Source organism: Glycine soja, chromosome 1, assembly GCF_004193775.1.
Source record: "Glycine soja cultivar W05 chromosome 1, ASM419377v2, whole genome shotgun sequence".
NCBI classification, from domain to species: domain Eukaryota; kingdom Viridiplantae; phylum Streptophyta; class Magnoliopsida; order Fabales; family Fabaceae; genus Glycine; species Glycine soja.
This window is the reverse complement of record NC_041002.1, coordinates 6,310,458-6,374,747: the sequence shown is the minus strand read 5'-3', so window position 1 is coordinate 6,374,747 and position 64,290 is coordinate 6,310,458. Positions and strand designations below refer to the sequence as shown.

At 32.4% G+C, this 64,290-nt stretch overlaps 3 protein-coding genes and 1 pseudogene across 3 annotated transcripts; 1 reads left to right on the top strand and 3 right to left on the bottom strand.

The window, feature by feature from the left end:
- The first annotated feature begins 7,658 nt into the window (after positions 1-7,658).
- On the top strand, positions 7,659-18,248 carry LOC114407587 (annotated as a pseudogene).
- Positions 18,249-32,337: 14,089 nt separating this feature from the next.
- Positions 32,338-33,560, bottom strand: LOC114406789 (glyceraldehyde-3-phosphate dehydrogenase B, chloroplastic-like). Its single transcript, XM_028369970.1, has 3 exons — positions 33,392-33,560; positions 33,119-33,295; positions 32,338-32,463 (listed from the first exon to the last, which is right to left on the bottom strand). Exons 1-3 carry the CDS (start codon positions 33,530-33,532, stop codon positions 32,338-32,340), a joined length of 444 nt encoding a protein of 147 aa, XP_028225771.1. The 5' UTR covers positions 33,533-33,560.
- Positions 33,561-52,851: 19,291 nt separating this feature from the next.
- LOC114406014 lies at positions 52,852-53,316 on the bottom strand. The gene has a single exon (XM_028368892.1). It carries the CDS (start codon positions 53,314-53,316, stop codon positions 52,852-52,854), a length of 465 nt encoding a protein of 154 aa, XP_028224693.1.
- Positions 53,317-59,898: 6,582 nt separating this feature from the next.
- On the bottom strand, positions 59,899-61,471 carry LOC114411522 (transcription factor MYB106-like). The gene is made up of 3 exons (XM_028375176.1): positions 61,273-61,471; positions 61,021-61,150; positions 59,899-60,908 (listed from the first exon to the last, which is right to left on the bottom strand). The coding sequence occupies exons 1-3, from the start codon at positions 61,403-61,405 to the stop codon at positions 60,221-60,223; spliced, it is 951 nt and encodes a 316-aa protein (XP_028230977.1). The 5' UTR covers positions 61,406-61,471; the 3' UTR covers positions 59,899-60,220.
- Positions 61,472-64,290: the final 2,819 nt, after the last annotated feature.

Genomic DNA, 64,290 nt, shown 5'->3' with positions numbered 1-64,290 from the left:
AGCTTGAAAGTTTCTCTTAAAATGTCACGTGTATTCTAAACTTTTGAAGGGATTTTCAAATTTATAATTATAGATAGATTTCTCGGGTAAAATTTCAGTATTTTACATCACCCTTTTAAAAAAGAAATAAAAAAGAAAACCTAAACATTTAACGTTCAATAAAAAAAAATATGGTACATAAAATAAATAAAAAATTTACCACGTGAGAGAAGAAGATTTCCCTGTGGAACATCATCTTACGGTTAATTTTATAAATTTCTTTTGATGTATTGTAAGATATTTTATGTTATAATTGTTTGGTAAATTTTAAGCATTTTACATCACGCTTTTCAATAAGAAATTGAAAATAAAATCTAAGTTCGTCAAGTTAAAAAATAAAAATTAAATTCATAATATATATATATATATATATATGAAAAAACCTTTCAATGACTTCTATAAGAAAATATAAAAAAATCAAAGTGATATATCAATTCAAGACTTGTATAAAAAAGGAAATAAAAAATTCAAATGTAAATCATATTCACTTTTACAACTTCTTCAGATAAAAAATAAAAAAGAAGTCATATTATTTTTTGACTAGTAAAAAATAAAAAATAAAACAAGTCATAAATATAGTTATGATTTTGTAAAAGAAAATAATTAAGATATATAAAAATACAAGTCGTGTTTACATAAATTTTTTATTTTTCATTCAATTGTGTTTTCCAGCCACAGCTTACATGTTTTGGGGGAAAAAATTCGCAACCTACCAATTTCGTTAATTAGTAAAAAGATTACACCATTGAAGGATAAAAAAAAAGCCAGTTGTATCGTTATGATAAACAGGTTAGAAAGCAATAGTTTTTTTTTCGAACAGCTAAAAATTATAATCATTAAAAGCAAGGTACAAGTCACAAGTTATAGCACCTACCAAGCCAAAATGTTACAGGAGCATATTTAGAGAACAAGAAACCAAACCGGCTCCACTTTGTCAACATAAAGGGCCATTAGTACAAATCCTTTCCCCCATCTAGTGTGATCCAACAAACTTACTGTGCTCACATTATTATATAACCATCCCCATCAGTCATCATTCCCAACTACACTCTCACGAGCCCCCTGCATCATGTTCCCCTCCACAGAATTTAATGCATCTTTGGTGTTAGCATGCCATTGTAATTGCTCCATGCATGCAGGTTCCACATCTAATTTCCATACTTATAGGCTGAAATTGAACCCCTCCATGATTTGCATATGCAATCATCAAACTCGTGTGGGGTTTTGGACTTATCATTGATTAGCTGCCATATAGCCCTTATCATCGCCACCCACACTGACCACCACACAGTCTTGACCTCAACACTCCTTAGGTCCCCGTTCGGTTGTTTTTCTTGTTTTTAATTTTGAAATTTTAAAAAAATAAAATTAATTTTAGTTTTGAGTTTATATTTATATTTTAGTTTTAGTTTTTAAAAACATGTTTCAAATTAAATATAAACAAAACGAGTTAATCATTTTATCTTATCTTATTCTATTATAAATAGAGGTGGTAGAGGTAGCGGATGGGAGTGAAGACAATAACGATAGTGGCAATAGTGGTGATGTTGGTGGAATGGTGGTAGTGGAATAGTGACGATAATGATAGTTACAATGGTGGTGAAATGATGATGGTGACAATAGTAACGGTGGAATGATGATTATGATGTTTTAAAACCTGAACGGACCCATTTGATCAGATCGATTCAACCACTCGGAGGTCTGGTCGGGTCAAGTTGTTTATTAGATCGATCATGCATTGAACTTGGTGTAACTAGGTATGACCCAATCGGGTTTGTGGTTAAATCAATGACTCACTGACCTAGGTTAGATCACACCCAATGAAGGAAACATGCTGGGTATAAAATTTTAATTTTTTCTATAAAAGTCGAGTCATAAGGGTCAATTAGTGATCCACTGATTTGACTATTGCTGCAATGACCAAATGTCTTGACCGGATCAATCACTAATTTGATTTTTAAAATTATGGGTGGTGGTGGGGTGAAATAGTAACAACAACAGTGATAACGAGAATGAAGACAACATAATATAATGATAATGATGGTGACAATAAAGGTGAAATGGTGGTGACAACATTGACAATAGTAGTGGCGATAATAGTGGTAGAATGATGATGAGAGTGACAGTGACAATGGTGATGGGTGGAATAGTGGTAACCACAACAACAACAATGATGAAAACAATAAAATGGTGACAATCATGGCTTTAAACATCCCCTCAACATCGCCTTCACCTCCCCGAACCATACTTAACGTTTATTCCACAACTCATCAATAAAATAGGATATTACATTTACATAAGATATATAGAAGGTTGTCATTTTTAATTGAATAATTTTTATATAAAAAAACTCACGATTGGTCTTATAAAAAAAATGAAAAAGAAGAAAATATATTTCGCGAGTAGAACAAAATTGGCAAATATTAATTGGAGAAAAAAAAACATAACTAAGAAAAAAAAAGAACTTTAGCCAATCCGATCAATCATGTGCCAGATTGACTACTAATCCAATTTTCACAACTAATTAAATAAGTCAATATATATTTATTGGTTTTATTATTTTTTTATCCCTTAAAATTTTTAGTTTTTTTATTTTATTTTAAGTTTCTAAATTATTTATTTATTTATTTTGAATCTATTAAATTATATTTTTGTCCAAACTTTTACTAGTTCTTTAACTTTTTTTTCTATCTTTAGTTTTAGTTCCTTAAAAGGACTAAAAATAAGAGAAAAAAGAAAAGAGACTAAAAACAAAATTAAAAAAATTCAATAATTAAAAATAGAAATTTTTAAAAGTTTATGGGTTGAAAAGATGGTAAATCCTAATTTATTTTAAACAATTTCATAAGGTAAATCCGCATTAAACGTTTTTTTCACAGAATGTATACATGCATGCATGGAATAACTTTAATTTTTTAAAATACATACCCAAATAATATAGAAATTAATTTAACCGTTATATATAAAGAAGAAATATCATGTTAAATATCAATTTACCTTGAAAATAAGGAAACTCACTGTGTTCTGCCATATGAAATTACATTTTTTTGGTGTGGTAGACATGAAATTACATATGCGCCTGCTTCTTCTGCTCCTCCACTATTCATATGCGCCTGCTTCTTCTGCCCCTCATTTATTCATCCGAAGAAAACAGGCTAGCTTAACAAAATTTGTAAGCTACATATGTAACTTTTTCTCACAATGCATCTAAATTTGCACCCTGGCATCCACGCTGAGCTTCCCAGGTCGAAAGCTTTTTCCTGTCCTTAGCAATATACGGCGATACACTGATACTAAAAGCTCACTTTCACATAAGGGTGACGAAAATGTGGTAGAAAATAGTAGTCAGACTCAAAAGATAATAATAAAAGATTACGTGTCAAACTTGCAAGAATATGATATGATGATGATAGTGGAAGCATTTGGAACAACAAGATGTGAGAGTATTTAAGAAGTGTCCACCCAAAGCAAGGAAACTATGCAGCAAGGCATACTCCTATTAATTAGACTTGTACCTTCCATGGCAGTGGACCCGTTAAGCTATTCTTGAATACTCTCATATATTGTTGTTCTATAAATGCTTCCACAGCCACCATAATCTAATCATCTTGCAAGTTTGATACATAACTTTTCATTATCTTTGGAGTTTGACGACCACTAGTTTCTGACATTGTCATCATCGGCCTCAATATGATAGCGAGCTTTTGGTGTATGTGAATTGCCCTACAATGGCAGGGACAACAAGCTTTTCTACCCGGGAAGCTTAACGTGGATACCAGTAGATGAAGATCATAATCTGTGGCAAGCATGAGGGCATACATGTTATATACTATTGTATATTTGTGTTGGTTGATAGTGAATATGGTGAAGGATGAGGTTGAGATGGGATTTTGTTTATGATTAGCTGAGGGGGATGAAATGAGCTAGATAAAACTTGAAATTTGATTCTCTGTGCTTCAAATTCAAGTTGAGCACATTTAATGTCCAATTTGCCATGTGATTCACATTGAGAGCGTCCTTCGAAAGATCACCATCATAGTTTTAAAAGGTGTTCACTATCATCTGACAGCATGGTATCCTTCCCATTTTTAAACGACATACTTATATAAGAAAACCCCAAATAGACCCTGTGCTTGTTCTTACATAGTTACATGTAGAAACAGTCTAACATGTAACCTATATTTAGAGATATACAGCAATGGTACTAGTAGTAGCCAAGTAGGTCCTTGTACTGTAGTAAGTATAAATGTTTATCAGTCATCTTTAAGAAGATAGGGTCTGGACCAAAGTAGGAGGTCCCTATACCCTCGTCCTTTTGTGCTGCTTTTAATTAAAAACAGGAAAATAATACATTATATACATGGACCAATTCACATGATACTTAATACTTTAGGAGAGAAAGCACAAGAAGTATATGTATGATACAAATTTCTTAAAATGCATTTAAGATGTAACTTATTAACTTATTTTTTCTAAAAAAAATAAATAGGTGTAATTAAGTATGATACTTAGTCATATATTATATGAAGATACTCTTATTCTATTCACTTTAATTATTAACATTCATAATTTTTCTCGACATATTTCTTCTTATGATATTTTATCAACTATTAGATCTATATATTTTTTTTAATCTCTTTCTTTCATAAATATTAAATATAGGTTATTTGGTGTCTGTGTCGGATTTTCTTAAAGTAAAAAAAATAGTATTATTAATAAGGGTGTGGCTAACAGGTGTTTTTAGGGTTCTAGTTAGAATTAAAAATAACATTTTTTTTTTTGTTAAACTCATATAACTCATATAAAGATATAAAAGAATTTAATTTTATGTATCTTAATCAAAAAATGTTTTTATATGACTAAATGTTACTTTCCTTCTTTTATCTTTTAGTGTTTTATTTTTTATTTGATATAGTAAGTTTTAAAAGTTTTATTTTGATCCATTATATTTTTGAAGAATTTTGTTTGGATCCTGCATCTTTTTTGACTAAAACATTAAATATGTTAATAGAAAAGTATGACATGTACATTAATGTTGATTAAAATAATGAAATGACATATTAATTGAAATGATGTTGTTTTGAATAATTTTATTTTGATTTTTTATGTTTTTAAATTATTTCATTTCAGTACTTAAGTTTTTTAAATACTTTATTTTGGTCTATCTAGTTTGTAAAATGATATATTTTGGTCCTAAAAATTATATATGATGCTAAAGTCTAGGGAATATAATTGAAAACATTCTACCAAAATTATTTTTCGTTAGATGTGTTAGATATTGTAATGTATTTATTATTTACAATTTTTTAACATTACTAATTACCTTATGTGGTGTTTGAAAATCATTTTAAAGTTAAACACATTAGTCATGTGTATATCTGGACATAAGTAAGTCAATAATTAATGCTAATAAAAATAAAAATAATAAATACGTTACAATATTCACACAAAAACAAACCTAGTAGCCTAATGTTATGTTATATCAATTTCCACTTTCTTCTTTATACTAGGTAAGATGCTACCCTTCCCAAAATGTGGCTTTGGCAACTCTCCGCGATATTTGCTTAGGAAAGTGTTTTCCTGAGAAATAAAATTAAATATTAAACATTTATTGATCATTAAAAATAAAAAAAATTCAAATCAGAATTTTTTTCACAAATCAAATCAGACATTATTAATATCTTTTTTAAATCTTTTTTTTATATTTTTATGGAACAATTTAATCTGTATTTAAACCGTTTAGAATAAATTAAATTTATAAATGAATTTTTAAATACACATTATAATTAATTTTAGTATAAACAATAAAAAAAATTAAGTATATTTTTAGATATTTATTTTGTTATAGATTAAATTTACAGAAAATAAAATTTTATTATATTTTTCGTATATAATATTTTAATAATTACTTTTATCATAAAAAGGTTTGAATATCTTTTTTAATATAAAAATTCATTAATTTGAAAAAATTATAATTTAATCTCAAAAAATTAATTAATTTTAAATCAAAATAATAATGATACTCCTTGATTTCATGATTTATGGACATATATTTTAGAATTTAAAACTTGAGTTACACGATGCCCATTAATTGCGACAAATTTCCTTCAAATCTAATATTTTGGTAAAAATTATATTTTAAATATGAAAACAGGATCGGTTTATTAAATATTTTTCGTTACCATTAAACATTCAAATTATAATATAGACATGCAAAAAATTTGATTATAAGAATTTAAATTTAATTATAGCGGAACAAATGTTTAAAATAGAAAAAAATAATAATTACAGTTTTGTGCACCATTAAGTCACCGAAATTTATGTGTCTTAGTAGGAATCTATCTACAATTATAAATTTAATAATTCTTAAACAGCTCCGGATGATCCGTAATGAAATCAGGTAACTCCTCACAAAATGGTGCTTTGGAATGCGAGCCAACAAAATGGAGTGTATATCCAAACACGCCCGAAGACATCAATATCTATATACTAAAATTGAAGTATGTGAAAAATACTGAAATACCCATGGCTGAGAGCTTGACAGCTGGTCAAAATTTTGTTTTTTTGGTCAAAATACCCATAGCTGAGAGCTTGACACCTGTCCAAATTTTTTGTTTTTTGGTCATTTATGCCCTTCTAGGTTGGGTTGGTTTTCTGTCACCTTGCTGCCATGTGTTATTTTATGGTTCTATGATTATGATTTTAAGCCACGTAGCTTGGTGTGTTGTTGAGTGATTAGATTGCCGTTTGCAGTTTTGGTGGTTGGTGGTGTACGTGGCTTCTTTGTAGCGTTTTTTACTTCTTTCACTAGCAAGTTCCAAGCTGCTGATTGCATTTGTTTCACTTTTTTCATTTGTTTTTAGTTGGCTTTCGTCTTCAATATAACTGTTCTGTTGTTTAGGATTTTGGCGTGAGGCTGTGATTTCCAGTTCGTGATTTCCGTTCTTCTGTGGTTGAAGGTTCGAGTGCATGTTTATGTTCTTCTAGCACGTGTTCTGTTCTATTCTTTATTGTTCACACATTCTTGCTTTTCTTTTTGTTGGCCTGCATTTGTCAGTTGTTCTTTGGATTGCATTTACGTGGTTTTGGATTGATCGTATTATTCCTTTAGAGCTATAATTGTTTGGTTCTGTTTTTTTGCTTTTTTGCTGAGCTGGCTTTTTTGTTTTTTGTCTCTTATCACTGGCTTCGATGGTTGGATTGTATTTACATGGTTTTTGGTTAATCATATTATTGTTCGTCTATTGTGCATATGTGTTTTTTGATTAACCATATTATTGTTTGTGTGTTGTGCATGTGTGATTTTGTCATGTTTTTGTTGTTTGGTGATTTTGGTTTCTGCATGTTTATGTTGCTCTGGCACGTGTTCTGTTCTGTTTTTTATTATTTACAAATTCTTAGTTTTCTTTTTGTTGTCTTTCATTTGTCTGTTATTGTTCGTTGGATTGATTGATAGTGTAATACTTTTTGTGGTATGTTGGCATTGATGGAAATCTTATTGCATGTGTGGTTTAAGGATGGGTTGGTATTCTGTTTTCCAAAAGCTGAACTTTGTTGTGTTTATTTTCGGCCTTTCTATTTGTTTGTTGATGGTTGCAATATTATTTGTTCAGAGATATAATTTTTGTTTCTGCTTCTCTGCTATTTGCTGATTTGGCTTTTCTTTTTTGGTTCAGGTTGTTGCATGTATTGGCTTAGTAGTTCAACGAATAGTATCATAGTTTTTATGGTATTTTGTCATTCATTGAAATGTTATTGCATGTGTCATTTGAGTCTGTGTTGCTATTCTATTTTTTGTTAGCATTATTTTCTATTCTAAATTGACAATCATTCTTTACATAGCATTTGCATGGTTTTGGATTTATTACATTTTTCATTTAGAATTGGTAGGTCTATGTAATTTTATGGCGAGGATTCCTGACAAGATTAGGTCTATTGATGGATCAAAAGAAACGCTTAAGCTTGCTGTTAGGATCACCGATCTTTGGTTCGTTGGGACTCCTAACAAGTCTGAGCAAGCGGAAATGGTTTTTGTTGATTCTGAGGTATATTTTGTGCTCTCTATTTGATTGTTGGATTGTTGTTCATGTCATTTATTGATTATATAGTTTGCATATTTCAGGGTGATCAAATTCATGCTATTTGTAAATCGGACCACCTCAAGTCTTGGAAAGCTGATTTGAAAGAGAATTGCACTTATGTTATGCATAATTTCAAAGTTGTTAAGAATGATGGTCAATTTAGAGTGTGCGAACATGAGTACAAGTTATTTTTTATTGGAGTGACGGTTGTTAGAGAAGCTAATTTGCATGAACTGCCTTTTAAGGAATTTAGATTTGTTGAATTTGCAAATGTTGTTGCTGGCAATTTTGTGTCTGGCCTGTTGGTTGGTGAGTACAGTCACAATTTGTGCTTTCATTTTGATCATAACTTCTTTAGGTTTTTTTCGATGACCTATTTTCATTTCTAGTGGTTTAAGATATTATTGGGGTCGTTGATCAGGTGGTCTTTCGGCATGTTTCATCGAAAAATACCAGGGTTGTTTTTAGAATGAAGGATTTGAGGTTATGGTTAATCACAGTTTTTGCTATCTCCTGTGTATATTTGGTTATTTAGAGTTTATATTGTTGAGAATTTTATTTTTCATTTTGCATGGTGCTTATGTCTATCTTATCCTTATGAGGTGATGGATGTAATGTTGTTTCTTTGCTGTAGTGGTGAAATTTTGTCTTGCACACTTTGAGAGAATTACTGTACTCAGTTCCTATCCTATTTGAATGAACGTGGGGATGATGGGCCGATGGTTATTATATTGACACATGCCAGAATAAAAGATGCACAAGGTAAGTATGATATTTTATTTGTTGATTTGGATACTCAATAGCTGAGTTTTGTTGTTGCTGTTGTTGGCATTTACAGGAAGTTATCCAGCTTCAGTGAGCAATTCCTTCAAGGCGTCAAAACTATTGATTAATGATCCTATATTGGAAATTCAGGAATTTAAAGAGAGGTATTTTGCTTATCATCTTTGCTCTGTGGTTGTTAAATTCGTGTGGCAATCGTCTTGACTGTTTTCTGTTGCTTTATTCTATTTATTCGATTGGCTTAGGCTTTTAGATTTAGGTGTTGAGGTGAGTCGAGTTTTGCTACCTGGCGATCAAGCAAGCTCACAAGTTTCAGGGGGAAGTCAGCTATCATAAAAGGATTCGTTTCTTTCAAAGGCTGAAGCCAAAACTATTTTAGAAATCAATGTCATTTCTGAGGTGGACCTGTTATCTGTGTTTATTTTATATTCATTGCAGTTGGAAGTCGAATTTGGCTAGATTTGTTCGCATTCATATATTATAGCTAATGTGTCTAACAATGGCATTTTATTGTTGGCAATTTGATTGTTATGGTTTTTTAAAAGGACACTGTTTGTGTTACGGTGGGGACTATTAGCAAAATAGTCATGGATAACCATTCATGGTGTTATCCAGCCTGTGCTCAATGTCATAGGAAAACTGACATCCAAACAGGACCATTCACATGTGGATGTGGCAAGGATAATGATCAACCTGTTCTGAGGTAATTGGAGTTTTAGTCCATTAACATGTTTTATTCAGTATTTTGTTTTTGACTGGCATCTAAATTGGTAGGTATAGAGTTGAAGTCATGGTTACCCAAAACAATGAGAGTAGAAATTTTTTGCTCTGGGACCATGAATGTGCTAAATTGATTGGTGAAACAGCTGATGATGTGAATAGGGTCAAGATTGAAGTATGTTCATGCTTTATCATATGCTGCTTCTCATTTTATGTATTATATTTTGTTCTTCGAGTTGTAACTGGCAGCTGGTGAATTTGTGTTGTTTCTGGCAGGATGGTGATCTTGATTTGAATGCTTCCCCTCAAGCACTTGACAAATTGTTGGGTCATGTGTTTTCTTTTAAGGTCAGGATTCAATCAAATTTCAAAAATGCAGTTGTACTTAGATACTCTAAAGACCTGGATTTGATCAATGCTGTTCTCGAGATGCTGCCTGATAGTGAGGTGTTCTTTTCTAATATCTATTTTAGTCGTTGTTGTCATGATGATATGATTCATGAGTTTGACTATCATCAACTTATATATGGTGCAGGCATGTTCCAAAATAGATCCTTCCAATGTTGATTGCAATGATGCTACGCATGCTGAATGTGTGAGTTAATGTTGCTGTCATGAACATTGATATCTTATATTTTTTTTATTTACCAGTTTATGCTTTATGCAACAATCTCTGTCTGTCACAGCTAACCATGATCCGGTTGCGGGATTGCCTTTAACACCCAAAAAGCGGATGTCATCTGATGAAACCGATGATGAGTTAAGGAGCTCTCAAATTTCGCCAGCCCAACTATCGTCTAACAAATTAACAAGACATTCTCATAAGAGCTAATTTAACTGATTCCAGATTCTTATTGTTGTGTTTTCACGCTGCTATTAAAATATTGGCATATTGAACAGACAATTATGTAGTTTTTGTTATCACTGCATTTGCACATTTGAAAATCGGTTATTTTGGATTCATGCTTTTAGACGTTCTAAATTGAGATCTGTCCATATTGTGTTCCTGCTGTAGTATTGCAAGTTTTCTTATATTAAATATGGCATTGAAAACAATTGATTTTCCCAGTATTCTTTGTTTGGTTGTCCTCGATACAATTGAATTGTTGTTTATCATACCTTTGATGGTCTATATGGTTCTAACAAATTAATGGCGGAGTTAGCCTAAATAAAAAAACAGTGAAGGAGATAAATTGGTGTTCAAATAACATCAAATATTAAAAAACAACAAAGGAGGAAAATTTATAGCTACGTTGGCGATCATGTTGCTACTCGATATTCTCACGTTTTTAATCTGTTTCTTGATTAACTGCTTAATGAATTCCATTCCCATCTAAATTGCATGAAAATAACAGGAAAAAAAACCAGATTAAGAAAAAAATAGCATGCAGAGGATTGTGTCAAATTTTTAGTTTCAGTTTTCCTTCTCAATCGAGGTGCTCTTTAAATTAATCAAAGTTTCTATCCTGACATCATATTTCCTTATTTGGAATGTGTTTGCCATGAATGTTATCACTCCATTTTTGTAGCTATCACTGCTTTGCTAAAATCATGTGCTCGATATTTCAGTTGCAATTTTTAACTTCATTGATGGCTTACGTAACTTTAATCTTGATTTTAACTACAGCAAAGTAGAACTATATAAAACAGGTCTAATCTATGGCGAAGAGAAATCAAAGAAAAATTTGTGATGTGCTGGACAAGGTTACATAATGCCAAATAAAAGATGTAAAATAGAAATTTCATATTTCAAATTGAACACATGAGCTAATAGATTTGAGCGTACAAATTAAACAAATTTGTATTAGTGAATGGAAAATTCATCAACATATATACAATGTCTTCCATTGCAAGCTTAGTAGCAGTTACAGAAGTCAATATTTCCGCCAATAACTATGATCATTTCTACCTTACCTATTTTCCATCATGGCCTTGGTTTGTGTGTTTAGATTGCCACCAGAGTCCTAAATACACAATATCTTTCATTGCAAGCTTAGCAACAGCCCCAAAACCCAATTTTTGTCGAAACCAAGTGTCATGATTTCTATATTACCAATTTTGCTAGCTGTTGATGTTGCATCATAGTTTTGCTATGTCATCTACCTTTGGTCTCATCTCTTTACCTTACAATTCAGGCAATTCTATCATTACCCTTTTTCAATATATAGAATTGGCAACATGCAAACATATCTAATCCAGGAAATTCCACCACTAATAGTCAGCCTATAATCCATAACCAATGAAGTCCCCCATCTCCAATTTATTCCATCTTCTAATTTTATTGTAGTTTCTGCAGATTTAAAATAAGCGTTTGGTTCTTCGTTTTAACATAAATCTATTGTTTAGTTTATAATTCACCCAATTCTGCCTTTAGTCATTTTCAACATGCAGAACTATCAACATGCAAAGAGATCTGATTATACAAAAGCCAGGATCAACAGAAAACGTATTATGCAACAGAAGCGACATGGTCATGCTCAGTCATCTTCACAACCTACACTTAACTGCACTTCAGAATATAATAGTGAGACATCTCATATAGCATGTTCTGCAAGAAATCAATTTACTTAGTTGCCTTAATCACATTTTCTTTTGTTTTTTCTCTATTTTTTAGTGATTGCGTCTGATTCATCAAAAAGTGAAGATTCTGAATCCACACAAGGTACTGAAAAAAAAATGTTTCATCCTCTTTTTTGCTATGGTTTACACATTGCTATTATATGTATTTCTAATTTATGTCACCACTAATAGTCAGGCTATAATCAAGAAACAATGAAATGCTTCATCCTCGATTTTTTCCATCTTCTAATTTTATTGTAGTTTCTGCACATTTAAAACAAGTATTTGGATCTTCGTTTGAATGTGAATCTATTGTTTAGTTCACAATTAACTCAATTCTGCCTTTAGTCATTTTCAACATGTAGAACTATCAACATGCAAAGAGATGTGATTCTGCAAAAGCGAGGACCAACAGAAAACGTGTTATGCAGCAGAAGCAACATGATCATGCTCAGTCATCTTCACAACCAACAGTTAATTGCACTTCATAATATAATAGTGAGACATCTGATATACCATGTTCTGGAAGAAATGAATTTTCTTAGCTGCCTTAATCACATTTTCTTTTGTTTCCTCTTTATTTTGTAGTGATTGTTTCTGATTCATCAGAAAGTGAAAATTCTGAATCCACACAAGGTACTGAAAAAAAATGTTTCCTGCTCTTTTTTGCTATGTTTCAAATATTGCTATTATATATATTTCTAATTTATGCAGGTTCAAGTTCTAATTTTATGACTCCTTTCGAGGATTGTCAATCTCCAACTAATCAGCCTGTAATCAACACTGAAGGTAATGACTATAATTCTGATTTCCTGTTTCAGATGCTACAGTACATGTTCTTAAATTAATATTCAAAATTATGATCATGATATTGTACTATGATATTGAACAATTTCAGGATATTCTGATCTTGGTGATCAACTCATCCAATGTAGATATTGTAATGCACAAATGTGGTATGATGAAAGAATATCAAAAAATAAGAATTGTCTGAATCCAAGGTTCAGTTTATGTTGTGGAGATGACAAAGTTGAATTGCCATTATTACAAAATCCACCCCAATATCTGCAACAACTTCTATTTCATGATGATACAATTGATAGTAAAAATTATCAACATAACTCGCGAGCATACAACATGATGTTTGCCTTTACTTCTGCTAGAATTAAGCTAGATAAAACAATTAATAATTCAAGAGGACCTCCTACGATCAGAATACAGGGGCAACCATGCCATAGAATAGGCAGTCTATTACCAATGCCTAGGAAAAAACCCAAATTTGCACAGCTATATATCTTTGACACAGAAAATGAAGTGCAAAATAGAATTAATGTCATGAGGTAGAAGTTCTTTTATTTTTGTTAGTGAGAAAATTATTCATTCACTTTCAATAGTTTGTGCAGTTATGAATATTTTTAAATATTGTTTTTTCAGTCAATATTCCGGAATTCAGAATCATATTGTTTCAGCTTTAAGTCACATGCTCGATCAACACAATTCTCATGCTAAAAGTTTTAGAATGGCCAGAGATAGATTGACAGCTGATCAAGCCAATAATATCAAATTGCAACTCATAGCTGCTCGGGGAAAAGATGGCCGTGTATATAATATGCCTAATGTTCCGGAAATTGCTGCACTTATTGTTGGCAATTTTCATCCAGACTCAAAAAGAGACATTATTGTTGAAACTCAAAATGGAGAATTACAAAGAATCCATGAACTTCATCCTAGCTATCTACCACTACAGTATCCTCTACTCTTTCCTTATGGAGAAGACGGATATAGAGCTGACATACTTCATTGTTGTACTTCATCCAGCAAAAAAAGAAAGCAAAACTGTCTGACAATGAGAGAGTGGTTTGCTTATAGACTTCAGTCCAGGTCAAATGAAGCACAGACTTTATTGCATTCTTGAAAATTATTTCAACAATTCATTGTTGAAGGTTATACCATGGTGGAATCTGAAAAACTTAGCTATATCAGAAACAACCAAAAGAAGCTTAGAGTTGATAAGTATTCTAGCTTACAAACTTCATTGGATACTGGAACAGCTAAAGGCTTAACCAAGGGAAAAAGAGTCATCTTACCCTCAACGTTTGTTGGGAGCCACGTTATATGGATCAACTTTACTTTGATGGTATGGCAATATGCAGTCATGTTAGTTTTCCAAATCTTTTTATTACTCTAACCTGTAATCCAAATTGGCCTGAAATTCGTAGATTACTTTCACCTTTGAATCTCAAACCGACAGACAGGCCAGATATTGTATCACGAATTTTCAGATTAAAATATGAACACATGCTGTCAGACTTAACAAAGGGTCAATTACTGGGAAAAGTGGTTACATGTAAGTTGACCATCATTTTATACTTAAATACAAATATAACTTGGTCGTTTGGCCATTTTTGTTTGTTGTATAACGCAGATATTAATGGCTAAAATATTACAATTTAACCAACGCTTTTACAGATATGAAATACATAATTATACTTACCATCATAACATTATCTTTTGTGAATCACAGATATGCATTTTATAGAGTTTAGTTGATAATCAATTTTTATACTTAAATTAAATACGAATATTAGTTGGTCATTTGGAGATTTTTCTTTGTTCTATAACGTAGATATTTATAGCTAAAATATTACAATTTAACCAACACTTTTACAGATATGAAATACAGAATTATACTTACCATCGTAACTTTATCTTTTGTGGATCACAGATATGCATACTATAGAGTTTCAAAAGCGAGGACTCCCTCACGTGCATTTATTACTATTTCTACATCCAGACAATAAATATCCATCTTCAACTGACATTGATAAGATACTATCAGCTGAAATACCTTCCCATCAAGATGACCCAGAACTCTACAGATTGGTGGAGAACCATATGATACATGGCCCATGCGGAATTTTACAACCCAACTCTCCATGTATGAAAGAAGGCAAATGCAGTCGTTTTTATCCTAAACAATTTCAGCCTCAGACTCTTTTGGATTCAAACGGTTATCCAGTCTATCATAGAAGAAACAATGGTCATTCAATTTCAAAGAATGGTGTTATCATTGATAACAGATATGTAATACCTTACAATCCAAAATTACTGAAAAAATATCGGGCTCATATAAATATTGAATGGTATAATCAAAGTACTTCAATCAAATATTTATTTAAATACATAAACAAAGGCTATGACAGGGTGACTGCTGTTATGCTTTCTGATAGCGATAATGTAGCTCAAAATGTAAATATTCAAAATGATGAACTTAAAGAATATCTAGATTGCAGGTAATTTCATCTTAACCTGCATAATTTATTATCTCACTATTATATTTACTAACCAACCTATATCATAGATGCATTTCTCCCTATGAAGCTGCTTGGAGAATATTTGCTTTTCCAATCCAGGGCAGAAAGCCTGTTGTTGAGAGATTGTATTTTCATCTTCCAGATCAACACAACATTATTTATGAAGATCATGATGATATAGATGATGTACTATCGAAACCAACTATTTCAGATTCAAAATTCCTAGCTTGGATGAACACTAATAAAGATTTTGATGAGGCCAGGAATCTAACTTATTCGCAATTTGTGTCAAAGTTTGTATATAATAAAAGAAACAGATCATGGCAACCTAGAAAAAAAGGATATACCATTGGAAGACTCATATGGGTACCACCAACCACAGGAGAATTGTTTTATTTAAGAATGATGCTTGGCAGTTGCAAATGACCTACTTCATTTGAGGATATCAGGACTGTTGCGAATATCCAATATCCAACATATAGAGAAGCATGTTTTGCAATGGGCTTTCTACAAGATGACAGAGAATATGTTGAGGCAATCAAAGAGGCCAAGGACTGGGGCACAACTAATTATCTAAGGAAATTGTTTGTATTAATTCTGTTAACAGGTGCCATGAGCAAACCTGAAGAAGTTTGGAATCAATGTTGGCATTGGCTAGCTGATGACATTGCATATCAATATACTAAATCAACAATCAACTCAGGTAGGCTGTAACAGTTTTTATGTTCCACAGCAATGGTCACAATCATTCACTACCAACTTAATTTTTATTTTTTATTGACTAACAACTTGCTTTTTTTTTTCTTAGAAGTACAGATCAATGATGATACTCTTAGAAATTTGACATTGATTGAAATTGAACAACTATTGCACATAAACCAAAGATCACTAAAGGACTATCCTACAATGCCATATCCTCAGGATATCAATCTCACATCCTACCTACAAAACAACTTGGTATTATCATAACTCAACTACAACCATGATGAAACGAGATCAGAATTTGAACATCTTTTTGCATCCATGACAAGCAATATACCTATTCATATATTATAAATTCTATTAATGACAGTTAACATCTTATAAAAAATGGTCATTGCGAATTATAAATTATATTGATGCTTTTATTATTCTATTAATAACAGGCAATCTACCCTCACTTAATTGTTTCCATCAATGACTAAATTAATCTTCATTTCAATATAACATCAGCTTACCTATCAATGCAGATGAACAAAAAACAATTTATCATAGAATTATCCAAGCTGTCAACAACAATGAAGGTGGAATGTTTTTTCTATACGGATTTGGAGGCACAGGAAAAACATTCATATGAAGAACATTAGCAAGTTCATTGAGAGTAGAAAATCAAATTGTAATTATTGTTACTTCTAGCGGAATAGTCTCTCTATTATTACCAGGAGGCAGAACTGCACATTCCAGATTTAAAATTCCTGTACCAATTTTTGAAGACTCAACATGTAATATCCATCAAGGCACCGAATTAGCAGAATTATTGAACTAGACAAGCCTAATAATTTGGGATGAAGCACCAATGGCCCACAAATTCTGTTTTGAAGCGCTTGATCAAAGTTTAAGAGATATTATCATAGATAAATCAATGTCAAATCAAATATTTGGAGGCAAAGTTATAGTATTTGGTGGAGATTTTCGCCAAATACTACTAGTCATCCCAAGAGGAACGCACTTAGACATTGTAAATGCAGCAATCAATTCATCCTATCTATGGGATTCGTGTGAAATATTGACCTTGACAAAAAACATGCGCTTACACAGCAATCTAAAATCAGTTGATGAACAAGAAACTGCCACATTTGCTAAATGGATTCTAGACATTGCAGATGGAATTATAGATGATGAAAATGATAGTTATGCTACAATTCAAATTCATGCTCATCTACTCATTACTCAATATGATGATCCAATCACTGCTATAGTCAAATCAACATCCCCAGACTTAGATCAGCACCACAATAATCCTAAATTCTTTAAATCGAAGGCAATACTAGCTTCAACAAATGAAACGGTAGAACAAATCAATGATTACGTGCTATCCTTCATTCTAGGTAATTATATCCTTACTTATTTAATTGTCACTTGCTCAGACAAAAATATAACGACTGAAATTGTAATTTTGCAAATCATAGGTGACCACATGGAATATCTAAGCTCTGATTCCATTGATAAATCAGAAACCAGTGAGAATTCATATTTCCAATCAATTACTACTGAATTCCTTAATTCATTGAAAACATCCGGTTTGCCAACTCATTCTATCAAACTTAAAATTGGAAGTCCTATAATGTTGTTAAGAAACCTCGACCAAAATCAAGGTCTATGTAACGGTACTAGATTAGTGGTAACAAAGATGGCAAAACATGTAATTGCAGCTGAAATTATCTCAGGTAAAAACATTGGCCTCGCTGTTTATATTCCAAGAATGTCAATGTCTCCTTCACAATCACCCTGACCGTTTAAACTATTAAGAAGACAATTTCCGATTATGCTATCTTATGCAATGACAATAAACAAGTCACAGGGACAATCAATATCCATGGTTGGACTTTATTTGCCGAAACTGGTATTCACTCATGGCCAATTATATGTTGCATTGTCAAGGGTCAACTCAGCAAAAGGATTAAAAATTCTGATTCATGATGATGAGCAGAAAAGCATGAATTCCACCACCAATGTAATATACAAAGAAGTGTTCAGAAACATTAAAAGTTAAATTTCAGTTGTTTAATATCAGATTCAATTCTATTGTCATGCTTTTTCAAACAGTTCTATTCTTTAATAATCAATTGTTCAATATTATATTATCACTGCATTATATAATTTGAGTTATTACAACCTTCAATACAATTCAATTGATATTAAATATTGAGAATTGACAATCAATTTCAATTCTTTTCTGATGCTTTCTGAAACAGTGCTACTCTTTTGTGATCACTTCTTGCAGACAATTCCATTGATTTTAAATACTAAGAATCCACCAAGAATAACAACAACCAATCTATAATTTTTTAAATAACAATGACAATTCCATTCATATCACCACTTTCACCCAGACACACATCGAGAAAAATACATACATATATATACATATATATATACATACATATATATATATATATATATATATACACGTGGTTTTATTAATACCAAAATATGCTAGATCAGTCAAACATCTTATCTTTTAAATCACATTATAAATAAAAAACTAAGGATAAATAAGGCTGACTAACTAGCGGTAGTAGTAGTTAGTGGACTACAATCCTTTGGAACTTGATCTGTCTGGGAGAATTAGAGTCCTCACAGAAAATCCTTTTAATTTTGTTTTAATTTATTTCAGTTTGAATTTCAGTTTTTTTACTCTATCTTGCCTATTCTTCTCTATTTTCTAACGTGCCTCCATTTTATTGATTTTTTTAGAAACTGCACACACAACAGTTTCACAGGGGCATTAATTAAGAAGATATGGGTAATGGTAGAGTTGATACTGCAATTACTTCAAGCACGGGAACGTGTAAAATACTTTAATGATTAGGTGAACTTTACATTATTAATCTATTAATTAATCTATTAAGCTGAAAACCTTATGGAAAAAATTAACGAATTTAAGGCCCAACTATTATATGCACACCACAAATAGCACTAAAGTCCAATCACTTCTGAAACCATTCAGAAAAAAACCGTTCGGTTACTTCCACAACTATTCACGTTGAGGCTCTTCATATCATCACTGCCTTTCACATTCAAGAAGCAACTATTCACTTACACCGTTTCCAACATAAACCTACCGCCACTTATGCCATCGAAAAGATAAATCAATTAATCAAGTGCACTCAACTATTAACCCATATTACCCGTTCCTCTGCAAACATCATCTTAACATCACATCACCATACTTTTACTTCAGAAAAACCCAAGATGAGTACCTCATCCTCCATCGCTTCAACCAGAGTAAGGAGCCACTCTTACAAAGTTTATATCTTCCAATGCATTATTTTTCCGGTTTAAACTTTTGACATTAGCAAATCTTTTGTTCATGCAGATCAGATATCCAATTGTGAGACCACCTGCAATCATGCAATTCAGGGTAGCTTTCCACAATGACTAGGTTATAGTTTAAAATACAAAAAGCTTTTTTTCCTTCCCTTGCATCTGTTGGTTATTGCTTACATTCCATTTGCATGGTTTTTGATTGATCATGTCATTTCTCTTCGTTCTGTTTTTTCCCTGTTTCCTGCCTTGTGTGTTCTGTTTTTGCCTATTTCTGCTGACTTCCATGCTTCCATTGCATTTTCATGCTTTTCAATTCACCACATTACTACTTTAAATATATAGCATTTTGCTTTGACTGTGGATTTCGCGTGGAAGTTTATATCATTTTCATTTAGTTCCTTTAACTTTTTTCATTTTCTCTTTTGACATATTACTTCTTTTCATGCATTTTCTTGCATTTTATATTCAGACATTCATAGAGATACCCCTATTTTACCATGAACAATGGGCACCCAATTACCCACACGAAGTTCGGTTCAAATACAATGGAGCAACCTACCCAATACGGATCCAACAACACCGAGGCAGATATTTTTTTGCAGATGGACTCTCAGACGTCAGGGCAGATTTAAAAATCTACGAGTCTATTATCATCAACTTCTTTGCCTACGATGATAACACCATCTTTGATCTACATTTTACACCTCCCCTGAATCAACAAACATGTGGTAGACCAATACTTCATTCCCGTGTACATGCCCGGAGAACTGAAATTACCCAATGTATACGGGATGCTCCCCAACCACCGGTAATATACAATCACATTAACTTGCATTATTATGAGAATTTCAATAACATTATTAATCTCTATAAATGATCCGTAGGAAATCCCATCACATGCAAGGAAATATCTGAAACAATGTGAGAATCACTTGACAATTTTAAGGAAGAATGCACCTCCTCTGCAATGGGACGTCGTTACACTTGACCACGACATTAAAGATAAAAGTATCGTCCGGCCATGGTACAAGTTTCTCAGGGAAAACAATTTCCATCACGGAGACGAGGTATCATTCTATTACCAGCCACATGAAAGAATTTGGGAAATAGTCATCAGAAGAGAAAGGAAGTGGCTATAATTTTCGCTTTATATGTGATTATATTTTGTTTTATATATAATTATGTTTTGTTTATTTTCTCTGAACAATCTCCATTTCATCAACATTATAATTATATATCTATTTAATATTCAATTATGCTCCTGTGATTGCAATTTTATTAACCAAGTGACCCAGGCGTATGCACGGGTTACAGACTAGTTAATATAAATGAAGAAAACGTTAATCATTCAAGTTTTTAAAGGATTAAGCAATGGATTAACTGTGCATTGGATATTTAAGATTTTTAAGTTTTTGTTATTAATTTTTCTTCTAGATAAAAGTTCTACTTTTCTGTCATTTGTGTGCACTTTTGAAATTATTCAGTTTGGGTAATAACATGTTATTTAATTAGTTTGAATTGTACTTAAATCACCAAATAATAATATACCATGTGATAATAATAATAAAATTTTGGATGACAAATTTTATACACACACACAATTATTGCCGAATCACTCTCAATTCAAAGCTTTGTGAGTCCCCTTTCCCAAGTTGTTATTAGAGTAGTTAAAATTCTCCAAAGGTCGTGTTAACTCAATTATTTTGTTAATTAATGAAAAATAACTTTCAAGTACCAACAAAATATAATTTATAGGATGGTCATATACTCAAACATAAATGAACAAAATTTAATAGTTAATGTGATTTTTTAAGTAGTTACATAATATTAAATTTTAATCCTTTATGTATAGTTATACATTTTATATTTAATTCCCTTATTTTTATATAAGATATTTCCTTTCATAAGATATATCATCTCTCTTTATCTTTCTATATAAAGAGAGTAAAGGAATCAATATTATATAGGAAGTAAAATTAATGTAAAAATTATACTGATAAATTTTTTAATAGTAATTATTTAATATTTTTATTATTATAATATTTATAATTTAAAATATATATCATGCATAATATTGTCATTTGTTTTTATTTCTAAGTTAAATCACATATTTTGTCTATTTAGCAACAAAATTTAGAATTAAATAGACATTATTTTATAAGATAAAATATACATTTATAATGATTTAAATTTCATACACGGACATAATTTCATACACCACAAAAAATACATTTTTGTGTTTCCAATAGTATACTACAAAGTCACTCTCCTATAATACAACACATGTTTCTAACAAGGGTAATATAATCTTATTAAAGTTTTTTTTAAGTTTGGGGTGAACTCAACCAAAAATTAACAAAGCTCGAATAAGGTATACATGTTGCACAAGTAGTTATATGGGAATTGCTTTGGGCACCTGCAGAATTGCTGGTACACCCAGAATTTTTAAAAAATCCCCATTATACCCCTCTCTGTTATAAGTTGTTTTCAGGGCTTTTCTTCTTCAAGCAACCTTGTTTTTTTTCCTTGAGCTTTGTTCTCGTGAGAGGTGTTCTGTGAGAGTTTGTTGTTCGTTCTTGTGTCGGATTTAATGGAGGTGCATTTGTTTACAGTGGTTTGTCGGCAAGAGGTGGTTGTCATGGCGGTTGGTTTGGCCATTAATGGCGGAGGTAAGTTGTTCATTTGATTTTTTTCGCATAATAGTTACGAATTGATAATTTTTAATTTATGTAAAATTTATAGATTGATAATTCGTAAGTTTTATATAACTTATGGATTGATAATTCGTATACTTTTTATGGATTAGCAATCCGTAAGAAGTATATAGATTGCAACCAATCCGTAAAAAGCATACGGATTGACTATCCATAAGCTTCATACAGATTACCATCCGTATGCTTCTTACAGATTGGTAATTTGTATGAAGATTATGGATTGACAATCCATATGTTTCTTACGGATTGGTAATCTGTAAGAAGCATACGGATTGTCATTTCGTAATCTTCATACGGATTGTCATTCCGTAATCTTCATACAGATTACCAATCAGTATGCTTATTTTAAATTTATTTTTTATTTATATAACTTTATTTTATTGTTTAATTAGAAAAAAATGGAATTGATAATTAAAAAACTTTTAAATAGATATAGCTAGAATATTCATTTGATAGTTGTAGTGTGTATAGTTTGAAAGTGATATTAATGTGAAAAGAATTGATACATAATTAATTTTTTTCGTTTTTAATTTGATGTATTATATTAATAAATGCAGTAAAAAATGTGAAAATTACATGATTGTATAATTATGGTGTGGTTAGGGGTTTTTTGTTTGTGATTGAAATTTTTAAATGTTTTGTTAAGATGGACGAAGATCAGTGGATGTATGATAGTGTAATGTTTGAAGAAGTTGATATGAATGACCAAAATGAAGATGAAGCTGGTGTGAATGAAGAACAAGTTGATTGTTCTGATGCGTTCAATATTTCTCAGATATTAATATGATTTATTGTTATTAAAGTAATTAAATGAATGTCCCTTAAAGACCAAACTTGTATGGATTGCATTTGTATGGATTGCATTGCATTGTAGGTGTTTGCTACCCATGATGATGTTCTGCATTGGGCTCGATCTGTTACTTATGAAATTGGATTTGTGGCGGTGATTATGAGATCAAACATAAATAATGGTATTAGAGGAAGGACCTTATTTGTTTTAGTTAGTTGTGAAATCAGTGGTCAGTATAGGGCTAAGAAGCAGGATTTGGTAAGAACATGTACTGGCAGTAGAAAATGTGGGTGTCCCTTTAAGCTGCGTGTGAAACTAGTTGTGGGAGGCGAAGGATGGAAGATGAATTTAATTTGTTGGAGTCACAATCATGAATTGGGGAAGTCATTAGTTGGACATCCATATGTCGATCGACTGACTAAGGATGAGAAGATCATTGTTGCTGATATGACAAGGTCAATGGTGAAACCAAGAAATATTCTTCTAACATTGAAGGATCACAATGTCAATAGTTATAAACCAATCAAGAAAATATACAATGCAAGAAATGCTTACCGTTGTTTCATAAGAGGCAGTAATACTGAAATGCAACAACTAATGAAGCTTTTTAAACGAGATCAGTATATTCATAGCCATAGATTAAAGGATCAAGATGTTGTGCATGACATATTTTGGAGTCATCCTGATGCAGTCAAATTAACCAATGCCTATAATTTGGTATTTTGATAGATAGTACCTCTAAAACAAACATGTATAGGCTGTCGATACTTGATATTGTTGGTGTGACACCAACAGAGATGACATTCTCTGCTACCTTTGCCTATTTGGAGGGAGAACGTCTGAATAATGTTGTTTGGGCTCTACAAAGGTTTTGAGGTCTTTTCCTCATACATGATGCACTCCCTGGAGTTATTCTTACCGACAGAGATCTAGCATTGATGAATGCAATGAAAAATGTATTCCCTGAGGCTACGAATTTGTTGGTAAAAAAAATGCATGAAATTTGTCTTGGAAGCCTGAGGGAGTTTAATAGATCATCCTTCTGAGTAACAGTTTGATGAGTGACTTAAGAAGTTTGAAATTGTTTGCTTACCATGGCCAATGTTTGTTGACAATGTCAATCAAACATGGGTGATTCCTCACAAAGAAAGATTTGTTAAAGCCTGGACGAATAAGGTGATGCACTTTGGAAACACAACAACTAACGCGTATGAAATTTTTAAATTTTTCTAGTTGTCAGGTTTTATGATTAAATGGATTAAAAAATATTGTGTTTCTTCTTTTGGTCGTGTATTTCATATGCAGGGTTGAGTCTGCTCATTGGGCCTTAAAGAGACTACTATAAAATAGCCTTGGAAACCTATGTAGTGTTTGGGAAGCCATGAACAATATGACCACATTGCAATACGCTGAAATTAAGGCATCTTTTGAGACAAGTACACATGTGGTTGGATATATTTTTAAAGTTACCTTATACAAGAGACTACTTGGCATGATATCAAGGTATGCTTTAAATCAGATTGCTGTTGAGTTTGAGTGTGTACCTTATGCTGGCAAAAACCCTTCTCATTGTGGATATGTGATGAGAACTACTCACGATCTTCCATGTGCACATGAGTTATCCAAATATGTTGTTGGTACCATACCACTAGAAAAAACCCATATGTTTTGGCGAAGGCTAAGTTTTTCAGACCAAGGGTAATTTGAGCCCCAAGTGAGCATAACCGAAGAGATGGAAACCATATCCAAGCAATTTGAAGAGCTTGATGTTTGTGACAAAGTTACTTTGAAGAGTAACCTTCGGAAAATTGCTTACCCTGATCTAAACTCTATGTGTGCTCCTCCAAAAAAAGGTGAAAACAAAAGGTGCTTAGAAGAGTCCGATGACCAAGCAACAAAGATCAACAAAGCGTGATTCGTCCTGTTGGGAGTATGTTGATGGATTACATTTAGTGCAGAATAGTAATTCTTCATTCAAAGGTAGTGCATCATCATTTGAGCTACCAATTCAAAGAAGGACCATGCTGATGTTGGATCAATTTCATCCATGCATTCATGATTCCATTGTAAGCATTATTGATGTCAAAACTGATGGAAACTGTGGGTATTGTGCAATTGTTGCCCTATTAGATATGGGTGAAGATTCATGGTCATTGGTGTGCAATCATTTTCTTAAAGAACTTACAAAATGGTCTGATGAGTATATGAACTTGGTTGGTGGCATAGACCGATTTGAGGAATTAAAGCTGTCCCTACTTGTTGATGGATTATCCATGGTATATAACTTTATTGTTATGTTTTGTTCGATTAATTTTACTTTAAATAAATTCAATTTGTTGACTGTTACATGTAGGTTATCATGGACAATTGGATGAATATAATCGACATGAGATATGTTATTGCATCAAGGTATAATGTGATCCTTGTTTCTCTTTCACTCTGACAAAGCATGACATTTTCCCCTTTAAGAACTCAACCACCAACAAATTCTTCTGTGCATCGCGTCATATGTATTAGTCATGTGTATGACAATCATTTTGTTCAGATAAATTCATGATCATTCTCTTTGTGTAATTATTGTAAAAAAATATGCCCCATGGTATTTTCAATGTGTATGTGCTTATGTAACAAGTATTTCTAAGAGACCGTTGTTCGTTACCACCAATAGCGTTGTTATGGTATACACATTGTCATCATCAGGCAAACTAGTGGTCCACATCATATATTAGTAGAATGCAACATTATACAAATTTGTCAAGGTTGAACACAAAATTTGTTGATTTAGGTGAAGATTGAACATTTAGTTACTTATGCGGTTGTCATGTAATACCATAATATACACGTGTTTTCATCAACGTTGATATAATTATGTATTTCACTAAATTTTCACATTTAGTTGCTTAGTGTGTTTATGTCACATTGAATCCACTAATTAGGGTTTAGTGTTACTTGAATAATTAACTTGGTTTACTTACTTAAGTTCTTAATAAAAATCAACTTTAAAAATAAATAAATAATTAAATAAAATTACACAAAAAATTTACAACAATATTTATTTATTACAAACAGAATTTAAATAAAAATATTAATTTATTTTAAATTTTAAAATATTTTTTTATCTCAAATTGAAAAAATAAATTTAAATAAATATATGGGTTGGCAATTAGTATAAGGCATACGGATTGACAATCTGTATGCCTTATACGGATCCCCAATCCCCCACGGTGAATGCACAAAAAATCCGACAAAGAAGAGCTAGGGCACTTACGATGACGATGGACAACGACAAGATGACTACGGTGGCGATCACTAGTGGCGCGACAACAACACAAATGACAAAGGCGGCAGGAAAAAAGAAAAAGAAAAACGCTTTTAAAAAATAGGTGAAGGGCAGTTTTGCCACTTCACCTAATTTGCTTGATGTACCAGCAGTTGGGCTGGTGCCCAAAGAAAAACCTAGCTATATTCCTCAAGGCCCAAATTGAAGATAAATAAATTTTAGGATACAAAAGCTAAACCAAACTGAGAGATCATAAGTGTCTCAATAATGACCAATCCTTTTTATTCATTAAAGTCAATCTAGTGGTAAAGATTAGAATAATTTATTGGAGGTCTTATATTTTAACTAACCACATTGTCCCTACGATTACTACAAAAAAACAAAGGAATTTTACCGGCGGTGATGTAAACCACCACAAACAAACATATTTTTTATTCTCATGCATGTGTCACCTGATACTCCATGTCACTAACTAACATTGTGTGCTTAACACAACTCAAGCAAAACCCTCAAAATTTCTCTTTCTCTCTCTCCTTTTTCTTTTGCGTCACTCGAGTCTCCATTGAGACTTTGGAATTGTCGCCGCCACCATAGGGATTCAACTTCTGCCATGAAATTGCAAGGCTCACAACTTGAAGTACTCTGAAGGAGAAGTTTCGAGTGATCAACATTGATTCCAGAGTATAGCACTTTTTGATTTCTTCCATGGTTTCACTAGGATTTTTCTTTGCTTCGTTTGAACTCTGAGCATGTGTTGTGTTTGGGCAAAACCTAACATTGGACTCTGCCGCCACTGCAAGTGCATGAAGAACGAATTTGGGGATGGCTTCAGAGGATCATAAAATTTGGGAATTGAGAACTTTTATGACTATATGGGAGGAATTATTAGGTCAGTTCTTCATTCTCATTCTATTGTGATTTTGAGACAAAACCCCAACTCTTTGTTTTTGATTCCACTCATGCGCTTCAAGTAGGAAATGAAATGGTTCGCAAATGTTGTTTTTTTGTATGTGTAACAATGATTCCATGGTTTTTTTTAGCTATTATAGGTCCAAATGCTATTGGTCACAAAGCAAGGTTTGGACTCAAATGCTTGGATTTGCTATCGGTGAATCCGCCACTCCTTTTATATCGTTAATCATTTTGTTTTTGGTTTTCTTGATGTTATTGCTAGTGATTTCTGGTTTTCTTATTTTGTTTCTAGATTTTCTCAATTCCCAATGTTGATTTTTTTTCTCAATTTTAAAGATTTATTGTGAATGGATTTTTAAGCATGTGCTTGATGTAAGTAGATCCTTTGTTTGATCTAAATGTGTTTTTCATTGTTATTATGAACACACTACTACAAAAAAATTAAGAATCATCAAAATGACTTTTAAGAATGATTGTACAGACATTGTAGAAAATCATGTAATAGAAAGTCATAACTTTTTAGAACGGTTCATATTGCGACCGTTCTAAAAATGTTATCATTTTAGATTCGTTTGTGAAGAAAACCATTCTAAAAAGTGACTTTTCAGAACGGTTATTGGACTTAACTGTTCCTAAAAGTCTCTTTTTAGAACAATTTTGTGCCAAAACTGATCTAAAATGGTATCTGCGTAACAAAAAGGAAAATGTGAAGGAAATGAAAGACTTTTTGTTATAAGGAGGAACTTATAAATGAAAAAAGAAGATTATGACCCATGAATGCTGCATCAAGTTATCAACTACTGCATAAAGGAAGATTCTAAAAACATTCAGTTGTTTCATCACTTGGTTTCAATCATACTATTATGTTATATATTCTACTAAATTTTGCCTTTTCTTATTTGGACATCATGCCAATCTTTCAGCATAATGTACTCGATCAGAAAAATGCATCACTAAAGTTCTATGTGCAACATTCTACCTTAATTCTACCTGAATATGCGCAATTATGCATGCTTAGATATATACAAAAGCAAAGATTGACACACACTTGCATGAAAACAGAAATTAGAAAAAGCATTGTCTATTTACCATAGCAACAATAATTCTATATAGCAATTCAATCCCATCAATACAACATACTAATACTTGCCACAGACATAGATATCTGTGTGGATGACCCAATCTCTACTCCTAAGGAAATGTCCTACAGGAATGAAACTCATTAAAATGAATATATATGTGCACAAATGCATGAGTACACAATTGAAACCTCCCAAGTTTATCTCTCATGCAAATGCCCTAAAATCAACAACACAAAAATTTCATATAAAAGTAAACATTTAATGATATCTTAGAGAAGTAATCTTTCTTGTAAAAATATACAAAAGGACAAATGGCATTTCATTTGAAAAGCAAACCGAAAACTTAAATGACCTCAAATAGGTAAGCACAAAGGCAAACATGAGTGGACTTGATACTTAGACAAACCATTAGACATATAATTTTGAGATTGAAACGGACTCATTAAACTACAAAAATATATGAGTGGACTTATTTTTTTTAAAAGGCAAATCAATGATATTATAAACAAGGGCCACAAAATGTGATCAAGAGTACAAAACAGAGCAAGATAAATAAGCAACAAAATACAAAAACAGAAGCTATTCTAACATCCCTAAACATGCTTGTGGGTTACGAGAGCAATTAACAAAAGGTGGACCACTTGAAATAGGACCCCTGCATGTAAACTAGGACCAAGATATTTGCTTGACATGCATGTGACATGCATAGTTTGCAATAACTCTCTAATATCATGTGACATGCATGTGAGATCGAAGGATAAAGTTAAGTACTTGATATTTTGGGATGCATTCATATCACCCTTCTCTTGCAGTCTCCAACTTGGTAATAACCAAAAATTGTCCATCCAGTTACATATTAGTATAATTTTCATTTTTGGGCTCACTGAATTACTATTTATAGTTTTTAATTAGAAGGTAATTTATATTGAATGATTCTCGTTGTTCAGGGAAAATAAGAATCAATCCAATGAACCAGCATTATTAGAGGAAGGTTTAGTAGAGCCACAGATTGTGATGCAAAGTTTTACAGATTCTGAAATACTTGGAGATGGCTTTCGTTGGAGGAAACATGGGCAAAAGGTGGTGAAGGGCAATCCATATCCTAGGTTTATAGTTGATGCCTGTTCTATGTTCTCATCAAGGTAATTATTTTAAATGATTTGCTTCAAGATCGCTTTGAAAGAAATAATTTTGGATTCTGCCATGCATTGCCTTGATAATCTTTTCTTATAAATATTGCTGCAAAATTGTAGTTAAGGGATGCAAGAGGATTCTAAAGTACACCCTGTGACGCCCTCTACCATTCACATATATGTACTAATAATAAAATGAATAAAAAATCACAATTAATTAAAAGTTTTTAAAACACATTTAAATACAAGTCTTTCAAAAAGGTAAAAGGCTCACATTCACTTTTCTAACATCATAATAAAACTTGTCCAAATAAATAATAAATCATCTCGGTTCAAAACAAGATCGTCCAAGACTTCATGCAATTAATATAGAAATCTATACCCCACATTTTGCAAGAATGCTCCAACCATGTGGGATCGACATAGGCTTAAAGGAGCACTCAAACCAGGTGTATTTACCCCCAAGGCCTACACTCTGAAGAGTCCGTCAGGGCCTCTCCCTCATGATTCAGGTCCAACCCAAAAAACATTTTAGCACGTAGACTCTATCTATGAATTGTACAAAACACATGACTCCTCAATTGTTCTCAAAATAATTTTATCTCATCGCGCTTGTGATTAAACTCGTCGGGTCCACTCAGTGTTTCCCATCACAATACTCGTCATACATTAACTCGTCGCCGTTAAAGGGTCTTATAGTCGTGTGATTGTACTACAATTCATAGTTCACAACTCAATACACATGTATTTCACCATTCATCACAGGTTCAATTTGTCACTTACTCACAATTTGAATCACAATTTCATAATCTCAATGTAACAGTTTATACAAAATGCTTCTCACAACATAGGGAGTAAAATCCCTCAAACAATTTCACACAATCATATTGAAATCATTGAATCAAATCATAGGTCAAAAATATGAAAACACCAAGAGCACTCAAGTTTATCAACCAATTCGCATTAGAACATCAATTGGTCCATCAACACAACAATATCGTATTTATAATTGTAAAGGAAAATTATAATTCAATAAACATCTCAAAATAAACCCCAATTTGATCCCCTAAGGATTCCTACACATGTTCATTCTAACCCCAATTGTGATAAACTCATTCCTTACATCTAAGCGGGCTCACGTGTGTATTCTGACAGCGATATCGGCATCTCTAGCAATTTCCTGAGATTCCTCGAGTTTTTCCTCTAATTTGCTTTGATAGGATTTCCAAGCGTTAGAAAGAAGGAGAAGATATTAAAGCCTTCATTTTGTACTGTCTTTGTGAGATTCATTTTTCTCTCTCCATTAATATTATTTCATAAATCCCAATGGTAAAGGTGTGCAGAATTGAATTAAAAACCAGGTATCTAAATTTCACGATGATCCAACGGTTAATGAGTCCAAAATCATAGTTTTATTGAACAGGTTTTGAATCTTTACGGGAAAAGAGAAAGCTATGATATGAAGGACATTTCTCTTAGCTCTAACATTTTTTCTCATAATTTCCAACGGTGAGAATGCTCGTAAATGAGTTGCGAACCTAGTGTTGAAATATTATGACGATTCAAAAGTTAACGAGTCTGAGATCATCGTTTTACTAAGACAGATTTGAGTATATGTGAAAAAAGAGAGAGTTTTGGGAGGAGAAAAGAGAAAACAAATTTGAGAGGAAGAGGAGGCGTAGATTGTGAGTCTGACCTAACATGTCTCTATTTATAGTTAGGATACTCACAACCTATTATTTACTCTATTTATTTATTTTTATTATTTTATAAAAAAGAAACTCTATTTTATTTCCTATCAAATGAATAAATCAAATATTTTTATTTTTATTTTCCTTCAAACCATTACTTTAATACAATTATTTGTCCTTATTTATTTAATTATAAAAACCTCACCATTTTCTAAAACTCTATCTTTTTTAACTGAAAAAAATCTTTTTAATTTATTTACGAAAAATGAGATGTTATACACCCTGCCGTTATCTTAGCCCCATAGGTTTCTAAGATACAATAATTCCTTGAAATTAAGGACTCAATTGAGTTTGAGTTCCTATTCAAATAACTACTGATCACTAGTGTTTGTTTTCATTCTCCTATTTCATGATGTTTTATAACAGCACCAACTAATTTGTCTTGCAAAAGTTACTATAGGGGTACTAATATCAAATCTAATGTTTGCAAACACGTGGACGTCATGCTTGCGGGTTAAGGGAGCAATTAACAAAAGCTAGACCACTTGAAATAGGACACCTGCATGTAAACCAGGACCAAGATATTTGCTTGACATGCTCCACCACTGCATTAAAATCAGGGGCCTTGTTCTGAAAAATAATAGAATTTCTATGTAGCCATAAACACCAACAAGTGGCGTGCCATATCAGTTTCAAATTGGTAATGTTTTGATAGAAGGAAATTAGAACCATTTCAGAAACTAATGAACCCTATACCAATATGCTTCATTCTATCATAATTATTTAATCTTAGATTAACACTGGTTCTTTCTGAAATTTGTGTCATGTGGGATCACAAGAAGCAATGTTCATTCATGAAACTCCAATTGCCACTGATTCAAAGTGCACAAAACTTAATGGACAGTCAACAAAGTAGATATTTTATTAATTACTTTAGCTATTTAAGATGGACATGCATACTTAACAATTTAGGTGCCAAAGCTCATGCACAAATTATGTAGATACTATCTAGAATTAAATTAGGCAGCCCCAAATTTATCTCATGCCAAAGATCATACTTATGTGAGACTGAGAAGACTTGGAATAAGGAGGTTTGATTCTAAACATTATGCGTAGCAGTTGCGAAACCAAAGTATTATAAACAAAAAAAAAAACATAGAAATAAGGCATACTTCTCATTCACTCCTTTTGTATTACATATCTTTGACATTCACGAGATTTCTGGAGTCACAGGTAACATGAAACCAAGTACAAGCATTAACGAGAGTTGGATCCCAGCTGTGTAGCACATTGCTAGGGTCAGAAAGCCTGCTTCACAAAGCATGCAGAGCGTTTCCTACACACAGACACAGGAAAGATGGAAAACAATTATGTTGAACTATTCATTTCGAAGTGATTCAAATAAAGTGTTTTGGAACTTTTACATGATTGAAAAAAAGCTAATGATTTTGGCATAATAAATTGAAGGCCATCACACTTTATAAAAGCAGTAAAAGAAAAGTGCATTGTAAGTAGACATTTGAGTAGGGTGTCTTAGTGGGGATTGGTGTGGGCCAAAACTAGATCATAGAGGGGAAAATGAGAAGTAGTACTAATTCTACATTAATTATGGTCATAACCAGCTCCATGTAATCGCTTGATTTCAAATGCATGACCTGCGGTGAGCATAGCATCCAAGGACACCGTCCCCTTTCGTAGCCTCAAGAAAAACAAAATACTAGAACATAACAAGATAAGGGAAAGATCCAAAGAGGTGAATAATGCTGTCATATATGAATTATTTTGTCCTTTTGTTTCATGTCCCTTTGTCACCAAGGGACAGGCTAAACTTGAAAGAAAGCTTAGATCTAGTTTCTGCGAATTCACATTGAAGAAACAGTATATAAGAAAAAGCAAATGCAACCACTTAAGAGGGATGGCACATGAATAATCAATCTTCTAGCACAAAAATGATGCTGCGTTGACATTTGAAACTCACATCACAACACAACCTTAGTTGTCACGAACCTTACAATGTTAGAGGTCTCATGAGTGTAGTCCCCTTCATTTATTCCGACAATATAAATTGGGATATCAGCACCCTTTGCAGGAGCAGTGATAATAACCTTCTTGGCACCTGCTTGGATGTTTTTGCCAGCCCCAGGGCCATCCACAAACACTCTCGTTCCCTGAACAAAAATTCACTCGTTGATCCTTTTAGCAGCTCTTTAATAAATAAACAATATTGGGTCATGTTTGAAATAAGTCAAGTAATGTGGAGTTACCTCAATAACAATGTCAATTCCAAGCTCAGCCCAAGGAAGCTTAAGAGGGTCCCTGCTTGAAACAACCTTGATGGGCTTACCATCAACAGTGATGGTTTCATTGTCTAGTATTTTCACATCTGTTTTAAAGGTTCCTAGCATAGAATCATATTACAGCAGGTTCGAAGCCTTTAGGAATATATGCAAAGCAGAAGGTATAGGATTAGAACACTACCACTCCCCATTCAGTGAAACTAACTATTCTTTCTGTGCCAACAAAACAAAATTAGCCAAGCCATTATTACATGTTATGAATCTAACATTTTCTAGATATATATTGAGCTTATGTAAAAAAAAAAAAAAAGATGTATATTGAGCTGATTGAGATTCCCTAATGAAGAAGACGAAGAAAGTAAGAGCTAGTATATATCTATAATAAAGTAAAATCCATACAAGCAGGAAGGTAACTCTCATGATCATTCAATCAGATGGGAATGGATTCAAATATAACGTACTGAAATAGTAATAAAATACAAATAAGAAAAATAAATAGAAGTCTAGAAGAATGAGAAGAGTAATAATCCTCCAAAATTCTTCTCAGGTCAAGTCCGTAATTCAAGTGGGATTTTCCCCTGTACAACGCCACTCATGCTAGACATAACCGTCTCCCTCAAAAAGTACTGTATTATTCCTCCATGCCCATTCTTCATAGAAAATTCTTCAAAATGTGCTCCACATTAGTAGATGCAAAGCTGACTTATGCAACATGCATTGTCCAATTCAAAATTGCAATAGAACAACACATGATTAAAACAGAAAAAAAAATCTGGACAAAAGTAAAAAGAAAAAAAAATACTAGTATATTGTAGAACACAAGCTCATAGGCCTACATAAAAGGTTCTATTGATGAACACATTAACTAATTAATTAGGTACCTTAAATTATAATTTCCCCCTCCAAAACCAAGTGACTCTGATTTCCAACAAAAGAAAAGGAGGCACTATTCATGAGACCGTCCACTATCCCTCTAGCCATTATTGAACATTTGGCCTTCTCAAACGTGTCTTTCCCATTGTCACATTTCTGGCAAATTTACGGTAGAGGGTCATATTTATAAACTATTTACGGATTAGGGTCCCTTTCGAAAGTAATTGCTGGGGGGGGGGGGGTCTGTTTTGTATTGGATGCCGCTAGCTGCATCAGCGATTCCGATGATGCCGCCACTAGCTCTGGCGAGAATGGTGCTGACGTGGCTGGGTGCCGCCAGCACCAACTGCGGTACAAAGTATGCCGCCACTAGCTCTAGTGAGAAAGCTGCTGACAGGGCAACCCGCCAATACCAATGGCGGGACATTTGCAACGTGGATCAGTCCCGCCATTGGTTCTTGCGAGACCAACGTGGACACCATGCGAGGTGGTTCTGCCTTCACGTCCTCCGAAACACACACCAGCTATAGCTAGGGCACTGTTTGCAGGTTAGGGTGACATGCAGCAGGCTAGGGCATTGGTGATTTGTAGGCTAGGGCATGGGCATGCAGAGGGTTCACATGGATACAGTTTTATATTCACATGCATATAGTTTTAATGGCCTGTAATTTTTTATTGTAGAGATGATCACATGCATGGCAACTTTCGTGTAAATTGCCTTTAAATAGGAGCATTTGTAAGAACAAAATTTGACACTGAAGAGAAAAACAAAGTAATCTGAAGAGAGAAACAAAGTAGTCCGAAGAGAGAAAGAAAGGTAGGAAAAGTTTCGTGAAGTTTGCTGATTCCATCCTCAAAGTTATTTATTTATTTAAAGTAAGGATATTTTGTATTTATTTAAAGGAATGATTTTTTATTGAGTCAATTTTTTAAAGCCTTCTTTCATTTTGTCTGAAGTGTAGTAATTTTGTGAATTAGATTTTTTATTTAAAAATTATTAGCATTAATTATTTGTAAGCCTTTTTTTTTTTTATGGTTTTTGTGTTTGAAATTTTTTTAAGTGTAACCCTTCCATTTTGTGTCTGAAATTTTTTTGAAGTTGAGGAATTTTTCATGGAGCAAGCAAATAGATATTTTTATTTTTATCATTGACAAAATATTTAATTGAAGTAATAATTGTTTTTTTTAGAAAAAAATTTTGAACGTGAAGTTTAAGTGTATTAATTATTGTAATTAGGCCTTACAAATATTTACCTGATTCCCTTATAGTTTAAGCATATTAATTTTGTGAATTAGATTTTTTATTTAAAAATTATTAGCAGTAATTATTTGTAAGCCTTTTTTTTTATGGTTTTTGTGTCTAAAATTTTTTTAAGTGTAACCCTTCCATTTTGTGTTTGAAATATTTTTGAAGTTGAGGAATTTTTCATAAATTATTTAATTAGAGTAATTTTTTTAGAATAAAGTATGAATGTGTAGTTTAAGTTTAATAGAGCAAGTAAATAAATATTTTTATTTGTATCATTGACAAAATATTTAAATGAAGTAATAGTTTTTTTTGTTAGACTAAAATTTGAAGGTAAAGTTTAAGCGTATTAATTTTTTGAATTAGAATTTTTATTTTAAGATTATTATGAGTAATTATTTGTAATCCTCTTTGTTCATGGTTTTTGTGGCTTAGAAATTTGACGTGTGACCATTTCGGTTATAAACTTTTGTTGATGGTATTGTGAGTTAAAAATATTTAGAGGTGACTCTTCAAGTTTTTGAAGTTAAGGAATTTTTTTTGAATTATTTAATTGGAGTAATAATTTTTTTGTTAGAATGACGTATCAATGTCTAGTTTAAGTTTAATAGAGGAAGCAAATAGATTCTTTTATTTTTATCATTCACAAAATATTTAATTGAAGTAATAATTGTTTTATTTAGAAACAAATTTTAATGTGAAGTTTAAGCTTATTAATTTTTGTAATTAGGTTTTTTACTTTGAAGTTATTTTAATAATGTTTAATTATTTACAAGCCTTTGTTCATGGGTGGACAATCCTTACAAATAATTACCTGATTCCCTTCTAGTTTTTTGAAGTTAGAATGAAATTTTAATCTGTAGTTTAAGTTTAAGTTTAAGTTAGTAGATGAAACAAGCAAATATACTTGTTTATTTTAAAACTACTATTGTTATGATGAATTATTTTTAATTTTGTTCATGTAGGTATATCATGAATTCAATTATTACAGTGTTGTATTTCAACGGAAGAGTATATGAAGACAATGATGGTGTAATATTTGAAGGCAGTAAAAATGCGATTCAGATTAAACGCGAAATTAGTTTCAATGCTTTGAAAAAAAATTGGAAATAAGGTAAAGTTAGAAAATAATGAAATTATTTCTACTATAAGTTGTAGATTTTTAGTTTCAGGAAAATATGTTGTGTTGTAAATTTGTGATGACGAAGATGTTGAAACTATGATCGAAAGTTTTCAACAACAACAACAAATGTCAGTTCTAGAATTGTACGTAGAAAAGGATGTTGCTGGTGGTTCTATGTTTCATGCTGCAAATTCTGTTACGTCATGTGGACATAATGTATCTCATCATGAGTCGGAACTACCAAGAAATATAAGCAATTTACATGACGATGAAGATGATGATGATGATTATCTTGCGTTTAACTCATACGTTGAAGAGTCTTTCGATGAAGGTGATAGTGTTGATGAAATATCTGATACAGATGATGAAGTCACCGACATCGTTGAACCAGTTTCAATTGTTCACCCAACTAAAGGTAAATTTTATGAAATACAAAATTAGTTGAATACATCTATCTTTTTATGAGAATTGTATTTAATGGTAACTAAATACGAGTAGTTTGTTGACATGATTTTTTTTTTAATTATTAGGTGTACCAGGAATTCAAAATTCATTTTGGAATGATGCTTTACATTATAATAATATCAATTGGAGTCATCCAGACGAGGAGGACATTTGTGGTTTGGACATGCCAACGACTTTTAATGTTGGACAAGAATTATATGTTGGCATGGATTTTGACAGTAAAGATGCGATAAAAAATGCACTGAAACAATATGTGATGAAGGTGCATCAAAGTTTTAAGGTTGTTGAAACGAAATCACACAAATATATCGTTTGTTGCCCCAACAACAACGCAGAGTCTCCTTGCCCTTTTCATATGAGGGCAATTTTATCTAAAAAAATTGATGCATGGAAAGTGACACAATGGGGTGGACCGCGCACATGTCTAAATATGACTATGACACAAGACCATGAGAAGCTTGATTCAGATTTAATTGCGACTTGCGTAGTAGGTATGTTTTTGATGTTCATATTATTCTACTTTTGTGTTATTTGTTATTTTAATTTGTTATTTTAATTTATTATTTGAATTACAGGCATGATCAGAGAAGATCCATCAATAAAAATTTCTTTGATTCAAGAAAGGATAAATAGTGAATTTTCCTATAAGGTTTCATACAGAAAAGCATGGATGGCAAAACAAAAGGCGATTGCAATTGAATATGGCGATTGGGAAGAGTCATATGCGAAACTTTTGTCATGGCTAACACACATGCAAAATCATTCTCCTAGCTCTTACTTTCAAATACTACATGACGATTTTATTGTTGGTAATAGGGTGAGTCACGAACATTGTCAGTTTCACAGAGTATTTTGGACATTTGGTCAATGCAAAGAGGCTTTTAAGTACTATAAGCCAATCATACAAGTTGACGACACACATTTATACGGGAAATACCGTGGGACCCTGTTAATGGCCACATCACAAGATAGAAATGGTGGTGTTCTTCCTCTAGCATTCGTCGTGGTCGAAGGTGAGACGTTAACAGCATGGTCATGGTTTTTGGCCCACTTGCGTGAACACGTCACAGATAAAAATGGAATTTGTCTAATATCTGATCGTCACGCGAGTATAAAGTCTGCTGTCGCTAACAAAGCACTTGGTTGGCAACCTCCCCACGGTTATCATGTGTACTGCGTCCGACACATAGCGAGCAATTTCAATCGCAAATTCAACAACGCGAAACAAAAAGAGATGTTCAAGAAATTGGGTAAGGTTTATTTTATACATGAAGTTAATTTTAGTTTCATATCTACCTACAACTTTTGATGGTAACAAACTTTATGCAGCGTACACTCCTTGCAAGCATGTGTTTGATCAAAACTTAGAAAAATTTCATCAATTGAGTCCAGCCATAGCAACATGGATTGATCGCATTTCAAAGGAAAAATGGAGCATGGCTTATGATACATCTGGACGAAGATATGGTCACATGACAACCAACCTCTCAGAATGTGTGAATAAGGTGTTGAAGGATTGTCGCAGCATACCCATAACAGCGTTGGTCAAGTCAACATATAGCAGGTGCCGAAAGTACTTTGTTGATCGTGGTCGCCAAGCCCAAAGACAATTAAATGAAGGACAAGTATATTGTTCTAAGCTTGTTAAAGAACTTAGAAAAAATCAAGAACAAGCTTGTTCGCACATCGTTCGTGTGTATGATATTCACTCCACAAGGTTTGAAGTAGAGGAGACCTTCAACCCTATAACGCAACGTGGCGGACAAAAGCGGGCAGTTAACTTGAATGGTCATTATTGTCAATGCGGAAGGTATTTTGCGCTTCACTATCCATGTTCACACATTATTGCAGCTTGTGGTTACGTGAGCATGAACTACTACCAATATATAGATGTTGTTTACATGAATGAGCACATCTTAAAAGCATACTCCGCACAGTGGTGGCCTCTTGGAAATGAAGCGGCAATTCCTCCTTCTGATGAGGCATGGACACTAATCCCTGACCCAACTGCAATTCGTGCGAAAGGTCGGCCAAAATCAACAAGGATAAGGAATGAGATGGATTGGCTCGAACCATCTGAACACCGACCAAAATGTAGTAGATGTGGAGCAGAAGGGCACAATAGGCCCCGATGTCCAATGCAATCTGACCGTGGGAGTAATTCATTTAATTGATTTATGTATGTTAGATGAGTGACTTGTATTGCTTTAGTTTTTGTTCAATGTATTTACTTTGTGGTCTTCAATGAAATCGTCAGTTACTTATTTTTGAATGTGTACTTTTGTCAGCAAATTTATACATTACTTATTTTCGAAATTGATACTAAAAGAGAACTATGTAAAATGTTGTACTTAACGCCCTAAGCCCTAACCAATAACCCATAAGCCCTAATCCGTAACCCCTGAGCAAACAGGAAGGTGGAAAAACTCTAACTCATATGCATCTAATGAAATAAAATTACATTTAGAAGTTGAAATAAATGGAGTGGATCAATCCAGGTTGAGTGACATTGGTGTTCATCGTTAGTTAGAAACATTAGTTATTTTCTTTTCTCTACCTTAGTTTTTTTTAACTATCTACAATGACAAACTATGGACTTAGTCATTATGGACTATCTGGAACAAGGACTAAACCCAACTGAATAAACATTACAGAATAAACCCTAAACACTGTAGAATAACACAATAGAGTAACACCTAAGTCTTAGGGTTTAAGGATTAAGGTTTAGGGTCTAAGCCTTAGGGTTTAGGGTTTTGGGATTAAGTCTTAGGGATTAGGGTCTTGGGTTTATGGTTAAGGGTTTAGGGTTTAAGATTTAGGGTTTAGGGTCTAAGTCTTAGGGTTTAGGGTTTAAGATTTAGGGTTTAGTGTCTAAGTCTTAGGGTTTAGGGTTTAGGGATCAATGTTTAGAATTTAGGGCTAAGGGTTTACTATTTAAGGTTTAGGGTTTAGTGTCTAAGCCTTAGGGTTTAGGGTTTAGGGTTTAGGGATTAGTGTTTAGAATTTAGGGTTAAAGGTTTAAGGTCTAAGGTTTAGGGTTTAGTGTCTAAGCCTTAGGGTTTAGGGTTTATGGATTAGTGTTTAGAATTTAGGGTTAAGGGTTTAGGGTTTAGTGTCCAAGTCGTAGGGTTTAGTGTCTAAGTCTTAGGGTTTAATGTTTAGGGTTTAGGGATTAGTGTTTAGAATTTAGGGGTAAAGGTTGAGGATTTAAGGTTTAGGGTTTAGTGTCTAAGCCCTAGGGTTAGGATTTAGGGTTTACATTTTACAATTTAGGGTTAAGGGTTTAGGGTTTAGTGTCTAAGTCTTAGGGTTTATTGTTTAGGGACTAAGCCTTAGGGTTTAGGGTCTAAGCCTTAGGGTTAGGGTTTAGGGTTTAGGGTGTATGGTTTAGAATTTAGGGTTTAGGGTCTAAGCCTTAGGGTTTAGTGTTTAGGGTCTAAGCCTTAGGGTTAGGGTTTAGGGTCTAAGTCTTAGGGTTAGGGTTTAGGGTGTATGGTTTAGAATTTAGGGTTAAGGGTTTAAGGTTTAGGGTTTAGTGTCTAAGTCTTAGGGTTTAGTGTTTAGGGTCTAAGCCTTAGGGTTTAGGGTTTAGGGTTGAAATGAAATTACTCCAGACTCATATGCATCTAATGAAATAAAATTACATTTAGAAGTTGAAATAAATGGAGTGGATCAAGCGATATTAGTTATTTTCTTTTGTCTACCTTAGTGCACATATGACATTGGTGTTCATCGTTAGTTAGAAACATTAGTTATTTCCTTTTCTCTACCTTAGTTATTTTTTAACTTCATTTATTATTATAGTTTGATACGCGACATAAACTGTATCCATTAGTAAGCCTTAATAAACTGAATATCATACATTACGTGTGAAATTCAAATGAGAAATATACAACAACATATTTAAACAGAGACATGCAAATCATTCATTTTGGTGTCCGTGATGTCGCGAGGATGTGCCACATGGTCGATCCCATCTTCGTGGTTGGCGATCAGGATTTCTTTTGCCCCGATGCCTCCCCGCTTCTTCTTCGTCAGCCTCAGCAGAAAATTCGTGACGCAAATCAACACCTAATAAGTCACCCATATTAGGTATTGGTCCCGGTACATTCCATTGTGTTCCTAATGGGGCATTAGGTGTTGGAATTGGGCCATGATATTGCTGTGAAGGGGTCATAGTGGGTCATGAAAAATGAGGTTGTGTTTCCGCAACACCACCGAACAAATGATGGCTTGTTGAAGTATCAGTGTGATGACCTTGAAAAGGATACTGATACATCTGTGTCGGATACTGAGAAAATGTTTGTGGTGTGTAATACATTCCATGGCCACGCTCCGCCATTTGTTGGGAATATTCTTCCGCTTCAACAGCCTCCCTTCGTCTATCTGTGCCCTGAGTTTCAACACTTGACTGAAGAATGTGAAACTGTTGTGCGGGAAATTGACGCTTTGATGCAGGACCATGTGACACAGGCTCAATGATTCTCTCTTGCTCTTCGAATAAAATTGTAATTTTCTCCACATAAGGCACGAGATCATCAACTGTCCATGTATTCCTCCCTTGAGGAGACACCATGTATTGTAACGTCTCCGCAACTTCAGCCTGCAATTATTAGGGTCAGAAAATTAATGGGCATCATTAAAAAAATGTTCAAGTTAAATATTCAAAGAAACTAAAAAATACCAATGTAGCCATGTTTGCATTTTGTGGGTCAACAAACATCTTTGTCTTTCGCCTATACCAGACCATGTAGTTCGAGTTAAAGCTCAATAAGCCCTCTTGTCGGGGATAAGCGTCGACCCTAAAAGCATGGCGATTGTTCAACTGATCAATCATTGGGACGAACAGTTGCCCCCAATTTTCGTCATATTTCCCTTTTAGTGTTATGCCATGAATGTTTAAGGGTTGCGCAGGAGACTCTGGAATTGGTTGCTGCATCCCAAATTGTCTCAATACTCTATCCGGTTGGTGCCACTCAATAACTTGGAAACAAACTAGTGGCACCACCGCGCACCACGCGACACTTCTGACTACACAAATGGGAGGCAACAATGATATAACAGTTGCTGTGTAAGGCTCCCACACAAACTGCATATAACAACATAGTTGTCAGCATTTTAGTAAAATAACATATATCATTTTTTATTTTACAAATACAATACCATGTTCTTACCTCATGACGTTTCATAATATCCAACTTGCGACGAAAAACTCTCACATCATCATTGTTGATATGTTGGTTTCCACGTCGCAGCTACCTACAAAGATTAAAATTTAATATACCCTAAAACCATTTATTCTTTTGAAATGAAAGACGCTTTTAAAAATGACTAACCTGTGCCCCAGTGGTTTATTTTCTACTTGGGAAGGAGTCCTCTTTGGAGCTATGGTTGTACATCGTTCCCATGCCCACATTTGTAGTAAGATGCACATACCTCCGATTGATTTAGTTTTATAATCGGTGGCACTGCACATCTCTCTGTATAGAAAAGCAAGTACAGCAGGTCCCCATGTATATGTGCTACAGTCTTCAAAGTCACATAAAAATTGAAGGTACCTTAGCGAAACTTTGTTACTGCTTTTGTCAACGAACAAGACACCTCCAATGAATCGTAGTATCCATGCACGGGCAAACCTTCGTACTTGTTCATCGTCGTGGTTATTTATTTGTGCAAAATGGTGAGCCAGCCAACTCAATTTAAGCACACTACCTTTAATTTCACCTTCTTGTGGTCTGACTCCCAATAATTCCTCACATAAATCATCCCAATTAAGATTTGTTGGACTGATTAATGGTAAACCATCCACACGTAGACCTAACAATATAGAGACGTCTTGGAAAGTAATAGTACACTCTCCACATCTCATGTGAAACGTATGTGTTTCCGGTCTCCATCTTTCTATCAGAGTACTAATTAATGAGACATTTATTTTTAAGTATCCCATCTTCATAATCCAGTAAAAACCAGATTGTCGAAGAAAAGGAAAAATTTGCTTTGGAATTTCTTCTTCCCCTTGATACGTGGGGACAACTCGTCTGATATGTAATTTTCGATCTTCATCCCCATTCCAAACATGTTCTGAAACATGCTTAGGTTGCATCCATAATACATCACCATCGATGGAGCCAGACTTAATTTTAATATGTGATGGACATGACGATGAAGATGCCATTGATACTGCAAAATAAAATATAATACAATACATTCAAAAAACAATTTATACATTATTTGTAGATAATATAAATTAAACTACGCAGATTTATAAAAACGTTATTAAATATATATAAATAAATTTGTAATAAATAAAATTGGGCAATTTTGAATATATTCTATAGATAAATTAAAATACATGTGAAGACAAATTTAAATAAATAACAAAATATATTCTACAATTAACAAAAAAATAATTAAATAAAATATGGATTAACAAATTAATTATAATACAAAAAAATATTGAAATGCAAAAAATTATTTAAACAATATATATACAAAAATAATAATAATGTACAATGTATCATATATTTAATAACGTAAATTTCCTACACACACACACACACACACACACACCCACACACACACCCACACACACACCCACACCCACACCCACACCCACACCCACACCCACAACCCACAACCCACCAATATTAACTTATCAACTCATTTATTTAAAACTATACTATCTATATATAACATACAAAATTATAACACTAAAAAGGCAAATTTACGTGTATCTAATATTACAATTATTTATTTACATGTAAAATGCTTAATATTACAAAAACTAAAAATTTACGTCTACCTAAAATTTACAAATATATACCTAAAGCTAATATTAACTTGTGCCTAATATTTCTACAGCTAGTTAATATTACGTGTGCCTAATATTTCTAAAGCTAATAATACGTGTGACTGACTAAAGTATTATATATATATATATATATATATATATATATATATATATATATATATATATAATATCTAAAAATATATACAACAAACCAAACTAACTAACCTAACCTTCAAATATCTATTAATACATAAAAATTAAGAACAACATACCTATTAATAGTAACTAACCTAACCTTACAATACCTATTAATCCTAATTAACCTAAACTTACAATACCTATTAATACTAACTAACCTACTATTTTTATAATATTAACAACAAAATATATAAATCAGAATATATAAATCTTATTTAAGAAAATCACTTACCAGGAATGAATTATGGAAGAGAAATACACAGCAAACTTGAAGGAAGCGCAGCACGCACACACTCAGTGAAACTCAACAAAGGAGAAAGGAGAAAAGCTCAGCTTGGAGAAGAGAAGTTTACGTAAAAATTTACGTTGATGGAGGTTTTTTTTATAGAAGGAAACGTAAACAAGCAATGGTCAAAAGGCTACTCTGTGTTTTCAGTCCCTACTCTGCATGCTGTTGCCCTAAACACTGCAAAGCTGTAGCCCTAAACACTGCAAAGTTGTGACCCTGGGCTGAGCTTCTTCACGTGATCACGTACCACGTATCTCGCCAACAGAGAAGGCGAGACCTTCTTCACATATCTCGCCACTAGAGAAGGCGAGACCTTCTTCACGTGCCTACGTGGCCTGTATCGCCAGTGGCAATGGCAGTACCGTCCACGTCACCACGTATCGCCAGTGGAAATGGCGGTACCGTCCACGTCACGTCCTGTAACGCCAATGGCAATGGAGGGTCAAGCTTTATCGCCAACACCGTTAGCAGCTTCCATGCAAAACGAACCCCCTCCGTAATTACTTTTAAAAGAGACCCCTTTACGTAAATAGTTTTTAAAGGTGACCCCTTTACATAAATTTGCCTCACATTTCTCACCATATGATTCACACCTCTCAAAATCAAAATCAACGAAAACTGAAATAGTAATTGCAATAAAACAAAATCAAAGTCATGAAACTCTAAGACCAACTCCAAACTAAAAAACCTAGCAAAAGAGAGAGCAAGAGAGAAAGCTTCGAAGCAAAGCTCCGCGTTTGCGTCTGCGAGAGAGATTGAGCGAGAGTCCACCACCGTGTTTGCCAGAGCGAGTGAAATATCCCACAGATTGCCTGCTCTCTACGGAAATCCATGTGTGGACGGCGTGGTGGTAGTCGCCATCGCGATGCACGTCTCCCCTGAACACACACGCAAGCGTTGTTGTTACGCACGATGCACATCGGTTTGTGCAGTGATGTTCTAGGGTCTGATGCGGTGGTGGACGAGGTGCGGTGGGGTTGAGGGTTTGATGTAGCGGTGTTTGGGGTTCAGGGTTCATAGAGTATTGAGACGGCGGCGTGCTATGGAGGTTTTTGGGTGAGGGAATGAGTTTCTAGAACGGGTCTAATTGAACCGGTCTAAAAATAACTTTTTAGTTTCATTACAAGCTAAACCATCTTAAAAGGTCAATCCTAAGATCGCTTTAATCTTAACCGATCTAAATAAAATTGTCTAGATCGGTTTTTCTACAACCTTTCTAAATGTCTTCTTTAAATTGTCACTCCATTTTTTTAAAACAGTTTTCTTACAATCGTTCTAAAAGTGTTTTTTGCACTGATGTAAACTATCATTGTATAGAGGACATGCTTATTCAAGCTGATATGCCTTCTCTGGCAATGGAAGAAGTAATAAAGAGCTATTATTTTATCAATTTTTTGTGTATGCTTCTTCCATTTATTAGTTACTGACAATGTATTATGTATTTTGAGGGTAAATTGCACCTCTGGCTGTTTCAGGCACTGCTATGTTGGTTCTTAAGGAGTTGTTTGATGGCAAAAGTGATATTAAGGAAGGAGCAGAGCTTACAATGGAAGACTAATATATGGTGCATGTTCCTATCCTTTCTTTAGTAAAATTTCAATCTCTTGCATACTAAGATGTTGGATGTGAAGCATACAGCTAACACGAGAAGATGAAAGCATCTGGGTTCATTTTTCAGTGAAATAATTCAAATGTTTCCCCTGCCATTCTTTGCTAGGTTAGCTTGATCACATAAATGTTTATATAATTTGTTCAAATTGGAGGGTTTGAATTTGAGTTCTCTTTGTTACACTTTAAATGTTAGTTATTTTATAATTTTATAGTAAATTTACATGTCATTTGATCTAATAAAGTTAGAAGCCTAGATTACTAGTCATTGATAGTCAATGGCATTTTATTTTTCAAGAGTTACTTTGTTCAGAAAATCCTGGTTATGATCACACCTGTGACTTCAGTAAAGGATAAAATGATTAAAATAAAAAAATAATGTGGATTAAAACTGCTAGAAAATGAAAAAAATTATAAAAAAATGCAAAAATTCACTTTGTGGAGGTTTTTAAAACGGCCAAAAGATGCAATGAATAGAAAATAAAATAACCAAAAAATATACTGTGTCGGTTTTTGATCGCCTATGAATTTTGTGGTAAATTTACTAGTGTTCAATTGGAAACCATCACAAACCATTTCTAATGACCGTGGCCCTGACCGTTAGAAATGTAATTTGTGAGGATTTTTAATCGTCAAAAATTACTTTTTAAAGTGCCACAAATTATGTGTTTTTTGTACTGCATTAAAAAAAGTGTAGAGACAAATCCATTTTGAACCAATTCTCAACCCATATAACAAATGAGCTAGCTTGCCCTCAGGTAAAGAGTGATGAGAATTTTGCCACAAGCCGTCAAAAGAAAGCGTCAATTAGATTGATTGGTTTTCACCAAAAAGCAAATTAGAAAGAGTGGTCTAATATATTTTCAAGTTATTGCACTAATATAGTAAAATCATAATATATTTATTGACGTTTTCACACTTTTTTATAATTGACAAATGTTATTTAGTTTTTTTTAGTGTCATCTAGATAGAGATTTGGAACCCCACGATTTCTTTTTCTTTTTTTTTTCTTCAACTCAATTTTATAATTCCACATTTTCACTCTTGTTCTTTAAGAAGAGGATATCTTTTAGGATTATCAATAATATTACTAGAAAATGGGCTTGAGTTATACTGAAACTTGAATTCCAAGGGTTTATAATCAAATGTACGTTTTGGTGCATAGTACATTAAATGCTAATACGTACTGTACAAAATAAAAAAAGAAAAAGGAGGATCAGTTTTACTTCTCTTATTGACAGATCTGTCCTAAGAATTTCAGACAGTAGTAATTAGTTTGGTATGAGTAGCCTCAGTTATCAAGATAGGAAATTGTTGAGGTTTTCCCCACTGTGCTAGTGGGAACTACGAAGATTTATTCATGAGCAAGGTAGTGGCATGGTCCATGAAAAATTACTCAACCTAAAGACAGTACAATTACAGGTAGAGCTATTTCTTCTAGTTATTTGTATTAATTCATAATTTGCTCAAAGTTTGTTATTATTAATTGATGGCAAAAATGTTGTCCAACAGCTTTACAAGTGAAAAAAGTAAAGATTTTGTCCTCTAGCAATATTTTAACAGTAACTACGTACTCTTCTTTGCAATTCATTATTGCTATTGTATTAGTGAAACATGCTTTAATTTTCATGGGGAGTAGGAGCCAAGTTTGGAGTGTGGTATTTTGCTCTATGGATGTACATTGAGGCAATGTGATTGGGGATTGTCCACAATTTTGAAAAAACTGTAGACAACAACCTCCATAAAAAATGCCTGGTTGTTATTTAGCTAGCCAAAAAAATATTTATAAAGTGTAATTTGATATAAATGATTGAAAGGTGTGATATTAAGAAGTGCACCTGGTGCAGCTTGAACCGAAAAAGATCAGGATCCTAGGCTTTTTAACAGTGCAGAGTGGCTAGAGTCTCTGGTAACAGCAAAAATTTCTTGGCGCAGTTTCATGGTGGATCAAAGATGAAACAGAAAAAATTATTTTAAAGAATGAGTTAACGTAGTTTACATATTATGCTACATAAGGCATTTTAAAAAATGAGTTTACACTGACCATTCTTACCACAGTTGACACTGGGGTAGCAAACTTAATGCTTACTGCAAAAACAAAACGATGATGAAAAATAAACCAATCATGAGTCATTTTAATTCATGATGAATAAGAAAAACCTATTGGACTCAACACACGTTTTAACAAGACTACAAATAAAATAATCACTACAATCTACATTGACATATATAAATGTTAGCTTTAACCCAAATATTGTGACAATGATGGAGATTTTTATAATATAAATGATATAATTTATCTACATCACTTAGACCAATTATATTAGGTGTGGTAGTTGATATATAGTAGTGACCTGTTTTCCTCAAGGCTTATTGATATAGCATTAAGATGGTGGTCCATTATTTTATTGATGTGGTCATATGCTGGCTCCATTGTGAGTTTGCGACGCAATTGCAATTCATTGAAACAAGGGGAATAGATATCATGCAACTGCTTGATGTGGCGTAATTGATAAAAAGTTCCCCTATTAGAAACCGTGATATACGTTGAAAGAGATAAAAATATATATCCGAATGTTTCGAGACTACTATAGTACTATGCATAAAATGTGTAATACAAAGCCTTAACATGCTGATATAGATTCTTGTAATTCAAACCAGCCCAGTGCAGATATATATGGAGACTAAGTACCATTACAATGGATATCAAGAAAACCTGCAGGATTAAAAAATCAAAGTGGTCAAATGATATTTGAAAATTCTACAAAAGTAGCAACCTACTGAATTGGAAAACTAATAGGGCCACAGGATATTTGAAGTTTCTAGCTACAGGTAGCAGTAATCCAATGCCAAGATTTAATTATAACATTATCCATCATCACAAGCATTGCATCCAAACCTAAGAGAAGAAATCACTTTGAAAAAACTAAGTGAATTAATGGTTTGATTCCTCCTTCCTATAACACCCTAGCTTAATGTACTCAAAGACTGACCTTAACATAACCCCTCAAGCAAATAAATGTTGAGAATTTTCAATAAACCTTATAAAATACCAAATGAGCACCATGATACATTACGTCAGATTATCAAGAGGTTTTAAGGAATACCTGGATCCATAAAGTTTGATTAACACGCAGCGGAATCTGATAATGGTCACGAACAATTGGTTTAATGACCTTCCTCAACCAAATCACTTTCTTCCTTATGAGACCTTCGTTTTCTCTTCAGATGAGGAGAGGAAAAACTGTTTATTGATTTGGTGTATTGGGGACCATAATCATACCTTATGTTTTAAACCTATTAGACCCATATCAATTTTCTAGCAGTCTAATGGACTCACTTAAATAGATCACTTTATATTGAACCCATTTAAATGTAAATAACTAATATAAATGTTATAATATAATATGTAGCCCATATTAATTAATTAGGAATTATAAAATTCCTAACAATCTCTCACTTGGGCTTCATATTAACCTTAGACATTTATATCAAAATTCTTTAGGCGCGCAACCGTATGTTATTTACTTTTAGACTCCTATTATACAATCTGGTCCATCTCATATAGCAACAGGAAACCATTGTAGTTTTCATCACAATTTAGCTTGATTAAGCCACAATGATCACCACTGTTATTCATACTCGATGACATAAATCAAATATGGATAAGCGGCATGAAAATTACATACAATGTGATCTTAATCATGTATATTTTCAATTAGTCCAAACTTTATTCTTTATAGAGATCAATCCAAAATGCAATACAAATATTGCACACAAACAAACTTATAATGAAATGATAAACTTCTACTTTATTTCTAAAGAAAATTCAAATAACAAAATGTTTGCAAACTGTAAGATATAGAATATGAGTAAGACTCCCACTAAACTAAGGTATTATCAGGAATTACACCCATATGAGCAGTGTGCTCGTGAAAAAAAAAACTTTAGTGTCATACCTTTAGTAAGTGGATCAGCTAGCATGAAATGAGTTTCTATATGTTCTATATAAATCTATATTTTTTGGATTCTTTATTTAACAACCAAATACTTTATGTCAACAAACTTCGATCTATTTGGTTGAATCCTTAACAAGATTGCTAAGATATTGTCTTAATAAACACCTAATGGCTACTTAATGTTGGCGACAACAGGCAAGCTAGTTACAATAATTTAGCAATCATAAATTCTAGTATAATGTCTCATAGCAAAATATTAACTCCACCAACATGGTCAAATGTGAATCCTTATGTGAAGTGATTGCTATTAAAACATTCTGAAATAATCGAAGCCATAATACCCAATGATCTCTAAACTTCTAGACTTTCGATATGAAAACATGTAGTTCGTTGTTCTCTTCAATTAATGCATAATGCACTTTACTACTTTCTAATGTTGCATACCAAGATTACTCATATATCACCTTAGGACTCCCACAAAAACAATTTCAGACTCTAAATTTTATACATGCAAATTTGGGATTCACATATGAGTAATTTAAACCATAGTAGTAACAACAACAACAATTAAAGAAGAGAACAATAAACATGTAATGCACAAATAATCTTTATGGTAAATTTCAAGACCCAAACAAGATACCTAACGCACCATTAATCCTCAATCTTTGGATTGAAAAAGACTAACGGCAAGTGGTACTTTCAATGCATTGATCAAACATTGGTGATAAGTCCCGTCAAACAAAGGTTGTCTTTGGACATTCCATTGCTCACATGGAAATCTTATATGATGATTATTACGGTCAAATAATGATTGTCTTTGAACATTTCATTATTCACATGGAAAATCACACTATTTATAATCACCACATGCTTACAATTGCAAGCATCTAATTATTCTGTCAAATTGTGTTTTCCTTTGGGCCGAGCATAATTCACATGAATAATTCCATGCAACATCCATGTAAATTCAATTAAATTAACTTATGCAACAGAGGTTACTTTGGCAACATGTTTCAATCAATTTAACCAAAAAATACAAGACAATTTAATATAACAAATGGGAGGTCTTAAAATTACACAAATTAACCAAAAGAATCCTTTGAAAATACTAGAGAAAAGGTTTCTTTATAGTCAATGCCTTCCTTCTGAGTAAAGCCTTTAGCAATTAGACGAGCCTTATATCTTTCGATATTACCCTTTGAATCCTTCTTGAGGTTGTTGAGGTTGCTCTAAAGGTATTTGAGGGAGAACCTCATTGTTGTCTTGTTCTAGAACAATGTCAATAGTTTGAACATTGTCTTCTATTACTGGAGTTGTGTCTTGAATAGTAATAGGTACGAGGATTTGATCACTGTATATAACAAGTTCTTCCTCAAAGACAACATTCCTTATGTTCCCTTCCTTCCCAAACTCAACTTCCTCAAGAAATCTCACATTTCCCGTCTCGAAAAGGGTCTTAAGGTGGGATTGTAAAATTTATAACCCCGAGAACGTTCAGCATAGTCAACAAAATAATAGCTAATTGTTATTGAGTCCAACTTTCTTTTGTGTGGCCCATAAGGCTGTGCCTCAGCCGGACAACCCCAAATGTGCAAATGTTTAATGCTTAGCCTTTTACTAGTCCAAAGTTCATAAGGGATTTTGTTAACTACTTTACTTGGCACCTTATTAAGGATGTAAACTGCGGTCTTTAAGGCTTCTCCCCAAAGTGACTCTGGCAAAGAGGAATGACTAATCATACTTTTCACCATATCCTTAAGAGTTCAGTCTCTTCGTTCTGCTACACCGTTCATGCTAGGTTTGCCCGACATAGTGTATTACGGAACAATTCCACACTCTTTGAGGAAAAATGCAAAAGGTCCTAGACGTTGTTCTCCTGATCCATCATATCTACCATAGTACTCACCACCACGGTCAGATTTGTCAGCCTTAATTTTCTTTCCAAGTTGAAGTTCAACCTCAGCCTTGAAAGTCATAAAAATGTCTAGGGATTGGGATTTCTCATTTATCAAATATAGGTAACCGTATCTAGAATAGTCATCTATGAACGTAATGAAATATTGTTGTCCATTCCAAGAAGTTGTAGGAAAAGGACCACAAATGTCTGTATACACTAGTTCTAAGACGTCTTTAGCTCTTTCGACACCTAATTTCCTTATGTTTGTTTATTTTCCCTTTAGGCATTCAATACAGACCTCAAAGTCTGATAAATCCAAAGGGTCAAGAATTTCATCCAACACAAGTCTCTGAATTCTTTGTTTAAAGATATGGCCTAAACGCTTATGCCATAAGGTGGTTGAATTCTCATTCAATTTTCGTTTGTTACCATGTGAACTTATTTGCAGTATTTCATTATAGGAACTAACAACATCAAGCATGTAAAGATTATCAATTAAAGAACCAGAACCAACCATATTTGAATTTTGGTAGAGACTAACTTTATTATTTCCAAATGAACAAGAAAATCCAAATTTGTCCAAACTAGAAATAGAAATCAAATTCTGTCTAAAAGACGGTACAACAAAAGTCTCAAATAAATCCAAATAAAATCCAATTTTTAACTATAATCTAAAAGTTCCAATAGCTTCCACTATAACCTTCTTGCCATCACCCACAAAGATGAATCTTTCATTATCACTTGGTAGTTGGCTCCACAGGCAATCCTGCATAGTCATACTTATGTGAGTAGTAGCACCAGAATCTATCCACCAAGTATCTTTAGGTACAAAAGCCAAATTAACTTTTGAACAAACTAGAGTAAGAAATTTACCTTTCTTCACACGCCATGCGGCATAGTTGGGACACTCTTTCTTCATTTTTCCCGACTTCTTGCAGAAGTAACAAGTAAATTCCTCATCCTTATTTTGTTTCTTTTGCTAAGAAGTCCCTTCCGCAGCACCCTTAGTTTTCTTCCTTTTCTTATTCTGAGAGGTCGAAGTCAAGTGAGCACTTTCAATCCTATCTCTCTGCAGCCTCTCCTCCTCTTGCACACAGTGAAATATAAGCTCATTGAGGGACCATTTGTCCTTCTGAGTGTTATAGCTCACTTTGAATTGCCCAAAGTGTGCAGGAAGCGAGATCAAAACCAAGTGCACGAGCAGGTCTTCACTAAGCTCTAACTTAAGTGACTTGAGTTTTGATGCGAGATTGGACATCTCCATAATGTACTCCCTTATGTTCCCTTTGCCTTTATACTTCATGGAGATGAGTTTAGCCAAAAGGTTACTTGTCTCCACCTTTTCATTTTTAGCAAAGTATTGCTCAATTTCCTCAAGGAATTTCTTTGCACTTTGACCCTCAGAAATAGAGCCCCGAAACGCCTCTGGAATAGAGCACTTCATGATCACAAGGCACATTTGGTTGGACCGATCCCACTTCTCAATTTTTACCTCATTAGAGGTTTCCGGAGTGGAAATGGGTCATTCCGTCCTCAGTGCCAAGTCCAAATCCATACAACCAAGAACAATTTATATGACTTCCTTCCAGACCTTAAAATTTGTCTCATTCAACATTGGGATAGAATTCACTTGGGCTGCATTTGCAGCATTGATAATATTAACTAAAGAGAGAACAAAAATAATAACATGTTCACAAATAATCGAGCAAGTCATATAAAGTATATATATAACAAGACATGCAAATATTTCCCATAATAGATCCATCACAAGATACCCAACACAACATTTATTCTAGTCTTTGGATAGAGAAATTAATTTGTAATTGGTACTCTCAATGCAATAATCAAATATTAACAATTAGTTCTGTCAAATAATAGCCTTTCTTGGTACCGACTATTATTCACAAAAAAAAACTTTATAATTGTCACATATTTATCATCGCGGGTATGTTATTATTTGGCCAAATTGTGTATTCCTTTGGGCCGATCACAATTCGCATAAATAATTTCATACTAACATCTATGCAATTTAATTAAATTAATTTACGCAATAGAGGTTACTTTGGCAACATAATGGTTCAATCAATTTAATTAAAATTACAAGACACAAATAAATGGAAAGGATCTGTAATGATTAAATTTGTACCCAATTATGATAACAGTAAATGTTTGAAAAATTACATCATGATAAACTAATTACGCACCCGAAACAAACATATCACGGTAATATCACAAATTTATACTAACCACATGAATAACATAAATTATCAGCTTATCACCGTTTCATGAAAAAAAAAATAATTGGCCAAAAAAAATAATAAATTATTCATATAAGACAAAAGACCATTGTCTTATTACTGATTCATATAAACAAAAAAAATATATATTTATGAAATTGTGTCACGTACTAAATGTCAACACCAGATACATAGAACTTTATCCCAAATTGAATAATATGCCAGCAAATGCGACACAAACAAAAAAAATTGTGCAACCCTATAAATCAAATGCAGAGGTCTTTTATTAATTATAGAGAGGAGAAAAACTTTATGACCATAACACATAAATTTAAGGGTTTTACAATTTTATTGATCAAAATAGTTTCTCCCCAAAATAAAATTAGGGTTCATATAACTAAAAAGGATCTAGATATAATACATATCCAACAAAGCTTTAAATCCCAATAATCTAACAGTAATGGTGGCTCTGATACCACTTGTTGGAAATTTTCAATAAATCTTATAAAATACCAAATGAGTACCATAACATATTACGTCAGATTATCAAGAGGTTTTAAGGAATACCTGGATCCATAGAGGTTGATTAACACGCAGCAGAATCTGACAGTGGTCACGAACAATTGGTTTAATGACCTTCCTCAATCAAATCACCTTCTTCCTTATGGGACCTTCGTTTTCTCTTCAGATGGGGAGAGAAGAAATTGTTTATTGATTTGGTGTATTGGGGACCATAATCATACCTTATGTTTTAAACCTATTAAGATTCTCATTATTCCCTAATGGACTAAATTGGTTTTCGCTCATTAAGCCCATATCAATTTTCTCGTAGTCTAATAGACTCACTTAAATAGATCACCTTATATTAAATCCATTTAAATGTAAATAACTAATATAAATGTTATAATATAATATGTAGCCTATATTAATTAATTAGAAACTATAAAATTCCTAACAATAAGTTCAACAAATATTGTTGTATACGATTTTGATCTTTTTCCTTAAAATAAATAAATAAATATCCAGACATGCATGAAGAGATGACACTGATCATCTTGCAAGCATTTTAGATTGCCTACAGTAGAACTGACAATATATAATATATATAATAGGTAATTAGCTACAAATGTGAAATTTTCGTATGAAAATAGATTGTAAACTATATCGCATTTCTAGTCCATCTATATACGTATATATATAATTGCCACCAAAAATGGACTGGATCAACTAATTTTCAATTAAGAGATAGTTGATATCCTCGCATAAGAAATTATTGCATCATATATGGTGTTGTATAAAGGTTGCATTCGAAACTATTTGGGATCGCGAGTAGGACATATTTATTAACTATCGATCCAATCACATGATAATTTACACCATGCCAACAAACTGTCCTTTCTTCGGAAGAAAAACAAACTGTCCTTGAAGTTGGAGTTGTTGGCTTCATTATTAAACTTTGTATATACACTCATTTTTTCTTCTTCTAAAAGTACAACTGTTATTAGTTTGGTCCTTTCATTAATTAGAAATATTTTAAACATGAATCCTCTATAGGTCAATTTTTCTTTCAAAAGACATGCACATTTCAAGAGGATCTTTCAAAATGTCATCTGTTCAAGTATTATTTTTTGTGATGAAATAAAGTTAAAACTTATATGAAATGTCGTAGTCGCTATAATAGGGAGTTAGTGCATGCCACTAAAGTTGTTGCTATTAGTTATTACAAAAGTTGTTGTATTTTAATAAAATGATATTTTTATTAAATTTATATTTTGCATTATATTAGTTAACATAAAATAGGATTTTACAATGATATTTCACTCAATTTATTTTGTTATGGTATGAAATGAAAATTCACTATATATTACTTACTATCTTATATTTCTTATAGTTGGGATTTTTTTTATATATGTAAATTAGATTGTCTAATATTTTGTATACACCAATCAGAGGTAGAAAGAACTACAAAGAGAATGAGAAAAAAAATAGTAAATGTGATACGTGATATTATAAGAAGAAAAGAGAATGATATATAAATTGAGGACAAAAATTAGGCATATGAAATATTAAGGTTGGTTTTTTCTGTATCCATAACACAACTCACTTTGAACACTTACCAGTATAAATGACATTTTTTTTTATATTTTACATTCTAACAAATTAAATCATCAATTCGGCATGCATGTAAAATAAGTTAATATAGAACCAACAAGGTTTGAGTTTAATGCAAGGGACTAGTTTCTCATCACAATATAATAGTTTGAAGTTAGAATCTTTACCAAAAGAAATGTTTGCATTTAGTGTCTAATCATTCCTTGAAAAAGATTGTCTTCGAAAAAAAAATACTCGTAAGGAAAAAAAATAACCTTAGATTGGTTATAAAATTGATATACAAAAAGTTACATTTAAAATTGGATCTATTTGAAATATTTTTCAAAAATCCACTTTCAAAATCCATTGTATTTGTAACTGATCTACAAAGTGGACATTTTATAGATTGTTTCTAGACAAAACTATAAAAAAAATGTTTGTAGATTAGTTGTCATAGATTGTTGTAAAAAATCCTTTTAAAAAAAATAAAAAGCACAACTACAGGTCGTTCATGATGTATAATGCAATCCAATATGAAAATTACAAATACAGAACCAACACCAAATACTTAGAGTGTATTTGTTTTAATGTTCAACAGCTTCAAACGTCCGTTGAATCCAAAATAATTGTCTTTTTACTTCTATATTCTTGCATTTGAAAGTACAATTTCCTAACTCAATGTGAGTCGAACCGGTATCATCAAACACACACTTAATAAATATAAGAAAACTACAAATCATTATAAAATAGGCTTAATTAGTTGGGATTTTGATATTAAAGAAATCCCTATATTTTAATATTAAAGAAATCTAGTCCAACATACTGATATGCTCACATAGCTCTCAAAAATGAGATTTGAAAATAGAATAAAATATCCTAGTTGAGGCTTAAACTCACTATCCTATACTCCCATTTGATCTAATAGAATGAAAATGCAATTGACTCTTCCAAGGTACCTCTCATTTCCTCTTCTATTCTATATTTGTATGGTCATAAACCTTTCCTTGAATTATATTTATTCATATCAAAGCAATCACCACCACTTTGTACACTTCATACCAATTGAATTTCTATTCTATTAGATCATACAAAAATAAAAAAGAAAAATACATTATTAAATGAGAAATTAATAGTGCATCTATGAATACCATTGATGATAAGGCGTCCATGTTGATGTCTATAATCAAATGAATATTTTCCTTGTGTTAAGCCAATAAACCAAAACAAGGTAAGCAAATAAAATAAATAATAAAAATAATTATAAAAAATTAATCTACTTTAATTTTATTCAAATTTGTTGCTTCCCATATTATGTATGAATGAAATATTTCGAAGGTAAACTACATTTAGGTAATTACTAAATAATAACAAAAATAATTTATTAAATAACATTTTATGAGTATACTATATAACTTCAAATAATTAGTAATGTTAAAATTTTAATGATTAATGTATAAGTCGTGTTGTACTACAAGAAATCAGAGGTATGAAATTGAACACTTCATTTGGCCATGACTTGTCTACGTTTAGTCCATCCTTATTTTTAATAAATGACTTAAATATACTTTTAATCGCTCAAATTTTGGACGCTTTTGATTTTAGTTTCCTAATTAAAAATCTACTCTTATTTAGTCTCTTAAATTTGCATAATGTTATTTTTAATATATCAACTTTACTTTGGGGACTAAAAATATGTACTTTTCAGTCCCTTAAATTTACTTTAGGTGACTAAAAACAACATTCTTTAAATTGAGGGATTAAAAATAACAAACTTTTACATGCGGAACCAAAATCAAAACTATCTAAGTGATTAAAAATATATTTAAGTATTAATAAATTTATTTTTCTTATCAGAAATGCATAAGTTTTTTTTAGTATTTATAATTATTTAAAAAGATAATGTTAAGAATCTACTTACTGTCATTAGACAGAAAACATTGTATAAATATATCATTTTATATATTAAATTTGAAATTAGGTTAAATTGATAAAGAAAATAAGGCAATGCAAATATAGTGTGTTATTTTATATTAACCAGTAATTTTAAATTTGAATCATAAAACGGTAATTGTGTTAAATTAAATTTGGTAAGGAAAACTTTATTATCTTTAGTAGTCTGTCCTAATCAAACTCAAATAGAGTGGTTTAACTTCAAAACATTTTTAAAAAAAAGTTATAACTAACAGGCTAAAAAGCCATAGTGTGTGACAGTTACTGAATGTTACATTGCATAAAAATCTAAGCTATTCACTTTTAATTGAATAATATTTTATAAAAAAAAAAAACCCTCGGTTGGTTGAAAAAAATAAAACATAAAATGGATTTCAATCTATGTAGCTGATCATGAGATAAGATGGTCGATTGTCGAATTCTCACAACTAGCAAATTATGATCAATGTATTTATTCAAAGAAATTTCAAAAGCTAGGTAAAGTCATAAAACAGACTGGTCAATGTATTTATTTGAAAATTTTCATAAGCTAGTGATGCAATCCTAACCCCCAAGGGCATTGGATAGAGAACTCCAAGAAGATTGGACCAAAAATGCAAGAGAAGGCCCTAGGGTTCTCATGAGCCTTAGGGTAGATTTCGGGCCCATGGGCTAAGTATGAGCCCACTTATCTTGGTACATATTAGATTAAGGTTTCATTAATTTTGGGTCTTGTATTTAGGACTCCATAATGTAGGTAGGGTACCCTAGAAATATATGATTTTTTCAGCCCTTGTATTTTAGGACACCTAGACTAGTTTTTGTATTAGGGGTAGTTTTGTAATTTCACATGCACTAAGTGGATATTTGATGTGTGTGGTTGGAAATAAATTTAATTGAATTGGTAGAAGCCCAATCCAATTAAATTTTAGAGGGAGAGGTGAGCATTTGCTTACTACACCCCATTGCCACATCATATAGTCACACTTTGTGCATGTCCTTCATGCTTTTCATGCCTCATGACACCTAAACACACTTAGTGGAGAATCTTGAAATTGATCTTGGATTAGTGGGCTGAACCATAACTAAAATTCACTAATCATAATTAGTGAAATTTTGGCTCCAAAGTTTGGCTCCACAAATTCAATTTCAAATTCAAGTGAAATTTGAATTTCCCTCCAATTTTGTGTGACACTTAGGCTATAAATAGAGGTCATGTGTGTGCATTTTTTTGAACTTTGATCATTTGAATATTAACTTCAGATTTCAGAGCTCTTTTTGAGCACAAAATTTCGTGCTCTTTTCTCCCTCTCCCTTCATTCATCTCCTTCTTCCTCTTCCTCCAAGCTCTTATCCATGACCTCCTATGGTGGTGAGCTTCTTCTAGACTCATCTTCTCCTTGAAGTGGTGTCTTCTCTCTCTCTTCCTTCTCCATTCCGCTGCCATTTATCTTCCAAGAAACAAAAGAATCCATTGATGAAAAAGATCCTAGGCCTACAAGCTCCAATGGAGCTTGCATCAGCTAGGTAAAATCATATTACACATCTTTTTTCAAAGAATGTATACAGGCATGACATATTTACAAATTTTCAAAATACATACACAAATAAATAGGAAATTAATTTAACCAAATCAATTAAAAAGAATAAAAAACAAATATTGAATATTAATCATTAATAATGTTAAATATCATGATTTACCTGAAAATATGTAAACACCCTTAATTTATATACCTATAAATTTTTATTTGCATGCTTCTGAAGCCCCTATTAATTCATCCGAATTGTAGAAAACAGGTAAGTTAACAGAATCTGTCAGGTAGGTAATTTTTTTCTTTCAAAATGGATCTAAATCTGTACCCCGCATACTTGGGACATTGATATAGGACTACATAGTTGATAGATTGAAAACTATGGTCACATCTCTTTCTTCAGATGGCTTTCCGAGACACACAAAATGAGACACCCAACCCAATATGAAATTGAAAACCCCGAGAAGGACAAGTTACAAAATCACTCACTATTATTACAACTAACAAGCAAATTATGCAAATTGCACTTTCCATTTTCATACTCTTCTCCAAATCTCTTTCAAAAGAATGATTGTTTATTGAGGCCTTCCATGTCATTCGACCCCCTAAACAATTCTAGAATACTCTCACATCTTATTGTTCTAAAGGCTTCCACAGCCACCATAATATCTTCATCTTGTAAGTTTGACAAGTAATTTTCTGGTATCTTTTGAATTTGACTATTAGTTTCGGTGACGTTAACATCACTCTCATAAGAGAGTGAGCTTCCCGTGTTGGTGAATTGTCCAACATTGGTAGAGACTGCAGGAACCTTCCAACCGGGGATGCTCAACGGGGATACTGGCCATAAAGGGTCATGATTTGTGGCAAGCACGAGGGCATACATGTTATACACTGTGTTGTGTTTGGTTGATACTGAATCTGATGATGAAGGACAAGGTTGAGTTGGGATTTTGCTTAAGACTAGCTGAGGTTGATGTGAGGAGTGAGATCCAACTTGCAACACGGATCCTCTTGCTTCGGCTTCCATTCGAGCACTCTCCCATTGAGCCACGTGGTTGGTATTGATGGTGTTCTTGAACTGGCCATGGCCACCACCATAGCGTTCAAACGTATTGGGTTTTATTGGTTTGTGAGTAACGGGATCTAAGCCCATTCTGATAAGTCTTTTCTTGACGTTGGTGTTCCAGTAGTTCTTGATCTCATTATCTGTTCTCCTGGGCAAGTGAGCTGCTATGATTGACCATCTAATTAACAATGGAAAAATGGGAAAATTAACATATAATTACAATGGAAGCTTGATTAACCATTCGATTTAACACTATAAAAATCTCAAAACCAAGAGAAATAAAAGGTCACTTGTTTCCCAGAAGAGCATGAAGTTGAATAATGGTGTGGTCTTCCTCCATGCTGAAGTTTCCTCGTTTTATATCTGGCTTGAGGTAGTTAATCCACCTCAATCTGCAACTCTTTCCACATCTTTCAAGACCTAGATATACATGTATGTGTGTCACAAATATATAAAATTAGGAATTAAATTTTGATTACCCCATGGATCAAGAACATTTAGACTCAGATTGAGAAAAAAGGTACAAAAGTTTGTATTATTACCTGCTTTGTCAGGCACTGAACGCCAGTTTCCATGGCCATGCTTTTCAACATAAGCAACGAGCTTCTTATCTTCTTCGGGTGTCCATAGTCCTTTCTTCAACCCTCCCTTCTCACAGCATGGCATCCTTCCCATTTTTAGTGACAAACTGATATAAGGAATTAAACCCGAAACAAACCTTGTGCTTGTTGTTTAGCAGTAGCAGTCCAAAACTTAACCTATAAAGAGAGGATATATATAGGAGCTTTTATATGGGGTAATTAGATATATTTGTATACTCACTTTCTTTTGTTTCTTATTTTCAACTTTTTTAACTTTTCTCTTAATTTTTTCATCAGATTATGTTTTTTGGGTCTAAAACATTTGTTTGGACTTTTTGAGTCACTAAAACATTTGTTGGATGTTGAAGTTTCCAATAACTTTGTTAACGACTAATTTTTGTCGAAAAAATCTGATAGATCTGAAATTTTTTCTCAACACCACGAATTTTCCATGCGCAATACTCGATCAGACTTTTCTTAACTGGACCAATATCTCAGTTCTACTCATACCACAACATGTTATTTGGTTTAATATGATCACACTGATTATGTAAAAATAAATATTTAACCTATTTAATACACATAAATACTAGTTTAATTTCAACTTTATAAAAATTAATATACAAATTTTATTAATAAATTATAAAAATTATAATAAAAAGTTTAAATTCTTATAATTTAAAATTAAACTAGTATTTTAGCTTGTGCATTTAGATAAATGTATCTTCTATCACAGTAGTTATGTAAAAATAATTATTTATCCTATTTAACACACATAAATACTAGTTTAATTTCAAATTATAAAAATTATGATATAAATTATAATTTTTCTTATAAAAAATTAAATTCTTATAATTTAAAATCAAACTCTTATTTTAGCTTGCAAGTTACACAAAATAAATGTATATTTTCTATGATTAAAATTTATAATAAATAAATATTTACAAATATATGAATTATACTATAATTAAAAAAATGAGATAGAGATGAAAGATATTAAATTAAAATTGATAGCGGTTAAAAATATCAAGTATACAAATAAAAATAAAGATAAATAGAAGGTAGTTTCATGTGGTTGGAAAATGTAATACGAAAAAAGTTTAACTTAGAGATGAAGGACTCTCTGGCTTTGTGTATTCTAATTTAGGAAAATACTAAGTTTTGATCTCACTCTTTATTATTGATAAAAATTTATTGAAAAACAAAAAATTTAATATGTCTGATTTCTTATTTAATGAATTTTGCTTATAATTTTATAATTTCTAAGAAATTTCAATCAATAATAAAAAGGGTAATTGAGAATTGATTGTGCTATCACTTCTCTTTTAATTTATAATACAAAAGTATATTAAAATAAAAAGTCAGGTGTAGCTAAAAGATGAGAAGTAAAATAAAAATGTTAATTATCGGCTTAATATATAATTTAAAAATCAATATTAAATTAAGTTACCAATAACGTTATCGACTTCAAATTTATATATAAAGAAGTAGACAATTATATTATCCATTTTCTAAATAAAAGAGAAATCAAAGTTTACAATGTTAATTTCATATTTAAAAAAAAAATGGAAAAATTCAATATGAATGCTGTGGACTCATCTATAATTTTTTTTAAAAATAATCAATAAGGAAATAGTTAAGGATAAAGTCGACTTTTCCTCTAAGTTGAAATAAAATGGTGCACTTTCACAATTACGCCACTCACCTAAATATTTTAATTTTCCAACTTGTTGTATTAGTTACATAATTTTACAGTAGGTCGTGCATAGGAATGGTAGGTGATAGGTCATTGATACTGTAATAAATATAAATATTTGTACCTATGCAAACCTTATAAGCATTATGCTTTATATATTTTGTCTGTTTGATCTTTAAGAAGTGGTCAGGATCAAAGTGTAGGTCCCTATATCCCCGTCATTTTGCAGCTTATGGTTTAAGACACAAATAAAAGTGTTCATGATAGATAGTGTTTAATCATTTACGTTTTTTAAAGTCAAATATGTCATATATCATAGTAAAGAAAGATATACAAATTCACTACTAAAAAATAAAATTTTAATATTGATTATTAAACATTTTCAACATCGATTATTAACCGATGTTAAAAATACTGACGTTGAAAGTAATTCCGTTAACATCAGTTTTCCAAAATCAATATTAACATAAAATTACAACATTAGTTATTTAGATAACTGATGTTATATAGTAAGAATTATCACAAAAAGAAGTCATATATCTACTTATCAATATCATTTTTTACCAAAACCAATGTTAATATATACAAACAACATCGATTTTTAGTAAAAATTGATGTTGTATGTCTATATTAACATCAATTTTTTCAAAAACTGATATTGCTGGTAACAAAACAACATCAATTTTGACTGAAAACCGATGTTGCTTTCTAATGACAGACATCGATTTTTTTGAAAGAATCGATATTGTTTTATTACCAGCAACATTGGTTTTTCTAAAAATTGATGTTGTTGATGAAGTTTAACATTGATTTTTTAAAAAACCAATATACATACAACATTGGTTTTTTTGTAATAACCGATATTATTTTTTAGGATTTTTTTAATATACTGTCTATTTTTTAAATAAGCCCAAATTAACCTACAAATTTAAAAGCAGAACCACAACATATAATTTTCATTCTGTTTTGAAATAGTTTTTACCAGAAATTCCATAAAAAAATTATTATTTACTATTAATTAAAAGAATATTTAATGTTAAGGAGACATGAATTGTAAAAAATGTAAAGTAACTAAACTACAATTCCAGAATTACCTAAACACTAATTGTTTTATTTTTAACTTTCAAATAATAGGTTGCCCAGTGGATGCGAAACGCCTTCAATCTCTCTGCTTCTAATGGTCTAGTATCATTTAAATACAACATGATATAATAAAACATAAGTCAATAATATATAATACCAATTATAACAAAATGAAATATGTTTGAATTAAACAATTATCG

Excerpts from the sequence above, each read along its gene's own strand:
- LOC114411522 (XM_028375176.1), bottom strand. The coding sequence starts at position 61,405 with ATGGGAAGGATGCCATGCTGTGAGAAGGGAGGGTTGAAGAAAGGACTA. Across the intron at positions 61,151-61,272 it reads TTCAGTGCCTGACAAAGCAG|GTCTTGAAAGATGTGGAAAG; the intron begins GTAATAATACAA and ends ATGTATATCTAG. Across the intron at positions 60,909-61,020 it reads CATGCTCTTCTGGGAAACAA|ATGGTCAATCATAGCAGCTC; the intron begins GTGACCTTTTAT and ends ATTGTTAATTAG.
- LOC114406014 (XM_028368892.1), bottom strand. The coding sequence starts at position 53,316 with ATGAAGTGCTCTATTCCAGAGGCGTTTCGGGGCTCTATTTCTGAGGGT.
- LOC114406789 (XM_028369970.1), bottom strand. The coding sequence starts at position 33,532 with ATGCTAGGAACCTTTAAAACAGATGTGAAAATACTAGACAATGAAACC. Across the intron at positions 33,296-33,391 it reads GAATTGACATTGTTATTGAG|GGAACGAGAGTGTTTGTGGA; the intron begins GTAACTCCACAT and ends ATTTTTGTTCAG. Across the intron at positions 32,464-33,118 it reads TAAGGTTCGTGACAACTAAG|GAAACGCTCTGCATGCTTTG; the intron begins GTTGTGTTGTGA and ends GTCTGTGTGTAG.